Raw genomic sequence first — 72089 nt, forward strand, 5'->3', positions numbered from 1 at the left:
TATTTGGTGAAGAGGAAGGGGAAGGCAGCAGGTGAGGATGTTTTTTTCTTGTTTGATTCTGGTGCCACACATTCATTTATTTTGTTGATTGTGTGGGGAGATTGGGTTGTCGGTATCTGCATTGCACGTTGATTTGTATGTATCTACTCCGGCTTCAATTTCTTTGGTCACATCGAAGATGTGTGTGAGATGCCCGATAGAGGTGTTTGGTAGGAGGTTCCGAGTGAATCTGATTGTGTTGCTCATGGTAAATATGGACATAATCTTAGGGATGGATTGGTTATCTACCCGTCACATCCTTATAGATTATGCTCGAAGAGAGTTGGTATTTCCTTAGTTGGAGGATGAGGTGTTATTGTCAGCGGGTCAGGCTGAGTAGTTGATGAGAGATGGAGTTGAGTGTTTCATGTTGTTTGCCGCCTTGAGTGTTGAGACGGAGAGGGTCATCATTGGGATTAAGATTGTCAATGAGTTTCCTGAGGTGTTCCTAGATGATGTGTCGGGATTGCCACTTATGCGTGATGTTGTGTTTAGCATTGATCTGGTACTGGGTGCAAGACCGGTATCAGTGGCTCCTTATAGGATGGCTCCAGCTGAGTTGGTAGAGCTGAAGAGACAGATTGAGGGTTTGTTGGAGAAACAGATGGTGAGGCCCAATGTTTCTATTTGGGGTGCCCTGGTACTGTTAGTAAAGAAGGATGGTGGGGCTCGTTTGTGTGTTGATTATCGACAACTAAATAAGTTGACGATAAGGAATAAGTATCCACTTTCGAGGATTGATGATTTGATGGATCAGCTGAGGGGAGCTTCGGTGTTTTTGATGATTGATTTGAGATCCAGATACCATCAAATAAGGGTAAAGGAGAGTGACATACCGAAGACTGCTTTCAGGACTAGGTATGGTCACTGTGAGTACGTAGTGATGCGTTTCGGTGTCACTAATGCTCCAACAGTGTTCATGGATTACATGAACAGGATTTTTAGGTCATTCTTGGACAGGTTTGTGGTGGTCTTCATTGATGATATATTGGTGTATTCTAGATCTTTGAAATATCACCGTGAGCATATGAGGTTGGTTTTAGAGGTGCTGAGGGAGAGGTAGTTGTATGCCAAGCTGTCCAAGTGTGAGTTTTGGTTGTTTGAGGTGAGGTTTTTAGGGCATGTGATATCGACAGAGGGGATTGCAGTGGATCTAGTCAAGGTGGAGGCTGTGATTTAGTGGGAGCGTCCAAGGACTGTTACGGAGATTAGGAGTTTTGTTGGCTTAACGGGTTACTATCAGAGATTCATAGAGGGTTTCTCTCGAATAGTAATGCCTTTGACTTAACTGACTTGGAAGGATCATCTTTTTGTTTGGATGGACGCATGTGAGCAGAGTTTCAGGAATTGAAGGGGTGATTGACTACTTCTCCGGTTTTGGTGTTACCTGACACTGGTGAGTATTTTGAAGTGTTCTGTGATGCTTCTCACCAGGGGTTGGGCGGTGTGTTGATGCAGGGAGGGAAAGTAGTGACATATGTTTCAAGGCAACTTAAGACTCATGAGAGGAATTATCCTACTCATGATTTGGAGCTTGCAGCTGTGGTGTTTGCCTTAAAGTCGTGGAGGCACTATCTGTATGGTGCGAGATTCAATGTATTCAGTGATCACAAGAGTTTAAAGTACCTGTTTGATCAGAAGGTGTTGTATATGAGGTAGAGGAGATGGATGGAATTCCTAAAAGACTTTGATTTCCAGTTGATGTATCATCCTAGGAAGGCGAGTGTGGTAGCAGATGTATTGATTAGGAAATCCATTCATATGTCGGTTATAATGATTAGGGAGTTGGAGCTGATTGAGCAGTTCAGAGATTTGAGACTAGAGGTGGAGGTTGTTCAAGATCACATTAGTTGTATGATCACCATAACTAATGAGTTCTTGAGACAGGTGGGAACTAAGCAATTACATGATCCAGAGTTGTTGAGGATTTTGGGATTGCTTGGTACCGAGAGGGCAGCTGGTTTTGAGCTTAGTGCTGATGGAGATTCCCGAGTGGAAGTGTGATAGTGTCACTAAGGACTTTGTGGTTGGGTTGCCTAGGACAGCTAGGAACAGTGACTCTATCTGGATGATTGTTGATAGGTTGATAAAGTGTGCGCACTTTCTTCCTGTCAAGAGGTGGTCCTTGGAGAGGCTTGCACAGTTGTATATTAGAGAGATAGTACGGTTGCATGGAGTGCCTTCCAGTATTATCTTTGACAGAGATCCAAGGTTTACTTCTAGGTTGGCAGACTCTGTATCAGGTTTTGGGGACGAGGTTGAGGTTGAGCTCCGCTTATCATCGACAGACAGATGGTCAGTCGGAGAGGACAATTCAGTCACTGGAGGCTCTCTTGAGAGCCTGTGTGTTGGATCATCTAGGTAGCTAGGAGGAGGTGTTACCATTGGTAGAGTTCACCTACAATAATAGTTATCACTAGAGAACTGGCATGGCGCCTTTTGAGGCTTTGTATGGCAGGAGGTGTAGGACTCCATTATGTTGGTATCAGGAGGGTGAGTTAGTAGTGGTTGGTCCAGAGTTAGTTCTTTAGACTATTGAGATGGTGAGATAGATTCAGGAAAGGTTGAGGGCTACCCAGAGTCGATAAAAGTCCTAGCTGATAGGCGGAGGAGACCTCTAGAGTTTGAAGAGGGAGAGCATGTGTTTCACGTTTCACAGTTGAGGAAGTACATCAGAGACCCGAGTCAAGTGGTAGAGATAGATGAGGTGCAAGTTAGAGAGAACTTGACCTATGAGAAGAGACCGGTAGCTGTGGTTGATCACAAGTTGAAGAAGCTTCGTGGCAAGTCCATCAGCTTGGTGAAGATTCTTTGGGATGCATCTACTGGTGAGGCTACCTGGGAGGTGGAGAGTAAGTTCAAGGAACAGTATCCATTCCTCTTTTCAGGTAAGCCTATTTTCGGGGATGAAAATTCCTGTTTGTTGGGGGGTACTGTAACGTAGCAAATTATTTTAAAAGGCCCAAAAGCCTAGTATGGGTGATTCTGTAGCCTGGAACGGGCCGTTCCAAGCTACTGAACTGACCTATAAAACGTAGTTGAGAACGGGCCGTTCCAAACCCCAAAACGGACCGTTTCCGAGGGAGTACAAGCCGTTCTAGATGGAGAACGGGCCGTTCTGATTTCAGAACGGGCCGTTCTGCATGTGATTTTTGTACGTGTTGAGGAAGTGCAGAACGGGCCGTTCCAGATTTGGAACAGGCCGTTCTGGCCACTCCTGAACTTCTATAAATAGGGGTTGGTGGTTGAGGAGAAAGTGAAGTTTTTAGAGAGAAATTTTAGAGAGAAGGACTTTGGGTCTGTGAGCTCCTTTCTCTCTCAAATTTATCTGTATGATTCCTTTTCTCCTCTAGATCACTAATGCCTTCTGTCTTTTCTTGAAATTCAGATTAGGAAGCTTGCTTTGGGAGGATTGAAGTTTCGGGTTGAGCTTTGGAAGGGAATTCTACTTATTCTCAGTTATTGGTTATTTTGAGTCAATCTTCAGGTGAGGGAAGCTAGAATGTTTGTTGTTAGGTTGCATGTGAGTTTAGAAACTCAATTGATGCATGAATGTTGAGAATCCATAGATGGATTGAAGAAAATCTCATTTTTTGGGGTTTTGAGAAAAAGGAATATTTTGATGATTTTGATGCATAGATTGGATGCATGTGAGATTTAAGTTTATTTTGAGTCGTATGGAGCCTATGCATTGTGTTTTGTGTTTGCATGTGGCTGAGTTTATTAGTTTGGATGAGAGTTTTGAACTCTCTAACTGGGATTTAGGCCGGGCGGAGGTTGAGCGCGCCGGGCGTGGAAGAGCTTAGAGCTCTCGGGTTGGTGTTAGGCTTGGCGCGAACTGACTGCGTCGAGTGTGAATATGTTTATAAATAATTGATTTAAATTGATGCTTATGCATGTTTAAAGTTGAAGTTTTAGATCATGTATGTATGATATATGATGTATGGTGTGGTGTGATTCATATGTATGCTTTGTGATGATACGTATGAATGTTTGAATATGATATGACATGTGTATATGTTCATATGAGTATGTTTATTGATCATAATGGTGGGTAGATCATGTATGATGCATTATTGCATGTGATGTCTTATGACATGTGTATGATTGTTGATTCATGATGGTGGGCAGACCATGTATGATGTGTGATGCATAATTGCATGTGATGCCTTATGGCATGAGTCTAGCCTAGAACTTGAGGAGAGGAAAAATATTTTCGAATTGGAAGAGCTGACATAGAGTCTCTTGAGAGTGGTGCTTGGATAGGCCATTGATATATGAGAGTGGTGCTTTGGTAGGCCACTGGATTTGGGAGTGGTGCTCAGATAGGCCACTAGGTTGGGTGAGTCTCCTCTAAGTCCTTAGCTAGTGTTGGAGCGGGGTATGAGGTCGAGGGTTATTCCCTTAACTAAGTACTCGGGAAGGTTGCGTGGATCCTTGCGGATAGTCGGTGGGCGAACTTCACAATTGACTTGGTTATGCATGCCAAGGTCATGGTAAGCTCGTACCCAACTGTGCTATATCTGACGGTGGATCTGGACTTCCAATTGTGTAAGTGACATCATCCGAGTAAACCCGAGTGAGGATTATATCCTGTTTAGCTATGACCGAGCGGGCGCATTGGACGTGAAAACGGTTGGGGTGGTTTCGGTAGGATGGAATGTCACTTATACAACTCTATTATTATGGAGATCTCCTAGGTGTATGCGTGACGACGCATTAGATGATTGATATGCATTGATATCTGTCATAAGATGCATTTATTGCATGATCATTAATATGATGAAGTGTGGTGTTTGACTTCATGATTGGTGGATTGTATTTGATGCATGAGTAGTATTGTATAGAGTGTATGGTGTGACTCTATGGATATGATTGATAGTTGGATGATGTGTAGTATAGATTTTATTCTGTACTTGTATGATTGGTTTTGAACTCTAGCTTACCCTTCTGTTTCCATGTGGTGGAACTACGATGATCATACTTGATATGGGAGCAGGTCAGGGCTAGCTTGGAGTTGAGGTGTTCGCTGAGAGACTGGGAGTTTTGATCCTCGTGTTAGAGTTATCATTTTGGGTAACGGTTTTGTCTGTGCTTGACCGGCACTAGGGAATATTATTTTTGGGATGATTGTACATATATGGAGTTCTATTTTATAACCAGAAACTTAGTTATTTCATTTTTATTTGTACATGTATGTATGAGTTATCCAGCTTAATATATCTCTTAGTTTCACTAGCAGTTGTGCGATTCCACTAAGTGTAGAGACCATGGCGGGTCGTTACACTGTCCTACATTTTTTGTTTTTTTCAGTTTTCCCTTTTTGTTGCCATTTTCATTTTGCATTATTCCATTCGTTTTGATGTTTAGCATTATGTCTCTGCTGCTGCATTTTGATTTTATGGAGGGCTAAAACCCCAGGGTTGGGCCCTTGGGCAGATTGCAACCCTTTGATGGAGGTTCTCTGTGCGTTGCATTTCTGCTCTGCTTGATTCTCCCTTGTGAGGTCTTTGTTCTGAGGAGTTCAACATCTGAGTCATGCTTAATGACTCTGGGTTTTTTGCATTCAGTATCTCAGGTTGCTTAATCCTGAGGAAGGAGGTCTGACTAGGTTCACGTTTGCTTAATTTGTGTAGCGAGGTCTCAGGTTAATCTTCGCTTAGTTGGTTAATCTGGACTGAACATGATTAAGTTCAGACAGATTATCTGTCGTGAACCGAGGATATCAGAGGTGCATTATGTTCAAGGGTCTGAACTATTTTAATTACTGTAATTAATTCATATCTCTGCTCTATTTTATTTAATTTCGATAATCTGCTAAAAAAAACCCCCCCAACTACGTGTTCGATCCTTTGACAGAAAGAGCTGGTCCTTGGGAGACGACCTAGGAGTCACTTCCTAGTACTGCACTTTAATTGCATTTATTTGACCGAGTACGACATCGATCAATATGCTTCTTTCCTACTTTATTTGATGAATTCTATTGGTGTAATATGAATCATGTGTTACTTCCCTCTTGTGATCTATGATATGCAATGATGTGAATCTATTGTGTTATTCAATGTTATCCTCTAATGAATATAATTGATGTGTATGTGATGTGAGAAAATTTGATACGACGGAATGACGTGATAATGTTATATTATAATGAGACATGATAATGTGATATGAGAATGCATAGAGTCTTGATTTACATGCATCATTTGCATAAATATTTTTAAGGGTACGATATGGAATACACCGCTAGGGAAGGCCCCCTTGTATAAAAGCTTGGGGATTAGTCCTTCGGGATAACTCGGTTTGTAAGTCCATGTCTCGCCCATTGTGTGCATGGGAGGTATCTTGCATGACTTAGCTATCCCGACTAGACCTTGGTAGTATGTCCTTCTAGTGAGAGTGCGTAAAGGATGTGACCCGACATGTACTCCTAGACTACTCTACGTGTGTTGCTAGCGGCAATGCACCATGTGATGTGTTACTAGCGCCACATGCATGATAATATGTAGTCCATGTCCATTACATGTGTATTTTAGTATTATATGTTTAAGTGATTTTTATGTCTAGGATGAGTGGGATGTGATATTGTCGTTATTCTATCTATGCTATATACATATACATGTCTTGTTTGTGTTTGGCTATCCGGTATGTATTCCTACATCGTGAGCCAGAGTGAGATGTTTCTCACTCCCTTTTCTTTTGTGTTGTTTTCCTTTGGTTGTTATACAGGTGATCATCAACATGAGGCTAAGCCTGTTGGTGATGAAGCTTAGGCTTCAGTGTTGGGCTTTGCTCTGATAGGACGTGACATTGGGATGTAGATAGGATTAGATTAGGATGTTATTTCTATTAAATTATTTTGAAAACCTTAGCCTTATTTCTTTTGTAATTTCTGTTGATTATGTTATTTGTTTAAGTCATGGATGTGGTGCTCTCTATCTAAACACGTTTCGTATTTTAATAATGAAAGATTAAGTTACTCAGATTTCATTAATTATGTGTTTATTATGGTATGCGAGATAAAGGGTGTTACAAGGCTACTATAGTTAAGTAAAAAAAGTTGCACCCTAACTATTAGTTATAGCTTTTGGCCTAGTGATAGGTGCTCAATCCAACAATTAGTATCAGAGCCAAGGTCACGTGTTCGATTCTAGTGGGAGTAATTGCTAAGGGGGAGATTGTTTGCAGGGTTGCATCAATTGTCCCGTGGTGGAGGCTTGAGTAGGTCAAGTCACAGTCGAAACAAATGAGGCTTGGGTTGCTATAGTTAAGCCTTGACTATCAACTGTAGCTTTTGGCCTAGTGGTAAGCACTCGATCTAACATAGTCCCATGTTCATCATATGTTGATAAAAAATACTAATTAATTAAATGCAACCAAGTTTTTCTAAATTTAGGGAAAAGGGAAATATTTTAGGGATGATATACCCTACATTTTTTTCATAATGAATAACAAATTCATATCATAAAAAGTAACCACTTTTTTCAACATCAGGGTCAAGGACAACTTTCAAAGGTTTATTCCCCATTTTCATCACATGTCGATCAATATACTTATCAAATAAGGGTAATCAAGTTTTTTTTTTCAAATTTAGAGATAGGAATCAAGGTTACAATCAAAAATCACTCATTCATAATTAGCAATAATATTGATCTTTTTTATTATATATACCCATTTAGAATGTCACCAAAAAGATAAACATGTGTAAGTGTAAAAATAATGAAACTTAGCACAATTACACCCATGAATTCACACACTAATAAATGCATGCTAGATTTTTTTCATTGTTACTACTACGATAAGGTATGTTTGCCTTTAAGTGTATTTTATATGTAATAGTGGTTGAACTCTAATACTTCACATGATGACACTTCTTCATGCAACTCCTCATTGGTTAGAACCACTCACTTAACAAAAAATTTTGTGGGTAGCCCTTTTTGAGATATTTGACTGCCTTTAAGATCAACAACTATCCTTGTAAATTAACACAAATTTTCAGTGTACTTTGTCTTCATTCACATACTTTTTAGGAAATTTCTCATATATAATGTCACCCATTAACTATGGAGTTTTTTAAGTGATAAGCTACCAAAATGTAGATGCATCTTAATGGTATAGGTAGTATAAATTAATTCCTTTTAAGTCATCCTCAATTGTCTAGTCTCGAACATGTACATCTTCTTGATCCCTTTCATTTTGGTGTCCTTTGGGTGTTATAAGCCCCTAGTTTCCACTAGGTTTCTCCTCAAACTACACTACACAGGAAGAGAAAACCTAGCTTTGATACCATTTGTAATAATCAGCTTTGACGTCTTAGTGGTTGCAAAACTTCATACAGTTACACTTCACACAAATCTTCGTTAGTCAAAATCCTTCACTGTTAGAACCCTTTATGGTTTGCCCTTTCTAATACACTTGACCACCTTTAGGATCAACGATTGTCTCCATAAATCAACACAAAAGATTTTAGCATTCTTTGTCCTTGCACACTTTCTATGAAACTTCTTAGAAGGTCACTAGTCTTTAAATTAAGTCAAAGATGCTTAATTATGAGTTATTAAAGTAGATTCATCTTAATGGTATATGTAATATTAATTATTTTTTTTAAAGTCATCCTTAACTCTTCTATCTCACACATGTACATTCTTTAAATTCCTCTTATTATGGTCTCTTTTTAAGTTCAATATTGTCAACTACAACACATACTGAACATCCCAAGTTTTCATTACAACTAAGTCTTTTCAAGCTTACCAACATACAAGGTTGAGAGGTTTTACAAGTCACTAGTACAAAAAAGGTAATTTACGTCAGTTTTTTTAAGCTTTTTACGTCAGAAAAAAGTCTAACGTTAATGCGGGAGACGTAAATTTACGTCAATTTTCAAAACTGACGTAAATTTACATCGAACATTACCAAGGTCCGACGTAAAAAGTAGTAAATAAATAATAAATAAAAAAACATAACGAGTGCAAGCAGAACGACCCGTTCTGTTTGGAGAACGGGCCGTTTTGCATGGAGAACGGCCCATTCTGCATGGAGAACGGGTCGTTCTTCTTGGAGAACGAGCCGTTTTGCTTGATAGAACAACCCAGAAGAAAGGGCCAACAACCCAAACAAATAGAACAACCAAAAAATCGAATAGAACAGATAGCCACAATAGCAATGCGAAGCAAAAATGTGTTAGTGAAACCCTGATTCATACCTGATAAGCTGCAACAGTGTGCGAATGAGTAACGAAGAGTTCACCCCACTTTGTAGAAGATAAAAAAAATGATTCAACAACAAAGGAGAGGGAGAGGGTTTATAGAGGAAAATCTAGAAAAGTGATGATGAGATCCGAGTGAGTGAATGCGTGCGGGTGTACCTCCCACTCTCTTATTCGCTTTCGCATCTTTTTTTTACATCAGACTTGGTAGGGGCCGACGTAAAATGTAAAATCTATGTCAGACACAACGTACATTCGACGTAGATTTTACATTTTACGTCGGTCCCTACCAGGTCCGACGTAAAAGAGTTCACAAAAATGTCACCGCGTCTTTTTTACGTCAGATTTTAGTGTGTTCGACGTTAAAGAGGTGACGTAATATAATAATTTTCCACTAGTGAGTGTTGAACTCACTAGGTGAAGATGTGAAAGTTATAAACACTTCGAGATCATTCAACACTCATTAACACTAAGGTTGCAAAGAGTATTAGGATCATTTACTAAAAATGTCTACTCAAGGTGAATTGAGTTGGGTATGTATGATAGTTTGGACTATATATTGTTAGCACTTTTCTTCTCGTGGTCCCTATGCTTGTCTCATTTTCAATCACTTTGCACAATTTATTTTTTCTTCAAGAAAAGGTCTCCTTATAAAGGCACCAAAAAGAGAGATTGAGGGAGAAAGCTTTAGGGAAGAGAAACCATAAGAAATGCATTTTCTTGGGGTTTTGACCGTGGGTAATGCCAAAAATAACTCCTACTAACTCCATATTTTCTTGTAGTGGCAAAACAACTTGTTCAGATTGCTTTATGCATCCTTTTAAAAGGTACAACATGTGCAATATATCCTATAGTACCATGTAGGAGAGAGGGCTTTGCAACAATTGCATTGTGCAGATTGGTTATATGTTGAATAACATAAGTGGATAAACACATACAATATACCCCTTTTGATTTTACCAAAAAAAGGTAAAGTCAAGCATTGCATAAGACAAAATAACTATCACTATTCTTTCCTTTAATAATGTGAATTTGTTATTGGCATAAAACATCATATAAATATATTCATATATATAATTAAGAGATGAACATATAAGGCATATTAGCTAGAAGCAATACTTGGTAACAAAAATACATAGGTATAATATACTCTTTTGTTTTTACTTAAAAGAAGTAAAGTCAAGGCATGTCTTGCATAAGACAAAATAACTGGCGCTGTTCTTTTTCTTAAATAATATGTATTTGTTATTGGCACAAAACACCACATAAATATTTTCATGTATAATTAATAGATCAACATATAAGGCATGTCAACTAGAAGCAATACTTAGTACCAAAACAACATTGGTACACTAGACGGTTGGCTGCATGACAACTTTTTATAAAAACGTTGACTTGACACTTGTTTTTCTTTTGAGTTAAACCATCTAAAATTTTATGTATTGAGACTCTTAGTAGAAATTTTTAATGCCTATTGTTATCATCGAAGTTGTGGAAGAACATATGCACAAAGTTTTGATGATGCTAAAGCATTGTAGAAAATAAAAGGTCAAGTTAAAGCAAGTTGATCAAGAAACAAGATCTCAAGAATTAACTAGATAAGTCTTGTCAACTTAGCTAAATATATAAAAGGAACTTTTAGAAATTGCAAAGTTTACTTGGCCATTAAAACTAGGATTCCAAGAAAACCTCAATTTAATCTTTTTGAATATAAGAGTAAGTTTTTATATGTTTTTTTGAAAAGAAAGTAAAAAGAGTGTTCAAAAAGATTTTACAAAAATATTTTTGACTGAAAATTAGAAGTATTGTAAGAATTACAAGAATAGTGAAAATCTCAAGTTGGAGATTTGAGGACTGGACATAGGCAGGATTGGCTGAACCAGTATAAAATGAGTTTGCAATTCCTTTTTCCCTACACTTTTAATTACTTGTTATTAATTGTGTTTGAGTAGTTTGCATCATCAATCTTTACATACAAATTTGTCTAAGGAATTGAATTTATAAGAAAGTATTTCTAAAAACTCATAAATGAAGAAAAATTGGTAAACTTAATTCACCCCCCTCTTATGTTATATGAGACTACTTGTCTAACAGAAGTCTTTAGGAGATATAAGATTTCCATGTCTTTAGTTTGAACATGAACGAGTTTTAATTTGAGTCCCTTTAAAGTTTCTTCTTTGTTTTTCATCTTTTTAAATTTGTAAACAATATTTTTTATTTTTAAAATGAACAAATTTTGGTTTTGGTTTTTGTAAAATATTTTTCCTTGATTTCCACGCCTCTAAAATCTAAAGTTACTATTTTTGGTCTTCAATAATTATTTTAGGGTAGTTAAATAACATTTATTTTGAGGATTAACAAAAAAAAAAAAAAAGCAAATTGTTCACATATTGGTAAAGACTAAACACAATGGTTCTAAATTTTAGAGAAATAAAAAATAAATATTTTTTAAGAATAAAATAAAAATTGTTTATTTTATAGAAATTAAAAAAATATTTGAGCTTTTTTTTATTAATTATAATGTTATAAATACATATTATTTATTATATGATACATATATTCAATAATAAATATATTAATATTATATTGTTTATTTAGCTGAAAAACACGTAATGAATAAAAAAATTTATATTTATTTGATAAAAAATAGAGAATATTTTTTTTTTGTGTGGAAACACGTGTATAGGAGTGGGAATTCAAGAAAAATCACTATCATTTTTTTTTATAGAAATCCATGTATTTTTCATGAGAGATAATATTCAAGTAAAATCACTGTGATATGTAAAATACATAATGCAATATTAATTTACCTATTATTTAATATATATAATAAATAACATAAATGTATAATATTAAAACAAATAATATAACTTTAGTGATGTATTAAAAATTTGAAAAAAAATGAAGTTAAAAAGATAAAAAAAGATTACATGTCTATATTTATTGTTTAAAAATGTATCAAATATTAATTTACTAATTTTATTTCATTTTATTGAAAAATTAATTAATTATTAATTTAAAATAAATTTTAATATTAAATAAATTTTAGAAAAATAAACTCACTAAATGATATTATAATTATTATAGTGTTTATTTTATAATTCGAAAAGACAGAGAATCTATTAATTTATAAAATAAAACTTATAGTAAGAATTTCTACATCAGTAATTTATTAATATTAAAGTGTCATCCCATCGATTCATGTTAAAATGTAAAAATCAACCATCAGGTATCTTTGAGAGACAGAAAAAGTAAGAAAAAGGAATATGATGAAAATAATAAATTACTGAGTAAAAATAATTAGGAAATGTTTAAAAAAAATGATGGGGGTGAAGAGTAAAACGGGGTTACAGATAGCAAACCCGGGCCCAAATGTTGTTGTCCTCCAACTTCAAGGTGGCTTAGGCCCAAAAGGAGATCAGAACTGGCGAACGATTTCTGAAACGAGGAAGGGGCGCACTGCGCACACACACACGCACACTGGAAGTGCGTTTCCAATTTCCATGGCGGAATCTCTGTAGCAACAAGCAGGCACATACACATACACATACAGTGTCTCAGTGCGCATTTCCAAAGGTAGCAACGCCACCGAATCAATGGCTCTTCCTCTGAAAGCGACTTTCGCTCTCTCTCTTCTCTTCCTCTTCTCTCTGATGTTGGCCGCATCAGCAGAAGAAGAGTTCTCGGAGGAGTTGCTGCTGAAGCCCTTGCCCGATCGCAAGATTCTCGCGCACTTTCACTTCCGAAACGAAGCTCCTCTCGCCGCCGATTCGTTCGCTCGTCACCACCACCTCTTCCCCAAATCTATTTCTCAGCTGGTCTGTACTTTTTTTAGGGTTTTGTTTTGTGAATGGAACAGTATGAGACGGGTTTAATAGTTTAAATGCGTGGAGTTTGGTGCTTTTCATTTCTAATTTTTCAGTAGATTTGGATGAGTTCTGCCGTTGTTAAAATTTTCTTTATAATGTGGATGAAACTTTTTATGTGTTTTATTTTATATTCGGGGATGGATATGAGGATCGGTAAGTGATATCTGTGGATATTTTTGTGTGAGCTAAGGGTCTTTTTGAATAAATTTCTCAGTAAGCACTTCCAGGAGAGAAAAATAGGAAGGACAAATGAAACAAACTTCTTCATATGCTAAAATTAGTTTATGCAGAAGTTAATTTGTAGAAGCTTTCTTCGGTTAGCTTCTTCAAAATTTTATTTTTAAAGTATGCATGAGTAAATTTTAGTTTATATTGAAGTTTATTTCATTTTTCTTTATTATTTTTCTCTCCAATAAGGGCTCTTGGAGAAATATACCTTGGCAGGCCATAAATTTGGAGAAATAATAACTTTTTTTTGTGAACAGCCTTTTTAAAAATAAAAATGCTTGTTTTGACTTCTAAGAAATTTTGCTATTTTAAGTAAAAAGGATGTTTGACAGAATGTAGCAAGTGGGTGCAGAGTTTGGCAGAATGCATTTGGCTATTTTTGTTGCTATATTCGTATCAGGCAATAACATGTGGGTTGCATGGGTACTGAATTGATTTGTTATTATGCAAATGAGTGATCTCTTGGGAAAGAGAGTTAAATGTTGTGTACATGACCTCATTTTCCATGTTTAGTTGTGACCCGCAATGTGCTATATGAGCTTTTCTATGAGCATTAGTCTGCTTGTAAGATCATTTCATCTTCAACTCATTTTTAATATTTGATTAAAGATATAAGATAGAGTTGGGCAAACATAGGGTGATTGCTCTAAACTGAACTGCCAATCTAAGTGCCGTATTATCAGTAAAGGGATGAATAGTGACTATTTCTACAATAATTGGTGTGGCTTTTGTGGCCTTGCTCACACACATTATGCACGGCAATATTCATCGTGACTTTGAGTAGATCTGAAACATTTACAGAATGTTATGATAATGCAAAAATTGTTGAATTTTGATTTATAAAGTTTTCCAGATATAAGAGAAGTTGACTAATTAAAGGTACAAGATGTTTGGCATTGTTATCTTGCATGTGCAACAACTCATTGGTTCACATGTAATTTATCCTAAGATTTGTGTTTAGAAGTGTATATGGCTGCTGCAAGTTTCTATAGTTATAGTTGTTTTATTTTATTTTAAATAAATACTTATTAGAAATTAATTAAACAAGGGAGAGAGAAAATGAGAGACTTATTACATGCTGATGCGGTATCTGTAGCTCTCTCTGTTTTGCTGCAACATGATATTTGTTGATATAAAACACTTTACAAAACAAACTGTGATTCAATAATTAGTTTCAGCATGCTTTTCTGGTATAAAACAGAAGTTTCAGTATTTGGCTTTTTTGCTTTCATTGCACTGTATTGCTTGCTATCATGAATTGATCAAATCAGGAAAAAAAATTGTAGATTTGAATTTAGTCATTATTTTCTACATGTTTGAATGGTTCATAGTTCCATGGGTGTTAAATGAAACATTGATGTTTTAGTGCCCCAAAAATATAATGTCAAGCACTGCTACCTACTATAATGGTGCATCTTTTTTAACTAATTAAGATGATAATTCCCTGTCATCCATCCACTTGTGATTCATTTACGCAAAAGTATCACTAATCAGACCTTTTGGAGTAGCAGTGGTACAATGAGGACAAATGCAGGATGCTATTATATGCTAGAGTCTGAAATGTTCTCATTTAAATGTGTCATTTCATAGAAGAACAAAGACTAGTGCAGTTTTCTTAGAGCAAACCAATATACATAAGTTCAGGGCCAAATGTCTGTTCTTTTCAATTTTTATCTTCACCATTCCGGTGTTTTAGGAATATTATCTTCTGTTGCATTTTATCCCACTTAAAAAGATGTGTTGAGGAAGGCAAATATTTGTTTTTCTAACATATTATATATTCACAATAAGAACAAAAGCTTTTTCCTGCTATAAGTTTTTAAGGAAGTCCTCTATATGCCATCAAATACAAATGGACCTTATGGATTCCACTATTTCTATAGTTTTTAAGGAAGTCCTCTATATGCCATCAAATACTAATGGACCTTATGGATTCCACTATTTCTATAGTTTTAGTCAGATTTTCTTTGCTTACACTTTAGTTTTTTCCTCTTTTACTGAGGTTGTAGCAGCAAGATTGTATAATTTTGTTACATTCTGGTAGCTTGTAATGTGTTTTCCTGAATATACTAGTAACATACAGATTAGTGTTGAATGGACAGGTTCAGAAGTTTCATATTAAAGCAATGGAGTTATCTTTTACACAAGGTCGATGGAACTACGAAAGATGGGGTGGATTTGATCCAATATCAAGCCACAATGCAAAGCCTCCAGGAGTTGAATTGTGGGCAGTTTTTGATGTCCCTCAACATCAGGTTGATGCTTCTTGGAAAAATTTAACCCATTCACTATCAGGTCTGTTTTGTGCTTCAATCAACTTCCTGGAGTCTTCTACCTCTTATTCTGCTCCTGAATGGGCATTTCAATCAGCTTTGGGCAGTTTAAGATATGGTACACTGCCACGGGAAGCTGTCTGCACTGAGAATCTTACTCCCTGGTTGAAACTCCTTCCTTGTCGAGATAAAGCTGGACTCTCTTCCTTAATGGATAGACCATCTATTTACAGAAGCTTTTACCACTCTCAGCGGTTGCACTTGATCATGCCCACAGCTGTTTCAGATGGGTCAAAATCAGGAATTATTCTAGAACAAACACTTACAGTTGTACTTCAGCCTAATAATCAGAAAGCTAGTATGAACCATGTCGGCGAAACAAAGATACAACCAAGCTGGTCCCTGAGTTCAATATTTGGAAGAAAAATCAGTGGAAGATGCGTACTTGCTAAGTTGAGTAATATTTACCTTCATTTTGAGAGAGGTCTAGTCACTCAACTTGATAATCTCCAGAAGAAAAGTTCTAAATTTGCTGCTAATGACACAGGTCCTGAAGCTTTTAGAGGGAATGCTGGCTTTGAATTATCTGTTACTCCTGAAAGGGTGCATACAGAACTGGAAAAGAGCTCCTCAGTTCTGTATGAGTATCCAATCAAAGAATACAAGGAAATTGAACAATTTGACTTAGGCCTAACGTGGAAACATCCGGTTGTTTGGTCCAGCTCACATGCACCTTTATATGCCAGTAGATTTTTGATGGGAAGTGGAAATGAAAGGGGTGCTATTGCAATATCCTTGAAATCGACAGAAATGACCAAGGGCCTTGTTTCAGCCAATAATGTTGAAGAGAGGTGTAAATTGCAAGTTAATGTTCTCCAAATTGTGCCTTGGTATGTTAAGGTATATTATCATACTTTGCAATTATTAGTTGATGAAAGGCCTCAAGTACTCGCAGATTTTGTTGAGAGAATGCGAGTTTCACCTTCTGAAGACAAAGTATCACCAGGGGTAATGGAGCTGGTCCTCCAATTTCCTTGTGAAATGAAGTCAGCTGTATTAAGTATAGAGTTTGATAAGGTTTGCTCCAATTCTTATTTCCATTCATAGTTCTTTTTCCTCTCAAATATTTGCTTCACTTTTTTTTTTTTTTTTTGATATTGTTAATGTTAGTGAACTACCTCAAAAATCATAATAAGGAACACATTATCTTATATGAAAGTAAGACTGCCGTTGATATTATATGAAGTAGGATGAATCATATGAAATATCAATTTGGTTTATGTTTATAACATTTTAAAAGTAGCTATGGAAGTCAACTGAGCCAGGTCTAACACTGGTTCTGCTTGAGTAAAGGTGATCTACCTATTTAGCTCACAGGTCTACCCTAAAATGACCAGTACAGTAAAACACCAGCCCACTTAACCCTTTCTCTTTCTGGCAGCTATGCTCAAATTGCCCTGGCTGATCTGTTTAATTATATAGCGTGCAAATATGTCACCGCAGCATAAAAATTGACAGTTGTTTGTGGTTTTATAAATGTGGCACTGGAAGCTACCTTATGCAATTTGTTTACTGTAGATTGTTTTATGATGGATGAATGGGAAATTGGTTTCTACTTCATATCAAATTGGATTTTGACATGCTTTTGTTGGTCTGCATAGGGCTTCTTGCACATTGATGAATACCCCCCAGATGCTAATCAAGGATTTGACATTCCATCGGCCATAATAAGCTTTCCTGACTTCCATGCTGGTTTGCAATTTTGTGAAAAATCTCAAAGCAAGTCACCACTGTTGTCTAAATTACAGGTTATTTGGATCCGCACTCTCTGCTCATAACTCTTAAACGTATAATATTCCTTGTTCATGCTTTTAACTGCCTGGATCTATAATGTAGGAAAGGAGTCCTGTTCTCTCGTACACAGAAGTTTTACTTGTACCCTTGACAACTCCTGATTTCAGTATGCCATACAATGTCATCACAATTACATGCACAGTTTTTGCGTTGTATTTTGGATCTTTGCTAAATGTTCTCCGAAGACGTGTTGGGGAGGAGGAAAGACTTTTGAAAAACAAAGGTAAAGCTAAGCTTTTGTAGCATCAGCATCCTGGGACGCAAGTAATTGAGTAATTCAATTCTGTACAATGAGTAAATCCCCAAGCATGGTGCTTTCGTAATTAATAAAACATTCTTACCTTAATATTCATAAAAAAGAAAGCATCCTCATCTCACCTTTTAAGATTCACTTTGTTCTCTCTTTGCGTTAGTTTTCCAGATTATTGCCTAATTTCTTCACTGGTATTTATGATTGCATGCAGTTATGACAAACTAGACATGAATATTCGATATCAAACTAAAAAAATGGAAAATAACTCATTTAAAGTTTCTCTTGAAGTAACTTGATAGAGGGAATCAAGTTATTCTCTATCCTTATCTTTTATTTTCTTTTAATCTAATAGTCAAAGATGTGTTATTTGTTAGATTGAGAAAATAAAAAGTGAAGATGGAGAGTAAGTCTTTTAATGTTCCTCTAGAAATAACTTCATCCATCCTCTCTTTCTCTCTCTCTCTCTCTCTCTCTCTCTGTATATATATATATATATATACACACACACACACAGAGAACTTTGGTGTAGTAGATTTAATCTAAATTTGATCTTTAAGAGTAACATGTACTTTATATCATTCACTATTGTTTAAAGGCCTAGTTTTATGCATTATTGCTCCCGGCTTTCCCTTTCATTTATTTGGTTTAAGTATTCTTATTTAGTTTCTAACGTCTTGTACTTTTCTACCTGTAGATGCAAAAAAAGCTGTGTTCCTCCGTCGGATGCTAAATAAATTATCTGCCAAACTTAGAGGTAGACCTTCGGAATCGACTCCATCCCCTCCATCATCGTCATCATCACCCTTTGTTAGTCCAAAATTGATTCTTAGAGTACTAATGGTAGCAGGAATTGCCGTTGCATGGCAATACTACTCTCAATGATATCTTCCAATCAGGTAGTTTTACATGTACTATATTGTAATGTAATTGCACATATTTTATGTACGATACAAATTACAAACCTTCCACTGTTAGATGTGCTTGCTTTCATGTTCTTTTTCTAATTCATCAAAACAGTACATGTACACGAGCAAATTGATTGAAAAAAAAACAATTTTGTCCATCTGATTTTACATTTTAACTAATATAAATTGCAATACCATCTGCCTTAATTCCTCCTATAAACAACCTAGAAACGAGGCACTGCTGTCCTTTACCGTACATTTAATATCCGTTTTATAACAACTATCTTACATTCATTGTTCTTTGCACTGGTAAACCGAGCAAGCCAATTAAAAAAATGTAGTTTTAGTTTTACTGTGAAATGAAGTTCAAAATGACCAAGACCTCAGTCATAGGCGACTTACTTTTGCTTTTTTGTACTTTTTTTTTTCTCGAGTGAACAAACATGAGAGATATGCTCTCCCTTGATCACCCATCTCATTAACATGGCACGAAAACCCTTTTTTCTTTTTAACTCTTCAAAATAAGGCAGCCAGAATTCCAAGTGAATTCACATCGCTAGGCTCAAGATTTGGCTATAGCTGTCTGACTTAAAAAAATTGTGGCCACTTGCTTACTCACTAGATTTTAAGACTTTTGTTTCTCCATGTTGCGGATATTAAATTGTTTCATGAGCACATGAGACTTGAAGAAATTAGGCTGTCAATCATTTATTCCCAATCCAATTCTTCAACAAGAAATTTGATTTTAGGAGCACATGAAAGTGCCAATGGTTTAATCCTTAATATTTACATCTTCTGAAGCACTGGCTCATTAATATTTATCACCTCTTTAATATTTTCACAGCATATCAAACAACGAATTTACAGCTTTTAACTAGATCAAAAATGAAAAGGGGAAAGGCAACGAAAACAAAATGCCAAATAGTGCACTATACTTCCTCCTTTTTTCTTTTTTTCGCTCGAGAGAATTTATCTAATCCTTTTGTAATTAGCTGCCACAATGGCCTCGTCTTCCCTTATCCGCTTCAGATTCTTACTTGCGTAGCTGCATGTAAACTGGTTGGGTGCAATGCTGCCAGAGATGTTATCAACTTGATCTCGAATGTCTGTTAAAACAGATAACGAGTTCTTTCTTAGGATTGGGAGGGGCATGGCTTGAGTTGATGTAAAGTGAGCAACTCACTTTTAAAAGGCAAAACAAGTAATTTCTGTCGTTCATGAGAAAATCAACTATAGATATTTTGAATGTGTTGAAATATCAACCATTGATTTTCTCATCAATGACTAAAATTAAATTACTACTTTAATTTCACTAAATTTAGAAGAGTCAAATCCTGAGTTGACAAAATTCTCCATTACCATGAGTAAGTTTAGAGATGAGGAATGCAGAACTTGCCTGACATGTCGTCATTTATTTTTAGCTTCTTGAATTGGTTGACATCTTCCAATAGTTGCTTCCTCTTGCAAGTTTGGCCAATCAGAATCTCACCTTTTGAAAAGAGCATAAGAAAATAAACTATTTAAAAAAAAAATACAAATATTGCTTCTCACGAAAATGCACCAAAATGACTTCTGCAAAATTGCAACAAGTTTCCTGAGCTTTTCATCTAACAACTTTAAATGTTTACAAACTTGTTGGGTAAGGTAACTCCCGAATACCACAAGCTTGGAGATACATAGCATGATGACACAATCTTATATAATGTTATTTATAATCGTCAAACTGAATTATGCCTGCTTTATATCTTGTCCATGGTTCTACAAGGAAACATTTGATTCAAATACCAGTTATATGTTCATCACAATTAACTAAAATTCTTTACCTGAATTGCTCTCTTTTAACTTTTTATTCTTGTGCATGTTGTCAGCTTCTAGTTGAATTCCTTTCCTGTTACCAGCATTCTCGCTTTCAATCACCTTGCCAATCCCATTTTGAAAATCTTGCGAGTCATGTCCTCCTGCATGATCAAACAAAGTCCACTATGTAAGAAACTCCAATTTAATACCTTAAGTGACCACACTGTTTATCTTCCTAATTCTACATATCCAACATACTCTTTGGAAAGAAGTAATTAAAACACAAGAAAATAGAGACTCAAAAAATAGGAGCGGATGTTATGTAAGAGTGGAATGATTGTGAAGAACTAAACAGTCCAAAATTTTTGGGTATTATGTGACATTTCTGAGAAATTAGGCATGGTTCCACAAAAAATTATTTTAGGAAGTACAATTCTGTTAATACTTCTTCAGTGTGCACTCTCCCCTTTTTCTTTCCCATTTCCACTTGAGGATTTATATATCCCAGAGACAGTTATGTCATTGCAATTGCTCTAAGAGATATCTTACCCAACAAAAAGAAAAAGTGGAATATCTCAAGATTACATTGGAAAACAAAGCAAGAAGAGCTGCTGATAAATTCTCTTGTCCTCCCACTTAAATTTTCTCAGCAGCCATGCAGAGCAACATTATTTAAAGAACCGAACATATAAAATGGACTTCAATTTTAGCCAAAACAACGCAGCAACGAAAATAACCTCAAAACATTGAGCAGATAATATGGTACTATATTACTGTCATATTTGAAGGATTAAAATTATTAAATTAAAATTTAGAAGATCAAAATTACATATACTTGTTTGACTAAAAATATATTTAAATATTTTTTTAATCACTGACAAATAGGCAAATAGCATCCCGGATAATTAAATGACCAGCATTCAATCAGCATAGATTATAAAAATTAAATTTAAATAAAATCATCTTGATCATCAATTTAATGCAAATGTAAGTAAGAATAACCAATTTTGACCATATATTTAATTACCCGTCTAATAGAGGAAAAGTGAGAGGGAAAGAAATTTTTTTAAATTTGAATAGAAAGAAATAAAAATAAATAAATTTATCTCTTAAAAGTGAGCTCTCTCTTTATTTGAACCATGTGGACATGTTTGGTTCAAAGGAAAATAGGGAAAGGGAGGAATTTTAATGGAGGAGAGGGTAAGGGAAGGGAGGAAAAGGGAGTGAAGGAGTTAAAATTTTCATTTAGTTGAGAGGAGAGGGGACACCTTTTTTTCTTGTTTGGTTCATAAGATGAGAGATTTTAAAAATTAGTTTATCGTTATACCCTTGTAACTTTAAATTTAAAAAGACTTAAATATAATTTTCGTCCATGTAATTTATAGATTTTTCACTTTTAGTATTTGTAAATATTTTTGTTGTTTCATCTTTAACTTTTTATAACATTTCAAAAATAGTTCCTACCATCAACTTTCATTAAAAATCCTATGTGACAAATGGAATGCATATTATATTCGTTATATTTTACCTCACCATTGTCACATATGTAAATTAATTTCAATATTTTTAGACAAAATTTCAAAATGCACTTCATTATTACCAATCCATCGTATTATTCACGCATACCCTCTTTAGACTATGGAAGTGGAAAACTACATCCTGATTGTCGAGGATTGTGGAGCTAGACCACCGATCACCCTTCTCTGATGAGGTGTCTCGCTCTTTGCTATTGCAATAGTCGTAGTAGGTAATGATGATCTTAATGATCTTGAGCCAATCAACACTATTCCTCTTGAGCTTGGAGGATGAGGCATTGGTGGTAGTACCATCAAAGTAGTAGACGCTCTTACAACACATGAGCTACTACACGATGGGAGAATAGTTGAATGTGAGGTCAAACTCTTGCATAGTGAGGTGACAATCTCGCAAAGACAGTGATTGTTGAGAATGAACCCGACATTGTTGTTATGATCGTGAATTGTCAGAAGTTGCTCCTCATTAGGGGGATTGAAGTTATTGAGAGGTTTATGTTAAGTCAGATGAAGCAATTTCCAGCAAGGTTTTGAATGAGACAAATATAATACATGTTGTTATTTTTAACAAGTGTGTTAGTGTTTCAGAAAAACATAAGTACAGGAAAGCTAAAGAATAGAGCATGTACATGTGCCACTTCCTATTCCAAAATCAAGATAAAGAGGAAAACCTCAAGAATTAGATGAAGATGAGTCAAGACAAATCTTAGCATAAGGATCACATGAAGAGTAAATAAAGTTGAATGATAGAAGGTATATGAAATATGCACTACACGATAATGAATCAAACATCAGACGATAGATGTGTCAAGGACAACCTAGAGAGCAAATCAAACGAAGGTTGGTCAAAGATTAGAAGAAAGTCAATGGCACATCAAACAGAGGACAGCACAAATCGAAAAGTATCTCAGACAGAAACAATGTCTGCCCATCTATCATGCTGATCAGACCAAAAGAAAGTCAAAACATCAACGTCAAATACTCATGAAAATCACGACTTGAGACGTACATGGACCAACAGATGAAGACGAAGAATGCCATGAAAGAAAACAAGGAATCATGTCTCAAAGGGCAACTCAGGCATCGTCTACGATCAAATGAAAGCTCTCAACGTAAACGCGTGATCAAAGGAAAAGAAGAAGAAGAAGAAAAACACGCAAAAGTAAAAACATGCATGTGTTAGAAAAAGTACATTACATTTTCAGATAAGGATAACGCTCTACAGCTACGTGACCAGAAGAGGACAAAAAGGTTCCTAGGTCTTAGTTAAAGTCAAACACAACAACTAACAATTGAAAAAAACTTCACGCAATGTCTATAAACAGGAAGCAACATTTAATGCAAGATCTTGAGCATTAAATGAAAGAGCAAACTAGTCATGAACGCTTATATCTTCTTCAACGGACACTTGCAACGAGCAAATTCTACAAGACTATATATATCACAACTTCAAACCTGGAAAGGTTGGCTTTTCGGCATAAAAAGAGAAGTGATATCAAGCCCATGAAGTAACTAGAGATAGAGTGTATAGAGTCAAATATACCATAATATAATTATCTCTGTAGACTAAGGAGTTCCAAGCGTGTGCATCTTAGGAACATGAACCTTAGTGAGTGTACCAACTTATGTATCCTCTTTGTGAGAGTAAACCAACACTCAATCGTTGTAAAAACTAAGGTTGCATACCTTAGTGAGTGTACCAACTTATGTATCCTTTCTATGAGAGTAACTCAAACACTTAAACCAAACCAGTTTAGTTATTATATGTAAAGCCTGAAGAGGCTAGGGAAAGAATACTTGTAGTTGTAAAGCTTGGAGAGGCTTGTCAAAGAATATTCACTGCGAGCCAGAAGTGGCTGATTAAAGAATACTAGCACTAATGGTGAAGTTAGCGAGCCAAGAGTTGGTCGACAATACTCACTAAGAGCTAGAAGTGGCTGATTAAAGAATACAAGCGCTAATAGTGAAGTTAGCGGGCCAGGAGATGGTCGAGAATACTCATTGAGAGTCAGAAGTGGCTGATCAAAGAATATTAGCGTCGACGAGTGAAGTTGACGAGCCAAGAGTGGTTGATAATACTTTGGGATCAGGAGTGGTCGTGACCTGGGTGGTCTATAATATTCACTGCGAGCCTGAAGAGACTGAACAAACAATACTTATACTTCATTGAACATTTATTGGAACCCTTCATTTAAAGGAGACTGGACGTAACTCAGTTTGAGTGAACCAGTATAAAAATACTTGCACTATGCTTTAATGTTTCAAATGCACTTTAATTGGTTGATCTAATATACAAAAAACTTCGTCCAATACTTATCGTCTATTAAAACTATCTTCAGAAAAAAAAATCATACCTGTTCAATTTGTTATCTTAAAGAACGATTTTTATTTAAGAAATATTTTCTCTAAAAACAGACGATGAAACTCCCAGACGGAAAATGATTTTGTTAAACCAATCTTAAGCAATTTCTGTTTAGCATTCACTTATACTATTTTACTGAATGAAAAAGAGTCTTCTTGCAAAAACGTTTTTAAAATTCCTTTAGTCACACGCACATATTCAACTCCCCTTTTATGTGTTTTTCATCTAACTTCAGTTTAGGATTTGCATTGTTGAAGAAGGAAAATGCAACCACGAGAGTGAGAATGACTGGATGAGGATGTAGTGAAATACATTTAGAAATTTTTGTCCTAAAAAAATTTAAAACTAATTTATCTACATGGCAATAATGAATTGAAATATATGAAATATAATATGTATCTTGTTTTTTAAGTAAGATTTTTACTAATGGTAGTTGATGATAAAGACTATTTTTTAAATATTATAAAATGTTAGAAATGAAATAACAACAAAAAATTTACATGAACCAAAAATAAAAAAAAAACAATAAATTATATGAATGAAATTTATATTTAAACATTTAAAAATATAAATAAGGATATTTTAAAAATATTATACTAAACATGTTTTAAAATCTCTTTTCTCTAAATTCCATAATATAGAGGGAAGTTAAAATTAGAGAGAAAAGTTTTCCTTCCTTTATTTCCCTCACCTCCTAAAATTCAACCAAACAACAAGAAAAGCTTATAAAAACTTGTCTTTTTTCATCCCTTTCCAACTAATTAAGCACCGTGTTAAAGTTGGCCCTAATCAAACACTGACACAAAGCTTTCTAAGTCCAAATGTGGTATAGGAATTGTAATTCCAACGTTTTAAAATCCTCTCACTTCATTCAGCAATTAAATGAAAGAAAAACATCCTAATCTATATTTTCTTTCCACTCATCCAAACATAGGTAAATAGCTGACATTCACGTGACCTATTCGTATATACCACAGACAAGAGTTCCCTCGCAAGAAACTCCTTCAATTGCTCTAAAACAACCCACGATGAATTGCAAAATTTTCAAATTAAAAAAAAAAAAGAAGAGGAAAGCAGAGAGACATACGCTTGTGTCCAACTTTGCAGAGCTTGCCGGTGACGATAAGAGCGTGACGGTGGTCATAGCAAGTGGACAACCCCTTAGAAGAGAAGAAAGAGAGGAGAGAGTTCCAAGTGACGGAAGAGGCGACGAGGTCCAGGCCTCTGCTGATGAAGTGACCGTTGAGCCTGAGCGTTGATGGGTCGAGCCCAAAGGCCCGGGAGATGGAGCCCAGGTCGATTTTCTGGTGGGCCCAGGCCACCACCTGAGTGGCCTTTGAGAGGGAGGGGCATAGCAGCTTTATGTTAATCTCTCTGCCCATGTCCCCTGACATCATCATGGCTTGTGATACCGCACCAGTTGTTGTGAATAAGCACGAGTTTCAGAGCTGCGATACTAAGGTCAGTGATGATGATTGTGTCTTCGCGCTTTCCGTTTGTTGCCGTTTCGAGTATTTACGATTGCGATGTCATGTGTATCCTGCGTTTTCTCGAAGTGTCTATAAGAGAAAGGGTGGGTGTGCTGTGTGCATGGATGAATGGGTCGGGTCACATGGATCGCCCACGGCCACACTCCACTTTTATTTATTTATTTTTAAATAAACAATCACTTTCTTTGTTGGTTCTTATATATTAAATACCATAGTTTTAAAAATCGGACCGGTCATCGAACCGGTTAAGGTACTGGGTCAGTGGGTCAAAGGTTGAACCGGTAGGTCACTAGTTGAACCGCATGACTCAATTTTTATTAAAAAATATTTATATTAAATATATTTTATACTTATAAATTTTAATAAATTCATATCTTATTTTAAATTTCAATTTTTCTATTTTATTTAAAATTATTTTTATTTTTATTTTATAAAAAAATATATAAAAAAATTACATGTTAAACGGTATATTAATACAAATTAAAAATATAAATAATATGTACATATATAATATGCTTGCAATTAATATCATAAAATAATATATGTAATATTTACATAGATATTGCATTATTAAATATATAATTTAAAATTAATAATATACTATAAAAGTTATTTAAGTTGTATATATTGCAAACAAATATATTAGAACAAGTAGTCATTGTTATATTTAATAAGACTCCTTGCTTTTTCATTAAGAGATTCAATTTTCATTATTATTTTTGTGATTTATGGTTCCTTAAAAAAATTTAAAAAAAATAAGAAAAAAAAGTGGTTGAACCGGTTTGACCCACCGGTTCACCGGTTGAACCGGAAAATTGACTGGTTCAATCCGGTTTGAAACGGGTCGATTACATAACCGATCCAACTTCAGATTCGAACCGGCTGGACCACCGGTTCCCGGTCCAACCGGTCCGACCAGCCGGGTCGGTCCGGGTTTTAAAACACTGTTAAATACGTTAAATTATATTTTTAATCATTATATTATTTTAAAAGATATATTGAATTAGAATTTCAATGAAATTTTTTAAAATTTTTTATAAAAAAGTCTTTTAGTATTTAATTTAGATTTTTTTAATATAAAAGTTATAATATTTAATCGAGACAATTATAATTTTTTAAGAATTCGTGAATATATATGAAGGTATTTAGTAAATATATTTTTAAAAATTTATCAAAATTTGGTGATATTTAATTAATATTTTTTTAGGGGTGTAAGTTGATATGGGTAATTTGTGAAATCAAACTGACTCAAACAAACTCAATAAGTTCAGATTGGATTTATTCAGTGTTCGGGTTAGATTCAATCCAACTCAAGTTAATCAAAATCTGGTACTGAACGGGCCGGGTAACAAATTTTGTATTTTCAACCCGTTACTAACCCGACCCAACCCAATCATATATAATAATAATAATAATAATAATAATAATAATAATAATAATAATAATAATAATAATAATAATGTTTGAATGATCATTTGCTCAGGACAATATTCACTGTGACTCTTACTTAATAACAAGTTCTGTGTTTTAATACAATATATTTATTTTAAAATTTATTTTATATTAATTAATGTTGATTTTTTGAGTTGATAATAATGTAATAAATTAATAAACTTATTTTAAAATTTAATTTGTATCATTGTTTGCGTTATAGGTTGATAACATTAAATTTACAACAATGTAACAAATAATTTATATTTATTTTGAAATATTTAAATTTTTATAAAAATTAAATAAATATAATTATGTTGATAAGATTAACCCAATCCAACTCAACTTGTTCGTGATTGGATTGAGTTGAATTGAATTTTAAAAAAAAGTTACACAAATCCGACCCAACCCAACCCGTTAAATTTTGATTGGGTTAGGTAATGGGTTTATCCCAACCCAGCCCAACATAACCCACTTACACCCCCAATTTTTTTTACTTAAAAAATATGTTGAAAAAAAATATAAAAATTTATATTAATTGTTTTAAATAATAGATTTTGTGAGACTTTTTAGTATAATTTACAAATAATCTTACAAAACTCTTGAAATTTCATATAATTTTTTTTCTACTCTTTTTTTTTCTTTTTTCTTTTTTCTTTTTCTTGAATCTTTTTTCTCATTCTCTTCAATCATTCTTGATTTTCTCTCTTCTTTTATTCTCTATCTCATTTTCTCTTTTTTCTTTTATTTATCTTTCATTAATTTCTTCTTCTTCTTCTTTGTCTCATTTTTTTTCTCTCTCCTTCTCTCTTGCCTTTCTTGTTTTGCTTATTTCTCTTTCTCTTTCTTTCTCTTTTTCTTCTCTATCTTTTTCTCTTTCTCTTTTTATTGATCTCTCTCATTTATCTCTTCTTCTTTTTCTTTTATTTTTTTTTATCTATCAATTGATGTATAACTTATCAATATTTTTTTTAATTATTAAATATTTAAAATAAGTTTTGTATTATTAAATATTATCTATTATTAAAAATTTTAAATTATTAAATTTTATTTTAATAAAATTTAATATTAAAATATAAAAATTTGAAACATATATTAAGAAGTCTTTGCAAGTCATTGTAATGATTCTCAAAAGAAAATGAAAATTTCAATTAATGTCATGCTTCCTTAAGAAATGTAATTGAGATGATATTTAGTATTTTTAAATTACGTTTAAAATTTTTTAAGTAAGGACTTCTATTTCTATTTAAGACACAAGTTGAACTTATATAATCATATAACATTACATAACTTTTTTTCCCAAAGAATGTCATTTTAATTAATTTTCAATTAAATTAGTAGATAATCTTCATTTTTAATACTACCAATTAATGAAGACCATAATTTTGAACATATTGTTCAGACTTAAGTGCATGAAAGAGAATATGACAATATATAGAGGGTTAGTTTAACTTTAGATATGTGAATAAATGTTAGTTAAGAGGACATTTTGAAGTCAATTATTTGCCAAAAGATATAAAAATTGTGTTGGTATTATTATTTTTATATTATTTATGTTATGGTTTTTTTTATTAAACCTTGTAATATTAAAAATTCACGTTTTTTTTTGTGAAATTTATAAAAATCCTTTATAATCTTATAATAGAAATTCATTAAAATATTCAAGTTTTTAAAAGTATTTTAAAAAAATTTCTAAAAGTCATGACATTTTTATAAAGTCTTTTAAAATCCATTAAAATTCACAAGACTTTTTTATGTTAAAATTGTCTTTTGAAATCTCAATCCAACACATTCCGTAGTTTTTTTTTTAAATTTATTTTTTATTTTTTAAAATATTTGTTTTGATATTTTATCTCCTAAATTTGAATTTATTTGATCTTTTTGAAATAGTGATTATTTTTAATTTTGAGCGACAATTTTTGAATCTTTTATTAACTTATTCAAAACTTAAAACTTGTATTATTATATTCACCTACATTAAAACTATAAAATTCAATTAACGTTCAAATCCAAAAAAGTAATAAACATAATGAAAATCATGTAAAAAATATATCTTATAAGCAATTAAAAAATAAGAAATTAAATTTTTAGAATTATTTTATTATTTTTTCGACTTTTTTGTATGCAATTTTCATCATGTTTATAATACTTTTTGATTTTAATTTCATTAAATAGTTTTTATATAGGTGAATCTAATTAGATATATTTTAAGTCTTGAATTAGTGAACAAAAGATTCAAAATCTTCTCTCAAAATTAAAAATAATCATCATTTTAAAAGAACTAAACATATCCAAATTTAGGAGATAAAGGAATAAAATGAACATTTTAAAAGATAATAGACTAAAATAAATCTAAAAAATAAAATAAAGGACTATAAGTATAATTTGACCTATTAAATATGAATAGAGCATTTTTTAGATTTTTCTTTCATGAGAGTTTCTATGGATTCTTTTAACTTCATAATTTATCTGGGATTTTATTTATCATAATAATTACTAGTATTTTAGTTTGTGTTATGCACAAACAAAATATTTATTATATATGATTAAAATTTATAATAAATTATACATAAATAAATATTATTTTTGAATATATAAATCATATTTAAAATTTGTATAAAAAGATATTTAAAATATATAAAATATATTTTAGATTTATGATAAGTAATTTATATTATAACATAGTGATATTTTTATTTATTTGATAATTTTTTTTAAAAGTATCAAAATTTAATTTATAAATAATTATAATAAATAAAAATGATAAGAAGTTAAAAAAACTTCTAAACACCCTTCTTCGAAGAAAAATTCCTAGGAATTACATGTGCTGTCATAAGTCACGTTTAGTAGTACATGTGACTCACATTTGTTATTGTTATAACATTGTAAGATTTATTTCAGTTTATAAATATATGAATGTATTGTAGAGAATAATAGAAAAAAAATTAATAAAATAAAGAGCAATTCAACCCTGAAATTATCTTTCTCTTATTCTAAATTTTATGCATAATTGTACAAAGTCTTTGAGTGTTAAATACCAATATCACCTATAGAGTATCATCAACAATATATCTTCTAATGAATTTAGGTAGTTATCAAGTATATTTTATGTTTTTAGTCTATTCTTGTCAAAAATAAATATTAAAAATTAATTTTAATTATCTTAATAGATTTCTTTTAAATTTTAAGTATTTTGATATATATCAGACTAAACTAAATAATATTTTACACTTTTATGAATTATTTTTGAATTTTTATATTTTCAAAGACTAAAGTGTTACTTTGAAGTTTTACCCTTCTAAAAAAAAAAAACACTCGATCAATAAAATTATACTAATTTATTGGAGGGATATAATTAAAACAATTATAAAAGTAATAGTTACAATTCTAAAAAAAAGTATTAATTTTTCAAATAAATATGAAGTTAAAGGAAATAACAAGAACAGTTAATGTAAAACCCAGTTTGAAATGTCCCAAAAATAATTCTGTATAGTATTTTTTTTATTTTTATAAATATTTATGCTGTGTTTTATAAAATTAAAAAAATAAGTAAATTCAACCAACTTATTATTTGAAACTTTAGACAAAAGGGTTCATGACAAATAATTGTTAACCAAACGGAATAAAATTCATTATAACCAAATAAATTAACCTAACTCCAGCTGAATTTATTAATTTGCTTCGATCGGAGTTTTCGTTTTTTTTTTTTTTTTAAGAAAAAATTTAATTGATTTAAGTCCCATGCAGGTTCAGGACAGGTGCCAAGGCTCTTTGATCGGAGCTTCTAGCAAGTACTGTTCTGCTTCAAGAACATGAAAACTTTATTCTAGTTACCTTCAGAAAGGGTTGCTTCAATAGAATGCATGGAACAAAGTTCCTTTCATAGTAAACAAGCAAACCAAAAGGAAAAGAATGAGAATGTTGATGGCAAAAGAAACAAATAAAAAGAAAGTTCAGAAAATCCCAGAATTTGGTCGCAGCAGTGAAAGAATCTTCTTCCATAGTATTTCAAGTTGTAGTTGCTTGCATGGTGGGTTTTAGCTTGAAATCACTGGAAGAATTTTGAACAGATTTATACCATTTCAGAGCTTCCTTAATTGTCTTCTACATCACCACCAAACACCCTACCACTTGAAAACGGTATTTCAAGTCTTCAACTTCTATGCCACATTTTATTTTCATTTAAATGCTTAATGTCCCAAATCATTGTTCATCAGTTGCTGGATTTCCCCCCATGCTTTTGAATCTTTCTTTCATCTATGATTTTTCTTTCATACACTATAGCTCACTGAAAATGACATTACATTTAAAATTTGGTTTTTGATAATTTGGATGGCCTGGTTTGATCCATATAGCCAACCTCCCTTAAGCACTATATATGAGGATTTGTTGGCACTTTATTGTGGTTCCATAAAATTGCTAATGTCCATCGAGGCATTGTTTTAAATCATGGTCTACAGCCATAGTTGGGGTTTGCAATCCTATAGCAACTATAATTGCAGTTTCAAATTTTTCTATAATTTCAATATACACAAAGAAGTTACACAATAACCACAAATTAAAACCATTTATCCAGGAATTGTAATGTGGGTTGAGAGGGTGGTTTTCAACTTCTTTATCTAGAATAAATTTATTCTGAGAAGGGATTATGTTATCTTATTCATTCAACAAACTTGAACAACTCATAATCTTGGAGTCTTAATGAGTATGAGAGGCAACCTGTATGAACTATTAGATTTTACAAGAATAAATGATTTTTTTTTTCTTTCTTTTTTTTGCAGTTTATCATTTTATTTTATAAAAATGGCTGTTCCAAAAGTGAACGAAAAATTGCTTGAAGACCTTGAAGTAATGGGATTTCCAAAGGCACGAGCAACCAGAGCACTTCATTATTCTGGTCTGTTAATTTATTATATGAATAAATTAAGATATTTAGGCATGGAAGTTATGTGCACTGTGCAAGGTGGTTTGGTTTGTTTACCTTGCTTTTAAATGTGACTTGTTTAATCAACTAGAAGTTACTTAATATTCTACTGGTTATTTTATTCCTTACTGTTAGTTAAATATTCTACTTGTTTAATCAACTAGAAGTTATTTAATGTTACTTAAGATTGAGTTTCACCAATCTTAAAGTTTATTTTAACTCATTAGGTCACTCTATCATCAATTCATCACCGTAAGTATCACAGCTCATATATAGATTGAGACAGGCTTCAGGGAATTTAAGAGTTACTGAGGCAAAGAGGTGTTATTTTCCTTATAGGTTGATAGAAATTAAGAAGGGGTGTATTTAGCAAGTGTTATGCACAATGCTATACTTTGTAACTTCACTTTAGCCTTTCCTTCTAAGGAAAACACTAATGCTTTGACTGAAGATGACGTAATTTTCAGTTCTCTATTGACAAGTTGGTTTCCTCATTAGGTACCTTAGTATTGCATCTGCATTAGGCCATACATGCCTGTCTTGGTCCAAATAAATATATATAGAGAAGAAGCAAACTTTGTTACACAAAATAAGTCTTATACTTTTCCATACAGCTGTATAATTTAAATGGTATTATTGTAGAAGAATCCAGCCACCAAAACAAGACAAAAGATCTTTCGGTGGAGAAGAAAAAAATCAAAAGGGAAAATTACGATTTTGCCCCTAAGCTTTAGGATATTTACGAGATTGTCCTTGGAGCTTCAACTATAAATAGGCCTCCCCATTTCACTTGTAAATCAACTCAGAAATTACTCAAAAACACAAGTTTCCTCTTGTAGAGTGAGTGTTTGTTGAGTGAAGAGTTCTGTATTCCCACAATTTGTGGAAGGTGGTAATAAAATATTTTCGGAGTTGGTCCCGTGGATGTAGCCCTAGTGTAAGGGTGAACCACGTAAAATTCTTGTGTTGTCTACTTTCTTTTCTTTCTTTGTCTATCATCATCTAGCTAGTTTTATTTATTTGTTGCCGCCTATATGGCTGGATCCGCCTAAATGGCTGGTTTTATTAACATGTTTCTGCTTTCTTTCCCAACAACTGGTATCAGAGCCGGTTGTTTCTGCTAAACAGCTGGCGAGAGTACTGTTCATGTAAATAGTATTTTGTGTAAAAAAAAAATAATACTATTTACGTGAATAGTGAATAGTACAAATTGGTCTGCGTCACCAATTTGGCGGAAGTGTGCAGAAGCGATCCGAGAAGGCAGAACAAGAAGCAGATAAGTCATGGAGAGCAATATAGGCACCATGGTGAAATTGACGGCAACAAATTATTCATTGTGGAAGTCAATGATGGAGGATCGTCTTAATTTATTGGATCTTTACGATCCAATTGAAGGCGATGGATCGAAACCCGAAAAGATGTCTGATGGTGATTGGAAGAAATTAAAGAAGAAGACTTTAAGTACCATTCGTCAATGGGTAGATATTACTCTCTATAATCAAGTGTCCAAAGAAACAGATCCCCAAGTTCTTTGGAGGAAGCTAGAGAGTATGTACGAGACAAAGAATGCTCAATCAAAAATATTCATGATGCGAAAGCTCATGAATTTGAAACTACAAGAAGGACGAGCCGTAGCGGAGCACCTGAATGACTTCGAAGGCCTAGTCATGCAACTAATTTCAGCAGGCTTAACGCTTGAAGATGAGATGCAAGCATTGCTACTCTTGGGGTCATTACCAGACAGTTGGGATACTTTAGTGGTATCCTTAAGTAATTCTGCACCAGAAGGCAAAGTATCATTGAATATGGTAAGAAATAGCATACTCAATGAGGAGATCCGAAGAAGAGATGTTGCCAAAAATGAGACTCATGCTCTTGTCACAGAACGCAGGAGTCGAAGTAAAAGCAGAACACCAAGAGGCCATAGAGATCATTCCAAGTCCAGGGAAAGACGCAGTTGCTACAACTGTGGCAAGCCAGGCCATCTCAAGAAAAATTGTAGATTCTTGAAGAAGGAGATCCAGGACAAGAATCAGGCAAATGACAGAAATACTGCAGCAACAACATCAGCCAGTGATGATGAAATAACACTCTTATGTAATCAAGGAGAGTGTTGTCATATTGCAGAACCAGATGAGGAATGGATTATCGACTCGGCTGCCTCATACCATTGTGTTCCCAAGAGGGAATACTTTACCACCTACAGAAAAGGAGATTTTGGCCACGTGAACATGGGGAACAAAAGTACTTCACAAATAGTGGGAATTGGTGACATCCACTTACAAACTGGTGTTGGGTGCACATTAATACTAAAAGATGTGCGGCATATTCCAGATATACGTTTGAACCTGATTTCTGTGAATGTGCTGGACAAGGAAGGATATGAACATTCCATGAAAGGTGGCAGATGGAAACTCACCAAGGGAAGCTTGGTGGTAGCAAAAGGGAAGTTATGTTGCACGCTTTACAAGACATATGTAAAGGTGTGTAAAGGACAACTAAATGCAGTGGAAAATGATGCTTCACCTAATTTATGGCACAGACGACTGGCGCACATAAGTGAGAAAGGATTACAACTTTTGGCCAAGCAGTCCCTTATTCCTCAAGCCAAAGGAGATTTTTTGAACCCTTGTGATTATTGCGTATTCGGTAAGCATCATAGAGTATCATTCAAAAAGAGCTCCAATCGGAAAAAGAATAAGTTGGAGCTAGTACATTCTGATGTATGTGGTCCCATGGAGGTAGAATCACTTGGTGGCAATAAATACTTTGTCACATTTATTGATGATGCTTCACGAAAGACATGGGTATACCTGCTACAAGCAAAAAGTCAGGTATTCCAATGTTTTCAGCAGTTTCATGCCATGGTAGAAAGGGAAACAAGAAAACAGTTGAAGTGTATCCGAACAGATAATGGTGGAGAATACATCTCAAAGGAGTTTAAAGATTATTGCTCCAAGTATGGTATTCGTCACGAGAAAACTGTTCCTGGCACACCTCAACACAATGGCATTGCAGAACGGATGAATCGTACAATTGTGGAGAAGGTACGATGTATGCTCAGAATGGCTAAACTACCAAAGCCATTTTGGGGAGAAGCTGTACAGACTGCTGTCTATCTCATCAACAGATTACCATCAGTACCATTGGGTTTTGATATTCCAGAGAGAGTTTGGGCAGGAAAAGAAGTAAGTTACTCTCATCTGAAAGTCTTTGGCTGCAAAGCATTTATGCACGTGCCAAAGGAACAAAGATCAAAGCTGGATGATAAAGCCATTCCTTGTGTTTTTGTTGGATACGGAAATGAGGAATTTGGTTACAAGCTATGGGATCCAGAAAGGAAGAGAATTGTCAGAAGCAGAGACGTAATATTCCATGAGCACGAGACGATAGAAGATCTAAAAGGTGGGGAAGCTGCAAAACCTATGAAAGATGGTGTTAATCCAACATCTCATGTTCCATCAGAATATGCCACTGATGGAAGACAAACCCAAGAACCAGAACATGAGACAGAAGAGCCAGTTTTTGGGGATGAAGAAAGCGTAGATGAAGAAGTTGTTGTACCTGATACAGAGGCTAATGAGCAGGGGGAGCCATCCTATACCTCTGGGCAAGTAGAACCACAAATAAGAAGATCTACCAGAGAACGCCAACCATCTACAAAGTACCCCAGTTCTGAATACATCCTCATTGCTGATGAGGGAGAGCCTGAAAGCTTCCAAGAAGTGCAGTCTCATAAAGACAAAGGCTGCTGGGTGAAGGCAATGCAAGAGGAGATGGATTCTTTAAAAAGGAACAATACATATGAATTAGTACAGCTGCCAAAAGGAAGAAGAGTACTCAAAAATAAATGGGTATTCAAACTAAAGAAAGATGGTGATAAGCTAGTCAGACATAAAGCGAGACTCGTGGTAAAGGGTTTCAGCCAAAAGCAAGGTATTGACTTTGAAGAAATTTTTTCTCCAGTTGTTAAAATGTGTTCTATCAGAGTCATACTAGGACTAGTAGCAAGCATGGATCTGGAGTTGGAGCAGCTTGATGTAAAGACAGCATTTTTGCATGGTGATTTAGATGAAGAGATCTATATGGAGCAACCTGAAGGCTTTGAGGTCAAAGGAAAAGAGGATATGGTTTGCAAGTTGAAAAAGAGCTTGTATGGATTAAAACAAGCTCCACGACAATGGTATAAGAAGTTTGACTCATTCATAAAGAGTCAAGGTTTCAAAAGAACAGATGCAGATCCTTGTGTGTATATCAACAGATATCCAAATGGTAAATTCCTTATCCTTCTCCTATATGTGGATGATATGCTAATTGTAGGCCAAGATGTTCAAATGATCAAAAATCTGAAAGTAGAATTGTCAAAGGCATTTGACATGAAGGACATGGGCGCAGCAAAGCATATCTTAGGAATGGACATCATCAGAGATAGGAAAGCAGGAAAATTGTGGTTATCACAAGAAAGATATATTGAACGGGTTCTAGAGAGGTTCAATATGAAAAATGCTAAGCCTGTTATTACACCACTTGCTGGGCATTTCAAACTCAGCAAGGGATCATGTCCAATAATAAGGGAGAAAATGTCAACAATTCCATACTCTTCAGCAGTCGGAAGCTTAATGTATGCTATGGTGTGTACAAGACCAGATATCGCTCATGCTGTTGGCGTCGTGAGTAGGTATTTATCAAATCCCGGGAAGACACATTGGGAAGCAGTAAAATGGATCTTGAGATACTTGAGAGGAACATCCAAACTGTGTTTAAGATTTGGAGGAGCCAAACCAATTCTTGAAGGCTATACAGATGCAGATATGGCTGGAGACCTTGATGATAGAAAATCCACTTCAGGATATATATTTACTTTTTCAGGGGGAGCTATATCATGGCAATCTAAGTTGCAAAAATGCATTTCCTTATCCACAACTGAAGCAGAATATGTTGCGGCTACTGAAGCTGGAAAGGAGATGTTGTGGATGAAGAAATTTCTTCAAGAATTAGGGTTGAAGCAAGAGGAATACATAGTTTATTGCGATAGTCAAAGTGCTTTAGACTTGAGCAAGAACACTATGTATCATTCTCGGACCAAACATATTGATGTAAGATATCACTGGATTAGATTGGCCATTGAAAAACAGTTATTCCAGTTAAAGAAGATTCATACAGATAGAAATGCTGCTGATATGCTAACAAAGAATGTGACCAGAGAAAAGCTCAGACAATGTATCGAGCTTGTCGGAATGACTGTTTAGAATGTTTGGAAAATATGGCTGGAGGGGGAGATTTGTAGAAGAATCCAGCCACCAAAACAAGACAAAAGATCTTTCGGTGGAGAAGAAAAAAATCAAAAGGGAAAATTACGATTTTGCCCCTAAGCTTTAGGATATTTACGAGATTGTCCTTGGAGCTTCAACTATAAATAGGCCTCCCCATTTCACTTGTAAATCAACTCAGAAATTACTCAAAAACACAAGTTTCCTCTTGTAGAGTGAGTGTTTGTTGAGTGAAGAGTTCTGTATTCCCACAATTTGTGGAAGGTGGTAATAAAATATTTTCGGAGTTGGTCCCGTGGATGTAGCCCTAGTGTAAGGGTGAACCACGTAAAATTCTTGTGTTGTCTACTTTCTTTTCTTTCTTTGTCTATCATCATCTAGCTAGTTTTATTTATTTGTTGCCGCCTATATGGCTGGATCCGCCTAAATGGCTGGTTTTATTAACATGTTTCTGCTTTCTTTCCCAACAATTATGTGATCCGAAAGATCATTCCTTAATTAGGACTTCATCAGCTAGTTTTATAGGCCTCTTCAATGTGAGTTACAATAGTCAATAGAGAAATAGGTTGGCAAAAAAAATGTTTCTTTTTAATAGAAAATCATTAAATTTTCTTTAATCTGAATTGGATCTTATAGTGCTTATAAACCCTTACCTTGACATGTCTAAAACAGTTGCAATAAGGGAAACTGATAACATGAACCCCAAGTCACATATGTACACTATACACACATTTCTGTTCAATGCATTTGTTTGTATGAATGTGTGCATATATGGAGAATAAGAATAACTAATTCAGCAGATTCAAGAAGCTTTTGTAGTTTAAAGGCTCCATATACCTTCTAGCTGGAGTTAGTTTTAGTCTTAAATTTAAAGGTCAAATCTTCACGTGTAACACTAAATATTTCTATCATGTAACATTACTTCATTTTAATGCAACACGATTTGGTTTATAGTTTTCACAGTTTTGTAATTTTATTTCTATCACAGAAAAATTGTGTATTATAGTTCTCTCAAGTTCTTTAAGGTATGTTTTTTTGCCATTCATGTATATTTCCTCAAATACAGATGTTTTGCTTTACTAGGAAATACGAGCTTAGAGGATGCCATAAATTGGATAATTGATCATGAGAATGACATTGATATTGATGAGATGCCATTGGTATAATATCATACCCCATTTTAGTTTTCTTATATTTTCTTTTGTTGTATGTATTTCCTATTTAATTTTTAATCAGGTGCATACTGGTCTCCTCCTCTTAAGCATTCTTAAATAATTAGGGTGTGGCATCATGCCTGGCTATGCAATAAAATTTACATTTGGAAAGGAATATGCTTATTATGTTCTAATTAACTACATTATTGGTCTAAATTAAAGTTACATTTATGTTGATGAGCTGGGATGAACTGAAAATTCTTATTGAATTTAAACCTAGTTTCTATCATCTAAATTAGCTTTCCCAGTCAGGGAGTGATAATTAAACTCAACAATTAACAACCACAATAGTGACTGCAATAGTGTGGTTTGAAAGGTATCTGAAACTGTGTTGGCACCACAATATTGTGAAAGTATTGCAATATTGTGGTTTGGTAGATATTCACACACAACCATAAGCATCATTGCAACTGCATTTTAAAACCATTCTGAACATTATATCTGAACTATTTTACATTTCAACAGGTAGATGTAGACATTGATATAGATTCTTCCGAATCATTCCCTATCACAGAAGAAATGAGAATCAAAGCTCAGAATTTAAGGTTTTGTGACATTGCCCACTATTTTTGTAGAAGTTAGATTTTGTTTGCATTATGTGAGAAGTTGTTTCTTTTTGGCATGTTGAAAATGTCTATCAAATGTTGAAACTAAAGGTAATAAATATTTCATATGATGCTATAATTTGAAGACAACTTCCAACAAAGATTTCTGTTTCTTCTGGCTGCTTCCTTTTTTCACTGATCTTTCACTGTTGTAGGGTACAAGAGGGTAACAGGAAACAGGAGGAAGAAAAAAGATTGGAGAGAGAAAGGGAGAAGGTAGATTAATTCAATATTTTTTCAAGCAAAATAACTACTATCTCTAGATTTTGCTGTCTACCTAAGTATATATTGTCCTGGTTTATGCAACATAAGTATATGTTAAGAACTGATTTTTACTGATATAAACAATGAAGACTAGCTCTTTACAAGAGCAGAAAATTGCAGAAATTAAAAGATAAATATAAATTTCTATAGAATGCAATGAACCTTTGGTCCAAACTTTTCCCTTTTCCTCCCAATTTATGCCAACTTACACTCCTTATTCTTCCCTCTTTTATTCAACTATTTTTTTTTTCTGTTCCGAATAGAATCTCCATCTCCTACTTTTCCTTGCTAGCTTAGCATTTGGTTATGCTCCAACTCCAAACTTAACGGTGGGTTTGTTTAGGTAAATTTCTCCAAAAACACTTTTAAGAAAGAAAATTAAGAAGAAAAAATGAAATGAGTTTCTCCATGAGCTAAAATTAGCTTATGCATATGCTAGTTTATTGAAGCTCTCTCCTATTAACTTTTGCAAAGTCTTTTTTTTAACTCATACATGAACTACTTTTAACTAATGGAGAAACTCATTTTCATTTTGCTTTTTAATTTTTCTCTCCTAGAAGTGTTTTTGGAGAAGTTTATTCTAACAAGCTCCATATGTGCTATTCCTTTTACTTCCCTTCCTCACTACATTTTAGCCAAACATGAAACCATTTTCTTTTCAAAATAATATACTATTTTATAGCTCTTGCAATTTTTCTCATAGAAAACCATGAAGCATTTAAGAGTCCCTTTCTTAAGAATTAAGTGCTTAATTTATCATAAAACAACACGAAAATTTGTTGGAATTACAACATTTATTTAACTAGAAACTTATCATTGGTTTGAAAAGCCTGGGGTGATGTCCATATACCATCAAATTATGTATTTATTGAGAAAAAACTCAAATCTCACATTGACTAAAGATAAGACAATTAAAGAGTACATAGCGAAGAACAATCCTTACATTACAAGTCGGTTTTGCAGAGTTAGACTCCAATCTATTATTTTAAATTGGTATCAGAGCTATCGTAAATCATTAGAAAGGGTCACCTACCATTTATCCATGTACCAAGCCCAATAGTGTTAAACGTGAGGGGGTGTATTGGAAAAAAACTCAAGTCCCACATCGACTAGAGATAAGACAATTAAAGAGCATATAAGTGGAGAACAATTCTCACCTTTCAAGTCGGTTTTGTAGGGTTGAGTTAGACTCAAATTCACTATTCTAAGGGTATTGACCCTTTTGTTTCATAAAGTTTCCTTGGATGATTGAAATGAAACTAGTTTTTTAGCACCATATTCAATTGGTATATGTTATAAAAATTATAAATAATGAGTAGCAATATAAGATGTAATAAGAAATAAAATAGGCTTGTATTGCTTAAAGCATTGAGTTTAAGAATATGTCACCACCACCAAAGCATGAAATAGCCTAAGAGTATTTTGAGCTTGCATCATTACCTGGGCTTTATATGAGTGCTTTAGAAAGTTTTCTTAGGCTCTCATAGAGGCATCCCGCATCAGCATCAACACACTGTAGTCAAGCACATAACAAATGAGCTATAAATTCATTAAGAGATTTGTATATAAGTTCTATGATTTTCTAATACATCAATTATAGAAAATTAAAAGGATCTTTAAAATTCATGATACTTACATAACAATAAGAAATAGTATGTACCTTTCTCCATAATATAAATTTCTTTTGATCCTTAGAGTACTTTGATCTTCTTGAGAAGAGAACTAAGATTTCACTCCCTTTGACTCTTTTTTCTACTTTCTCTATCTTCCGTGATGGTTGGGGTTTGAGAGAATACTTTCTGTCAAGGATGTGGACCTTGTTTCATATTAGTGGATATTTAAAATCTCTAAAGATCGTTATTCCCATCAAATAACAATTATTATAAAAATTGCTCCATTAAGCCCATTTATGATTTAGTCCCTAATTATTTAATTATTTAATTATTTATTTATTAATCCCTTTATACATCACATGTTTCTCATATGAAACATAATTATCTTACATTCTCCCATTTGGCTCATGTGGCATTTCTCATAATGGACAAATAAATAAATAAATTAAATTAACATAATGTGCATTAAAATGACTAAATCATTTTATACATTGGGTTCATCATAATTTCATAATTAAAAATATGAAATAATTTGAATCATGGCGGTTGTACATCATTTAATTGACATAGTCCCTTCCATGTACTACAAACAAGTCTTTTTCTTAATATGATCATTAATAAGGATCACATAATTGGTCCAACATAATATCTTTATTCAAGATAACACTTGTTTACATTATTTTAATACAAATATGCATAAAACCATAGAGAACATGTACTAAAAAATATATCATTAATGAGCTCAAAATGTCAAACACTTAATATAAATAAACATGATACTCATCAATCATTAGTAACAATAATGCCCATATTTTTAACATGCTCAATAAATGTTTTGGGCGATAATCCCTTTTTTAAAGGGTTAGCTATCATAAGGTTTGTGCTAATATATTCTATTGACACTCTTTTTTTCTGAATTTCTTCCTTCACGGCAAAGTACTTTAACTCCATATGCTTAGTACCCTTAGAGTACTTGTCGTTCTTAGAAAAAAATACTGCTACAAAATTGTCATAATACATTTTTAGCGGCTTAACAATACTGTTGACAATTTCAAGTTCTGAAATAAAGTTCCACAATCAATTAGCCTAAATTGCAGCCTCAAAACATGCTACAAATTCAGCTTTCATAGTCGATGAAACAATGACTGTTTGTTTTGCACTTTTCCACGATATTGCTCCTCCAGCTAAAAGAAATACATAGCCAAGGGTGGATTTTATTGAATCCACACATCCAGCAAAATCAGAGTCTGAATATCCAATCACCTTAAGGTGATTAGACCTCTTATATGTAAGCATGTGACACTTTGTTCCCTGTCAGAATTTTCTTTGTAGCTTTCCAATGTTCTATTCTCGGATTACTTTGGTATCTGCAAAACATTGCATTTGCAAAGCCTATATCTGGTTGAGTACAGATCTGAGCATAAATGATACTCCCAACAACTGATGCATACGTAATTGCTTCCATTTATTTTCGTTCCAAGTCATTTTTAGGACATTGAGTGAAACTAAACTTATCTCTTTTCTGAATTGGAATGGGCGATGCTAAGCACTTTTCCATCCTGAATCTCTTTAGTACTTTATTGATATATGCTTTCTAAGACAAGCCTAATAGTTGTTGTGATCTCAGAATATTTCTATTCCTATCACATAACTTGCCTCGCCTATACCTTTCATTTCAAAGTTATTAGAGAGAAACTTCTTTATCTCATGAAGAAGACCAAGATCATTAGTTGCAAGCAAGATATCATCAACATACAGAATTAAAAATATAATTTTACTCCCTTTGACTTCCATTTTTGTGGACTTGTACTCCCATTGACTTCACCATTTTCAATAAACCTTGCATTTCTAGTTTCAACAATTCTCATATTATGATTAGGACAATAAAACATATACCCCTTTGATTTTTCTAGATAACCAATCGAAATATCCACTGATTGTTCTTGCATCTCATTTCTTTTCTTGTGGATTATAAATCCTTATTTCTGCCTGGCAACCCCAAACATGCAGGTGCCTTAAACTAGGTGTCCTACCGGTCCACAATTCAAAAAGTGTCTTTGAAATTGCCTTATTAGGAATCCTATTTAATAAATAGATGACAGTTTTCAAAGCATACATCCACAAATATATGGGTAAATTTAAAAATTTGTATATAAGTTCTATGATTTTCTAATACATCAATTATAGAAAATTAAAAGGATCTTTGAAATTTATGATACTCACATAATAATAAGAAATAGTATGTACTTTTCTCCATAATAGAAATCTCTTTTGATTCTTAGAGTACTTTGATCTTCTTGAGAAGAGAATCAAAATTTCACTCCCTTTGACTCTTTTTTCTACTTTCTCTATCTTTCGTGATGACTAGGGTTTGAGAGAATACTTTCTGTCAGGGATGTCAATCTTGTTTCATATTAGTGGATATTTATAATCCCTAAAGATCGTTATTCCCATCAAATAACAATTATTATCAAAACTGTTCCATTAAACCCATTTATGATTTAGTCCCTAATTATTTAATTATTTATTTATTAGTCCCTTTATACATCACATATTTCTCACATGAGAGATAATTATCTTACATTGTAATCATCCATTATCACTAACTTTCTTTTAGTTTCTAAAACATTCAACAAAAAGTAACTGCTATTATGATACCCTTCATCCACTAATGCACATTTAGAGAATACAAATTTATCATATTAAAATCTTTAACACCTGCTTTGCTAAGATACTGACACCAAATTGTAACAAATATTAAACACACAGAAAACATAATTAAAAAAGAAGATTTTCCCATAGAGTTTTTGTTAGGAAACTAGAAACAATAAAAATTGATGAATGTAAAAGTATTAGAAGAGAGGAGTGAAAATGGTAAAGAGAGGGATGATGAGGTATGTATTAATTATTGAATTGAAAATCGTTACTCAGAGAATTGAATAAATCTCTGCCTAGAGTAGTGCTCCTCTTAGAGTGCACAAATGCCTCTGTTACAAAACCACCAAAAGATTCCCCCCTCCCTCTCTCCTCAACAATTCCTATATAACAGGATTATGCTCACACACCAAACCTTCTATGCCAGCTGGCTACTACTTATTGCTCCCCTCTTTTTCTTTCTCGTGTATACTCTCCAAATTAGAGGCTTAGGATGATTATTGGACAAAAATACATTTGGGCCTTCTCCCTGAATTAAGGGCCTATCAATTTTAAATTAACCTTTCCTTTATCAAGAACACTAGCAATTCTAGAGTTTCCTTAGAACTCACATTCGTCTCCTTTTTCCACAACACTATGGGAAGCAATGGCATTTCTGTTGGACAGATATACTTGGTAGTCTGGACTCTGGAGTGCAACCTAGATTTCTACTCAACCACAAGATTGATCTTGGAAACAATTGCCACAATTACATCATGTCTTGACCAGGTTGTCTTTGGCAGAAACAGGTTGTTTCTTTTCCCATCTGAATTGTGCAGCATAGTGTGCTGGTTTTCCACCAACATAACAGTTAATAGTCCTTTTGCTGGTATTGGAGGATGCAGCAGTTTATAGTGATGTTTATGCCTTGGACCATTTTGGAATTTCTTGTTTCCATGGCTGCACAATAAATTTAGTTCCAAATCTCCACAAGATATGCTTTAGTGGCAATTCCTTTGCCTTCAATTGGAAGTTAAGATTTTTCCAACAATCATGGAAATATTTTAAAGGCTCTACAATTTTCAGTTTTACTAGTAAGTTTGGTTAAATGTTGCTTATCTAAAAAAAAATTGTTTCTACTGCCAAATTATTTTTACTTATTAACTTAGCCATTATTTGCTTTTGAATTACCCAACCAGGGGTTAGTTAGCTTCAGTATTTAAAAACTTGCCTTAACATTTTCAAGGTGTGAAAAATTGAGTTCATAACTCAAATATGTTATAGAAGTTTTTGCTCCTCTTTATATCTTTGAGATTGTTAGTTTCTATAACGTATCTTTGGTTTACAAATAATTGATATTTTATGCATCTGTTATAATTGTATCTTAAAGAGTTTCTAGCAACTGAACTGGTTGGATTTCTGTAATCATAAACATAGTTACTATTTATCGGTTTCTGATTTAAGTCCAGAAGCTAGACATTCAACCTGCCAGCAGTGATTTTATATCCTTTTTAATGCTCGAATTGTAGGAGAGGATTCAAGCTGGTAAGAGACTCCTTGAGGCAAAGCGAATTGCTGATGAAAATGAAAGAAAACGGTATCTTAATGTTCGGTAGTTGCTTCATTTCTTTTTCTATAATGAGATTAGATAATAAAACTTGTATATGTCCTATTCTGTAATCAGGACTTTGTCCTTGAGAAAAGCAGAAAAAGAAGAAGAGAAAAGAGCCAGAGAAAAAGTTCTCCAGAAACTGGAGCAGGATAAGGTATAGAACTAGTTTTTTAATAATATATATATATATATATATATATATATATTTATATTTATACATGTATGTATGTATGTATATATGGAATTGTTGGATTAATACTTTTGACATACTGCGTTGGGTTTGACAAATTTCATTTTCACAATGATCTATAGTCTCTGATGCTGTCCCTAAATGGTACTGTATCAATAAGTATGTTTTCATTGTGTTAATATTAGATACTAATGCAGAATACTAGTTCAGAGACACATGATGAAGAACAGTACCTTAATATTTGCTTTGATTTCATGAAGATTGTATAATATAAAATCTAACAGACTATAAAATTAATAACAGATGGACACACAGGTGAATCTTTTTTGTTTATCAATGTTATTTTCTAATAATACATTCAAATGAAAATAAGATGTCTTTTTTGTAAGAAAAATGTTGTCTTTAGTACAAACAAAAAAAGAACAAGGGTTCATCCAGTTTAAAAACTGGTGTGTGATACTTTTGGGGAGGGAATCAGTTTTCAGAAATAGATTTTCTTTCATTAAAAGAAATATAGCAGTTTGGTGGTTGGTTGGTAATGAACATAACAGGAAGATATGTGAGACAAGCTGGCAAAAAAGTTTATCATTTTGGTTTATTGTTTTACTAAACATCACTTAGTCGGGTAAGACTTTTGTTGTTGTATGAAACAACTTAAAAAACTATATTTCTGCAAAGAATTTGGTTCTGTTAGTGCCAGATTTCTATTTAGGCAATAATTTCCTATTATAAATTGAAATTAATGTAAAAAAAATGTGTGATATTTGTTTTTTAATAGGAAACTAACAATAGGGATCTTTCCTGTTGATCAAAAAAGAAAAAAAGAAAAAAAACTAACAATAGGGTAGGGAAGTCCTTATAGTGAGAAAGTTTTTCATGCTGAGGAATTGCTTGTAATTATGACTCGAGAAATGGGGGAGAAGAAACAGAATATATTTATGAGAAAACGAGAGGGTTTACAACTTTACCTGTTCCTTATTGTTCATGTGAGAGAAAATGTCCATCTTTTCTGTTCTGTTTTTGAAAATTATGATGTTGATTTTAGTGGATTCAATCACATTTTCATCCATAGATGTAACCATTTTGCGTAGAAATGCTTTCAATTTTGTGTGGGGGATTTTTAAGTTACAAGTATTTATCAAAGCATACGAAGATGAGGAGGTAGTATTTCCAATACATTTTACATGAAACAGAGAATAAAATGATAAACACCCTTTATTGTTGGACATTTTCTCAAAAAGGAACTTCAAATAAAAGAAAAGGGTGGCTCATCAACCAGTAGAAAGTAGCATGTTCAATATAAAAGAAAGACTTAAATATGTTCAAACTATCTCTAATTAGATTGGTTTTCAGATTATTACTTATTAATTTTTTTTTGTTTTAAATATCTGAATTTTTTTTTCTTTTCAATTTAGTACTTGGAATTAGTTTTCCTCTATTAAGTGATAACGTGGTTGATGCACTGCCACTTAATCTCCGCCATAGAACTATGCAAGCTCATCCTCACTCACCAACCATCCTTCTCCCTTCACATCCTCATCACCACACCACCCTACGACACATCCTCCACTTCTAACTACATATCCACCATCTCCACCATGCTCCCTTCCATCACCTTCCACAACCTCCCCACCTTCACACCCCTTCACACCCTTCTCTATTGCACTTTCAACATAGCATTCAGACTCATATGCCTTCCAGAACAAGGGGTATTCGAGCCAACTACGTACGATTAGTCAGCCTTGCGGTTGCAAAAGAATTAGACATCCTCCCATGCTATGGTTCCCTATGGTTCGAACCTGTGCTACATTAGGTAAGCCCTTCTATAAAAGGAAGGCCCGCGGGTGGTGGGAAGGTAAGAGCACTCACCCTTCCTTTATTACCGATGATAAGAAGTTCACAGCTCAACCAAGGAAAGCTTCCACCATGATCCGGCAAGACCCTCTCCTCACTTATCCATTTTTGAGGTAGACGTGTTGGGTTAGCCAAAGTCCCTCTCCAAGCCCTCTTCAAGCAACCTTCTATAGGAGAGCCTATATGAAACAAGAAATCCAGCCTAGTAGAGTCAGCATTCCATCTATCAATCTCAACCATGAAACCCTCTTGTTCCCCCTCCTCCACCACAACCACCCACACATCCACCAAATCCTAAATCCAAAATCGCGAAACGAATTTTTTTTTAAAAAATTAAAATCTAACGTGGCCAATGACGTGGAGAGTGAGGTGGACATTTAGATTGACAGGTACTAAATTGAAAAAACAAAAATATTAGTCAGGTATTTAAATATAAAAAAAATTTACTAGGTAGTAGTCTGAAAATCGGCCTAATTAAAGGTAGTTTGAACATATTTAAGCCTAAAAGAAAAAGGTTACAATTGGTGGTGGATTCACACTATGTTGAGGGTGGACAAATGCATTCCCTCACTTTAATTAAATTATTAGGATATGGGTAAAGATTCTGTATTTTGCACCCTCAATTTTACATGTTGAACCTATTGGTGACTGTTTTCAACATTTATGTTTTTCTTTTCGTATGTATGATAATTATTGTTATTAATTTTTATTTTTTTAGAAAGAAATTACTCCTACTGACTTAGGGTCTTGGATCTACCATGGGTTACAATTAATGTTGTTCTAAGGGTCTGTATGGATAAACTTCTAGATTAGTACTTCTAAAATGAAAAAATATGAACGAAAATTGAAATAAGTTTCGTCATAAGCTAAAACTAATTAATGCATAAGCTTCTTTCTAATTTTTGGAGAAGCTATATAAGAAAATTTTTACAAATTAGCTTATGCATATTTCATTTTTTCTTCATATTTTTTTCCTCCTATAAGTACTTTTGAAGAAGTTTCTCCAAACAAACCCTAAACATATCTCTCTTGGCACTCTTTATTGCTAAAATGGCTCCATGTTTTTATATTTTTACAGTTAAATAGAAGGTCTAAACATGGATTACATTTAGAGGGCCAAGCAACTGTGAGATCATCAGCTATTGAAATACAACAAGAAAAGGTATGATTAAGATGTATTTTATTATACACTAAATTGATAGTTCCTTGCTTTAATTTCCCATTAACCCTTTTTACCCTGTTGTTATAAGTTGTCTAATATTTAGATCATTTTTTCTTCTATTCAAATTGCAGAAGCCAGAGCCTGTTTATACAACTGCAAAAGTTGAGCAGCTGAGAGAATGTCTGAGGAATCTTAAGCGTAACCATCAGGTGAAAAACTTATTTCTTCTTTCCCATAACTCATTACTGATCTTTGATCTAAAAGAGGAATTAGGGTCTCATTCTATCAGATGGATCTAGGGGTTGTGTGCATGATTACACACTCAAAACTAACTCTTGGCTTGATGCATAGTCTTCGAGTAAGTTTTATAAATCTGTACATTTGATCATAACACATAAGAACATCATTTAAAATAATGACAGGAGTCAAAATGAATGTATATTATTTTCCTTCCCAACTTAATACAATTAATATCCTAATTTTCTGATAGATGTTGATATCAAAGGCTTTACTTTTTCCTTAAGATATTTATTGTATCAATTCTGTATAGGGTGAGGATGCAAGAGTCAGAAGGGCCTTTCAAACACTTATAGTCTATGTTGGAAATGTTGCCAAGAATCCCAAGGAGGAAAAGTACAGGAAAATTCGATTGAGTAATCCACTATTCAAGGTAAGGCATAATTTTCTAAACAGAACACTTTTGTTGGGAAGTGGTAGGTTAAGAAACAATTTTAGTTGGAAAGGTTTAAGCATTAGGGTAGACTAGATACATTCTTGAAGATTCATTCAGAACTTATCTGATACAGCCAAGTCCTTCACTCAATGAACATAAATTTTTTAGGATTCAATCTCTTGCATTGGACTCTTCTTGAATTGGTGCTTTGAAATTTTACTTCCAACATTATTGAATGTGCATTTTTATATCCAAAAAGGAAATATGTTTTGAAAGTTTACCAAAATTGAGAGCTATTGAAACTTATGAGTCTTTGCTATACTTTTTCTATTCTATTCAGTCTTTGTACGTGCTGGAATTATTTTACATCCAATATACATCTTTATCTACAGAACAAAATTTGCTTAAAGAAGAATTTAATAAGTATTAAGTGATTGTTTGGATAAGTTTTTCTAAAAGTACTTCTAGGAGAGAAAAATAGGAAAAAATCAAATTAATTTTTTTCATAAACTAAAATTAACTTATGCATGAGTTAAAATTAAAGACATTTGCGAAGGTAATAGAAGAAAACTTCTACAAATTAATTAGCGTATGGATTAACTTATTTTAATTTTCTCTTCTATTTTTCTCTCCTAGAGGTGCTTTTAGAAATGTTTACCCAAACACAAGGATTCATCAATGTTACATGACCAGTATATTTATAGAATTTAATTAAAATGTTCTAACAATGTTAAAGTTTTTAATACTATCAACCAATGATAAATTGTCATATATTGCAATTTTTTTTTGTAATAATTACTTCAAAAATGTTAAAAGTGATAATTCTGCATATTTCAAAGAAGGATAATTATGCAAAATAGGAAGAATATATAACTGTATAGAGTCGGTAATATTCAACTCATTGGCTACATTATGTACATGTGTACCAGTATATATATACGTAAAGAATGTTGTCTAAGGATAAAATTATTCTAAAAGATAAACTAATTTTTATCTTTTAGAATAATTTATCTTTTAGTATTTTTAGATAAAATTAATTTATCATTAACAATAAATATATTTTGAAGTTTGAACTTTATTGCTATTATTGTAGTTTGGATACATAAAAAAAAATACATTTTTAAGTTTATCTTTTAAAATATTTTTATTCCTTAGACGACATTCTATTTATATATTCCTTCTGGGGCACTATATAAGTAAACTAACTAATGTGTACACTACCAATAAATTGTTAGTGTGACTGATACTAGACTCAATTTCCTTAAGTAAGATTTCAGGTTTGTATCTTGTGTATGAAAAAAAGAATGATTTAAAGGAGAGACCAAATAAAAGTTGGTCAGTCGCCTTCCAAGTTTTTTTTGATAGAAATTAGCTATCAGCAAATTCGGGGGATACATTGTATCAATAATGTGATTAAAAAATAAAACTAATGTGCACACTGTTAAAAAAATTAGTTAATTCTATTAATCTCAATTAAAAATAATTATTTTTTTCTCATACTATCCTTTATTGGAAGTTGATATTAAGAATAAAGAATCATTAGAAATATGATGTCATTTAAGTGGAGGGAATTTCATAGATGAAAACATTAAATTAGATAAAATTAATTAAGATTTTCTTATATTTAAATCTATCATTCATGAGATTTTTTTAAGAAGTAAATATATGGGTATCGAAGTGTATATATGATGGGGAATTGGCTCCTCGAAAGTTAGAATAAAGTTCAATAAAATTATAGATTAAAAAATCACTTGTTGATATTATAATTATTTTTAGGTATAAATTTGATTTTTTCACAATTCTTAATTGATTTTTCTTCATGTTTTTAACAGGATAGAATTGGAAGTTTAAATGGAGGTGTAGAGTTTCTTGAACTATGTGGTTTTGAGAGAACGGGCGACTTCTTGTATCTTTCTCATGAGAAGGTTGACATGAGGCTGCTAAATTCAGCTGGTTTTGCCTTGAATTCTGCAATCACAAATCCTTTCTTTGGTGTTTTAAGTACTCCTTCCAATTAAGTTTCAGTAAACATTTAGTCTACAATTTAATTAGTTCGGAAAGTGGATATATAGCCAAAGGCAGAAACATATCCTTCGTGTTAAAAGTTAAGCATGGGAATGAATGCAACTTATTTTATAGATATAACATCACAATGGTAATTATCATCATTGTTGTTGTTGCATGTCTTGAATTGAATAATATAGGATTTGTAAAATTGAAAGTTACCATTACATGTTTCAACTATGTGGGTCCATGAATCTTTAACATATTGAGAAGGTAATAAGTTGAGTAATTACAAGGTCATATGTGTCAACTCAAATAGTTTGATAATTGTTCTTTTTAACTAAGAAATGGAGTTTGATTATCATGAGCATGAAATGGTGATCGATCGAAAGAATCATTTTATTCTTATAGAGACCGATTCAATGATAGGTGAATGTTTAGAAAGGATTTCCACCACTGGCATCTAAAATACTCACAACCTACACTACAAGTAGCTTCTTAAAGATGTGAATCCGTTTAAGTTGAATGCAGAGGCATGATTGCCGTAACATTAACGAAAAATACACGAGTTTCAAATGGATTTTAACAAAAAATTTAATTAATCCTTTGGTCAAACCAAATTGAATGTTTTAAAATAATAAAATAAAATTAAATATTTTAAAAAACAATCGAATCAAATTGAATAAAAAATTATCTAAAACTTTTTTGTCTAGGTAAATTTATTTATTTTTAAATAATGGTCCAATTCGGTCTCACTATTTTTAAATAATTTAATTTAGTTATCTAATTTTTAAAAGATATTCTTTCGTTTGATTTCATTAATGCATTTAATGTTAATTTAAATAGGAGGATAATATTGAGTATTTTTTAAAAATTAGAGGATTAAATTGAATCATTTAAAATTAGTGGAGGCAAATTGAATCTTAAAAATAAATAGATGGATCAAAAGTATATTTTTTTTTTGCTAAATTATACTTTTGCTCCCTCTATTTTTATTAATTTGCAATTTTAGTCTATTTATTTTAAAATAAAGATATTTAGCTTCTCTAATTTTAAAACTACAGAATTTTGGTCCTCCCATCAAATTGAGATTTGATGATCATTTTTAACATTTATTCATATACTTTTGAAATTTAGAAATAAAAAAAAAACTAAAAAATGGAAATAAAATCTTTATTAATAAAATAAATACAAATCACTTGTAAATAGATACAAAAGAAAATACTTTGTATGTTATTTTTTTTTTAATTTTTATCTTTATATGTAACATCACTAAATATCATGTTATTAAAGTGATGATAGATTATCAAACAACGTCAAAATTTAACGATTAATGAACATCAAATTGATAGTAAGACCAAAATTTTATATTTTTGAAAGTAGGGGGACTAAATGTCTCTATTTTAAAACAAAAAGACTAAAATACAGATGGACAAAAATAGAGAGACCAAAAGTACAATTTAGTAAAAAATATAATAAAATATCAACTCTTATATATTAAACATAAATCACTATCTTGTGTAAGATTATTTTTAGGTATTTTTTTCAATGAGAGAGTTTATAAGAATTCTTTAAACTTCTTCTCTAATTTAGTTTTTATTTATGATAATTATTTATGAATTAAAAGTATTTTAAAATAAATTATCAATAAATAAAAATAATTTTTTATTATAATATAAATTATTTATTATAAATTTAAAATATAATTTATATATTTAATATTTATTTATTTCTAAATTTTTTAAATATAATTTATATATTTAAACAATAAATATATATATATATATATCTAATTTATTATAAATTTTAATTATATATAATAAACATGTTGCATGCTAAAATAATATTGTAATGCATGCATTGTGTGGGACACCACTTTTTAAAAGTTGTATTGTTATCCAAATTAAAGTTAAGAAATTTTGAATAATACCTAAAATAATAAAAATTATGCTTGAGATATAAGTTGACCCCAAATGCAATCCGACTAATATAATTTTAAATAAAAAATTATTTATATTAAATAATATATTTAATTATGTAGTTCAAATATTGACAGTTTTTTTTATTATTTATTAACCTTTTATCGTTTTCATGAATTTCTTCATATAATAAAAAATAAAGGTAATTTTGAACAAGATGAAACTTGAATACAAGTAAATGAAATTATTTAACATTTTAGTGACCACTAAACCAACATGATTTATTGTATTATAGTTGACTTAGTATAAAATTATGGTGTTCTTAGTATAAAATTATATATTTAATTATATTAATTATGATGTTCAACAATCTATAATTTGATTGTTCTATCAATATTATATTAATTACAATTTTGTTTTGTGACTACTTCAAGACAAGGTATGAATTCCATTGGAATTTATAGGTATGAAACATGTGACACCATTTTACCCCAAAAAATTGAATAAAAAATTCTAAAAAATAAAAATAACTTATAATAACCCTCCTCATGGAATCTTGTAAAAGGGTTTACATCTTTATTCACCATTTAAAATAAAACATATAAAACATTGTTTCAAAAGAAATAAGAGCAACCTCTTAAATCATTAAAGTTCTGATAATAAAACACATGTAAATAGAATTTCAACTACTAAACCACTATTAATCCTAAAACTTAGTCCCAATGCCACACTATCAGAGCAAGACCTCTCTTTATAATTCAACTTCCTTAAACCTATCATTTTGTACTTGCTTTATTCTTACAAATAGTGTTCAACCCAAACACAAGCATTACAAACACAGAGAGTGAAAATACATCTCATCCATAACAATATATACAAAGCATAAGATACACACACAAATCAAACAACAATTATGTTGTGTGTAAAATACACTTAAGGCAAGCGTACCTCATTGCGATAGTAACAATGAACAAAGTATAAATATCGAACCCAAAGGACTAGATTCAAGAAATTACCAACTTACTATTATTTTTTACTAGTTTGAACAAGCAAGATTGATTGATAAAATTTAGTGATTAAAGACAAAGTAGAAAGATTATTATTGAAAATTCAAAGGTAAAAAGTCCTAGGGTTGTGATTCATTATTCTTGATTCCCTCCCAAAGATAAAACTCACGAATTACAATTCATTGTTTCCAATTATACTTATGAAATTGTTAACAATCCTATGGTTCCAAGCAACCAACAATCTTTATTTTAAAAAAACTAAAATTGATTGTAAGTGATTCATTCTAAAACTAAAACATTTGCATGTAAAAGCGAATTAATAATTTAATTCAATTATGAAAATAGCTTAATCATGTTAATTTTACAATAATTCTATTACTTTAGGGTATTGTTAATCAAAAGAGTTTGATCATGCAACTTTTAATTAACTAAAATAAAAATTGGAAGGACTAAAGTAATATAACAATTTAAACAAGAACAAAATTTACGAATTCATCATTGGAGGTTCTCAAGGAATAATTACATCACAATCCTAAAATGAGATAACTAGCCACACATTGTACTAGAACCCATTAAATAGAGAGAAGAATTAACCATAATTGAAAGAATTCTTTATTGAGGGTTTGGCCTTTTACCTCTTAAAAAACCTCAATAACAAATACAAGAAAAACTAACTATGAAGAAAATTTGATAGAAAATTGGATGCCTAGAATGTTTCAGGACATTCCTATTTGTACACAACAAAATTTTGGACAGACACATAAGTACGATCGTGCATGTGAGTAAACACGATCGTGCATGTGAGTAAGCACGGTTGTGAAAATGATAAGCACAACCATGCAAAAGAGTAAGCACGGTCGTGCTTTAGTGTGGGAACTAAACACGTGTGTGCTTCATTTGAAGGAGGGCATGCTTGGGACATTCTAAAGGGAGCACGATCATGCATACTATTGAACACAACCTTGCTTACCATGGCATGCATGTGGGATGTGTTTCACTTGAAGCACTAATGGAGGACCATCCTTGGAGCTTCACGTGAGACCTATCACTAGGTCCATTGATAAGAGATTGGAAGAGGATAGGAGAGCTAACACCCCTAGAGACATACTTCTCGTGGCTAAAAAATATTAATCATTCTCCTAAACCTTGTTAGCATAGAATTTATTTTTATTCCAATTTTAACCTTGTCTTTAATTTTCTATTTTTACCCTTGTATTTTGGGTATCTTAGACATAGAATTTATTTTCCTTGTATTTCCCATTTTTCCCTTGTATTTTGGGATATCTTAGTCATAGGATTTATTTTTACTTATATTTCCCATTTTACCCTTGTATTATGGGGTGCCTTAGATTATAGGATTTTATTTTTTGGACTAGGGTATTTTATTAAGGTGAGAAAATAGGCCTAGACATTTTTTTTTGGTGGCATTGGATTTGTTTTTGGACTTGGCAAAGCTTAGGCCCAAATAGAGGGCACCTAGGTTGCATGGTCTTTTCATGCACCTAGATGTAGCTTAACCAAACCCAAAGATTCCATCCTTGGCCACTAAGTAACATAAAAGGTTAATTTAGGTTTCATTTGAAGTGCATTTGGCTTGCATTTTTTGGCCAAGCACTCTCAAATGCAACCCTAAATGCTTCCTCCCTTCTATAAATACCCTACGCTATGCAACTTGTAATCACTTTGGAATTTATGATATTGAGAGAGCCTTTGAGCCTTAATATCCTTCCTTAGTCACCTTGGTCAATTCGGCCACCTCTCTTCCTTATCTTCACCGTGAGTGTTCTCACCTTTAGGAGTGGCCTTCATCCATCAATGAAGTGAGCCAAAAGCCTTAGAGTACCATTCTATCATTTCATCAAACACCTAGCCTCCATATACACCATTCGGTCATTTCCATCACCAAGGCTAGAAACCTTGAGTTCCATGATCCAAGGAGTCCAGTCTTCCCGCTTTGATGCTCCTAACTTCATTCATGCAAAGAGGATTGCCATCAAGCACGACCGTACATTAGAGAAGCATAATCATGCATATCTTCAGACTTCAACTTTCTAGCACTTTCTCCTTTAAATGTGTAGATTTCATTCTCTTTATAATATTCCTATTTGTTGCACACTTTAATAAAATAAATGAACTATTACCAAAGTATTATAAATAAAATAAGGAAAAACATCAATGAATATTATCTTAAAAAGTAGCATTTTAATGGTTTAACACCTCCGCACACTTGAACTTTGCTTGATCTCAAGAAAAAAGAGAAATGACTTATCATTACTCACAGGTGAACAATTTATTTCTTAAAAATCAAGAAATTCTGTTATTTTTTTCAACCAAATTTATAGGTAAAAAGATTCATATTTGCTCATAGGCACTGATGAGTCATTATTTTCCCTTATTTTCTTACCTTTCTGTGCTTATCTTAATCTCTGATTTGTGCTTAATTGTTTATATTCTGCACTGTTTTCTATTTGGGCTTTAATTGGACCGGTAATTCATATTTTAACTAAATTGAATTTTCTGGATCTTATTATCCCAATTTTTATTTTCAGGGCAATTTAATAATTATTTGGGCTTGGAATAAATTTTTGGACTTCAAGAAGAGCTGCCATGTCATCTGCCACATCACATGCCATGTCACCATTGCACCACTTATGCCATATCAGCATTTTATTTTCTTTTTCGTTTATTTTTATTGTATTTTCGGGTCAGACCAGTGGGGGCCCATTTTTACACTCTATTAGGGTTTTTCTAGGGAAAGGAGCAGCTACCCACATGCAGACTTGATGTGACCACGTTGCTGTCTCTCTTCGAACTTTGTTTTTTTTCGTTTTCTGCTGGTGGCTCTTTGTTCTTCACGTTTTCTGGTTGATCTTCCTCTTGTATCTGAACATTCACGTTTTGCTATTGTTATTCACGTTTTGTATTCTGTTCCTGCTTCCATTTTCGTTTTCTTCTTCCTCTTCTCTGTTACGTTTTGCTTGCATTGCTGTTGCCACTTTCATGTTTTCTTCTATTTTCGTTTCTGTTGCTATTTTAATGGAGGGCTAAACCCCAAGGTTTGGGCCCTTGGACAGAATGCAATCCTCTGAAAGAGGTTCTCTGTGCGTTGCATTTCTGCTCCGCTTGATCCTCCCTTGTGGGATCTCTGTTCTGAGGCGTTCAACATCTGAGCCATGCTTAATGACGCTGGGTTGTTCACGTTCAGTATCTCAGGTTGCTTAATCCTGGGGAAGGAGGTCTTGCAAGGTTCACGTTTGCTTAATTCGTGTAGTGAGGTCTCATGTTAGTCTTCGCTTAGTTGATTAATCATGGACTGAACAGGATTATGTTTGGACAGATTATTTGTTGTGAACCAAGGAAATCAGAGGTGCATTATGTTCAGGGGTCTGACCTATTTTAATTACTGCAAGTAATCCATACTTCTGCTCGTTTTGTTTAACTCGATAATCTGAACCAACCCCCCCACTGTGTGTTTGAACCTTTGACTGAGACAATTGGTCCTTGGGAGACGACCTAGGAGTCACTTCCTAGTACTACATTAATTGTTTTTTATTTGACCGGGTACGGCCTCGATCAGGCACCCAAGTGATTCATTAAGTTAATTAGTTTTAAAATATTAGACCAAGAAAAGCAACTAAGGATTATTTTCATGTTTCTCATGTTTCTGCTTAAAAAGCACTTACCTGCCATCTAAGCGTGGGTCATCCACTCAAATGCTTTGCATTTGTCACATAGTCTCAAAGAGGTGTTATTTAGGAACTTTTCGTAACTAGACATCTCCCTAGTAGCCATATTTTTAAGGGTATTAAAATTTATTCTAATAACCTATGGCCTCAAAGGGGTGTTTAGCCAATTATATATATATATATATATATATATATATATATATATATATATATATATACTCCCTAAAAAAGAACAATCCCTAGTAATTCAATGAAGTAAATGTCACCAAAAACTAATTAAATCATGAATTTTCCTAAGTTGCAAAACTATTTTCAATGTTTTTATTTAAAGACTTAGTGTAGTATGAGATGAGTTCTTATGAGTTTAAAAATCTCTTGCCATTAGTATTTTTCCTTTTTTTTTTATAACAAATTCTTACAAATTTAAGAAAACAATAATCATGTTGTTGGTCCTCATTTACTAGAATCTAGAAGGGGGTTGAATAGATTCTTTCCTAAGATGACTCTATTTTCAAAATTTCTTGATTTTAACCTATAAAGATACTCAATACTCAATCGTTAAACAATTTGATTTAACAATTTATAGTAGATTACAAGGTACAATACCAATATATCATAATTTCAATGTCAACGCAATGAATGAGTCACTTGTAATCAAGGTTGATTTTATATTACCATCTTCTTAGTCAATTTCAATTACAAGAATAATATTCAAAGTATGCAAGTAATTGAAACAACATATCTCATAAATCTTTGAATCCTTTAATCAAATTTATAACAAGATTATTCAAGAGTTATAGGGTAAGAAGATAAAGAACACAAAAATGTATACTGGTTCAGCCATCCACTTGGCTTACATCCAGTTTCCTCTGATTTAGCACCCCACTAAATCAAAGATCATTCACTATAGTATTGTTCACAAACACTATGCACACACAATATTACAAGAATGCTAACAGTCATCAATCTTGACACTACAAGATTGAAAATCATACAAATTTCTACACCTCACAGAAATTAATTGAGAAATCCCACTCAAGATTTCAAGATCTCTTATTGAGACACCCTATCTCGAGAGATACACCATACAAAACAAAAATACAGAGTAAATGAAGTTAGATGAAAAACACATAGAAGAGGGGGGGGGGGGGGTTGAATATGTGTGTGTGTGAACAAGGAATTTAAAAAAAAAATTCACAAACAGACTCTCTTTCGTCCAGTAAAATAATATCAGTGAATGCTGAACAGAGACTACCCAGGATTGGTTTAACAAATCATTTTGTGTCTAGGAGTTTCATCGTCTGCTTAAGAGAAAATACTTCTTAAACGAAAATCGTTCTTTTAGGATAATCAGTTGGGCAAATATAGTTTTCGTTTGAAGATAATTTTAATAGATGATAGGTGTTAGACGAAGTTTTCAGTGTCTTAAATCAATCAAGCAAAAAGTGGATCTGAAACATAAAAATAGTGCAAGTATTTTTATACTGGTTCACTCAAACTGAGCTACATCCAGTCTCCTTCAAATGAAGGGTTCCACTAGATAATCAATAAAGTGCAAGTATTATTTGCTCAGCCTCTTCAGGCTTGCAGTGAGTATTATAGATCACCCAGGTCACGACCACTCCTGGTCCCAAGTATTCTCAACCACTCCTACCTCGTCAGCTTCACTCGCAAATGCTAGTATTCTTTACTCAGCCACTTATGGCTCCTAGTGAGTATTATCGACCAACTCCTGGCCCGCTAACTTCACCATTGGCGCTAATATTGTTTGATCAGCCACTTCTAGCTCCTAGTGGGTATTCTCGACCAACTCCTGGCTCGTTGACTTCACTCATCAACGCTAGTATTCTTTACTCAGCCACTTCTAGCTCGTAGTGAGTATTCTTTGACAAGCCTCTCCAGGCTTTATAAGTATTCTTTCCCTAGCCTCTTCAGGATTTACATATGATAGTTGAATTGGTTTGGCTTGAGTGTTTGGTCTACTCTCATAGAGAGGATACATAAGATTATACACTCACTAAGGTATGCAACCTTAGTCTTTACAATGATTGAGTGTTTGGTCTACTCTCACATAGAGAATACATAAGTTGGTACACTCACTAAGGTTTATGTTCCTAAGATGCATACTTGGAAACTCCTTAGTCTACAGAGATAATGATACATTTGACTCTATACGCTCTATCTTTGGTTTCGTTGCTTCATGGGCTTCGTATCACTCTTCGTCTATCTTCTCTAAAAGCCAGCCTTTTCAAGTTCAAAGTTGTGACATATATATAGTCTTATAAAATTTTCTCGTTGCAAGTGTCCGTTGAAGCAGATATAGTCGTTTATGACTAGTTTGATCTCTCATTTAATGCTCAAGATCTTTGCATTAAATGTTGCTTCCTTTTTATAGACCTTGCGTGAAGTCTTCTTTGCCTTGTTAACAGCTGTGTCTGAATTTAGCAGAGACCTATGAACCTTTTTGTCCCTTTCTGGTCACGTAGCTAAGGAGCGTTGTCCTTATCTAAAAAAGTGATGTACTTTTTCTGACACATGCATACTTTTGCTTTTGCGTACTTTTCTTCTTCTTCTTCTTCTCTTCCTTTGATCACACGTTTACATTGAGAGCTTTCATTTGATCGTTGACGATGCCTTAATTCGTCCTTTGAGACTTGATTCTTTAATTGCTTGCATGGTAGTTTTCATCTACGTTTGTTAGTTCTGTGCGTCTGAATCTTTGATTTTTGTTTGAGCATTTGAGGTTAATGCTTTGACTTTCTTTTAATCTGGTTGACGTTACAGATGGACGAACTTTGTTCTTTGTCTGACGTGTCTTTCAATTTGTGCTTCTTCTTATATGTTGTTTGATTTTCTTCTGTTCTTTGAGTCATGCTTTGTCTAATTCCTTATGTTGCACTGGAGGTTGTCCTTGACACGCCTTTGTTTGATATTGGACTCATAGTCATCAGGATAACATATTTTACTTTGTCTATTCAATTAGCTTGATTCGTCTGGTTCTCATGATGTGCCTTGCCTTGAATGTTCTTTTATCAGAGTTAACCATCTGGTTTCATTTGATGGTTAACACATCTTTGTCTTGTTCCAGGTTTAGCCCTGTTTTGGCCTTTCATTTGATACTTTAGGGTTTTGACTTGCAATAGACCTCGTCTAGTGTTTGTTGGATGTTCTTTTGTTTTTGATCTTGTTTAGTTTGTCTAGGCTTTATAGATCTTTTGTATTTAATGCATTTGATCTTGCATTAAATGTTTGCTCGCCGAATCTGCGTTACACGAAGTCTTTTGTACAATTTGTTTACTTCTATGTCTGGCTTCAATCATGACCTAGACATCTTTGTACTTTCTTGGCATTGTGGCTGCAAAGGCTTTGTCTTTTACTGAATGGTAGGTGTATTTGTTCTGACACATGCAACTTGATTTGTGGATAAGCGCTAGTCCATTTTTCTCTTCTCTCTTCTCCTATTTTTGATGACTTCATGTGTTCTTTTGAGAGTGTGGATGATAAGCAATGCTTCTCGTTATGATTTAGTAGACTTCAAGCGCAATTCAATATTCATCATTTTTGTCTGTATATTTGAGTCTCCGTCCAAAAGATAGATTTTGACTTTTTCTTTCGTATGGTCAGCTGTGCAGAATTTTAACTCCATCTAGGATGATTTAATTTAGACTATTCCATCGTCTGTGGTCTTATATTAGTTGAGGCTTCATTATTTCCTTTTTATGCTGGACCTGATTTTGTTTGGTGTTTGTCGTCTGGTACGCAAGTCATGATCCTTCTATCATTTGGCTTGATTTGTCTGATCTTTGTTTTGCTCGATCCTGCTTCATGTTCTAGTTTTGCTTGTTCTTATACATATCTGAAACACTACTACACATGTTAGAAATAATAATATGCATTATATTTGTCTCATTCAAAACCTTATTGGGAATTGCTTTGTCTGACTTAACAGTAAAAGGTTAGAAAGATATCACCTATTTTGTGTATACATTGATCTTTCACAATTGAATTCACTTCTTGAATTTCTTCTTTCAAGAACACATGTTTAATCTTTGCACTTATAGTATTTCAAAAAATATTTCTTTGATCAACCTTTGATTCTTGTTTCTAAAAGAATTATTTTTCTCTAATGTTATTTTTCAAACAAATATTCTTTTTAATTTCATAAAAGATATTTATAAAAGGCGTAAGACGTAATTCAGTTATAAAGAGTCATAACGAAATTAATATGTTACCTAATATGGAATTGATTACCACCTCCTCTAAAATCTAAATTTAGAACATAAACTATCAGGGTAATTGATTACAGGATATGGTAATCGATTATCCCAACCTTTTCAGAAGCCAGAAATGCATTTCATTCTGTGGTAATCGATTATTGATTGTGGTAATCGATTATCTCGATGAAATTTTTGATTCTTCAGCCTTTTCTCAAGCAAGAGGTTCTATTTTAGTCTATTACCAACTTTGGTAATCTATTAATATAGAGGATGTTTGAATATCCTTTTCAAGTAACAGACTTGGTAATCTATTACCTTGAATGGTAATTGATTAACAATATTACCTTGAAAACTCTTGTTTTCAAGACATATTTCTATGTTTAAAGACTTGGTAGTAAATTACCTTTTTCATGATAATCAATTACTTTATGTTTATACATGGAAATATTAAGTAATCAAATTTTTGGTTTCTTAAAAGCTTGATTAGTTCTTGAATTAAGCATTCATCATCATCATCATCAGTTATGAACAAACACACACATATGCCTATATCTATTACAATCAATACATTATCATTTTTCATAGGCTTAAACAATATCTATACAATATATCATCAAAACTAAAACAATCTTCAGGAGCTTTGAAGATGTCCCATCATCTCAACACATGCAAGTAGGGACAATCATCTCATAAACATATCAACGTGTTGTAGGAGTACAAAAACATGAAATGTGATCCCTCCCCACACTTAGCACCAACATCCAATGTTTTAAAAACCAAATCACTATAAGAAAAATGATGAATTGCGACGCACAAATTGCGATGGCTATTCTGAAACCGTCGTCGCTTTGATATTGCGACCCTTCATACGACGGTTTCTCCCAACCGTCGCAAAATTTTTCAACATTGTGATGGTTTCTCCCAAAACCGTCATAAAATTTTCCAACATTGCGATGGTTTCTCTTAACTGTCGCAAAATTTTTCAACATTGCGACAGTTTCTCTCAAAACTTTAGCAAAATTTTCAAACATCGCAATGGTTTCTCCCAACCATCGCAAAATTTTCCAACATTGCGACGGTTCCTCCCAACCGTCGCAATGTACAAGACAAAAATTGAAATAAAAATTCACACAAAGTCATGCACATGTGCACTCCAAAATTATATAATTTTAATTCCAATAAAAAATAGAAAAATAAAATCATAATGACATGTAATTACATTTAGAAATGTTGAAAAGGAAAAAATACTTTAATATACTATATTAATTTTATTTTTCTATCTTTTAAATTATTTTATAATAAAAGTTTTTTGTTAATCCTAGGAAGCTAAAAATTAAAAAAAAATGTTACATTTCTTTTATGTGTTAGTGAAATTAATAATACATCTTAATTGTGGATTAAATCCAGAATATTGAAAAACTAATAAATAATTTATGAAATTTATTATTTTAATAGTTAATTAAATATGAGATATTTGATAAATTAAATTATCTTTTCACAAATATTAACTTAAAAATTACTTCTAGGTTTGAATATAATACACACACACATATATAACCCCTATTTAATTAGAATTTAAAAGTTATTTTTAGAGCAAACTAAATATTATTTTGTTCAAAAATTACGATGAAATTTGATAAAGTTTAGGATTAAAAATACATTTAATAGTAGATTAGACCAAAAGTAATATTTTTCTTTTGGAAGTATTATATTATCTTAATAAACTTATATTTTATTAACAATTTTATATATATTTTGTTTAATATGAGATACACAATTATCAACAAAAAAATTATATATATATATATATATATATATATATATATATATATATATATAGAGAGAGAGAGAGAGAGAGAGAGAGAGAGAGAGAGAGAGAGAAGGAGGAATCAAATGACTCACAAAGTAACTCTTAATAAAGTTACTCCACTCAATAACAAATGGTGTAAGTTGAATTTTATCGATCCAATTATTAAATTAAAAGTTATTAAATTTACTAATAATGAATATAGAAAAAATTGATTAGAAAATAAAACAAGATTAATTTTTTGAATTTTATATCTTAGATTTAAGATGAATAAATAAATTAAGTTAATTAATAATTTATTTAAAATGTTAAAATTTAATTTATAAAAATAATATTTTAAAAGAGAAAGGTTATAATAACAATAGTGTAACTTTTATTAAGTATTACACCGCTCAATAACTTTATATTAAATGTGAATTTTATAAATTCAACCGTTAGATTGAAAGTTTTTTACTCTTAAATCATATATAAATTTTTTTATATTAATTCAAGATGATTTGATAGCTCATTCTTGTAAAAAAAAATTGGCGTAATATATACATTTCAAAATATACTAAAATATGAATACTTTGATTACCTTCAATTTGTTCAATTTTAACAAAATTTGATATAAACATATAAAGATATGAACTTTCAATCCAACGGTTGGATTTACAAAATTCACATTTAATATAAGATTATTAAGTGGTGTAATACTTAGTAAAAGTTACACCAGTGTTATTATAACCTTTCTCATTTTAAAGTATATAAATTATTATTTAAACTTTTAAATTTATAATAAATAATTTAAATTGTATCATAATATTAATTTTAAATAGAAATAAGTATATTGTTAATTATAAAGTAAGTATATATATAAATAAAGATTAATTAAATATAATATAATTATTATTAGTAATATAATTATTATATATTTATAACGGTTCGGATACATCAGAATGAGAGGGATCCAAAGATAGTATAAGTATGAGATTGTATAGTTAAGAATGACTTAAATGAATTAATTTGTACTACTTATACTGACAACATGTATCTGAAGTTAGCAGAAAAACACACAGAAGGGGGGGGGGGGGGTTGAATGTGTGTGTTCTGATTCAAAGGCAAATTTTAAAGTTATTTTCGCAAGCGTATTTTTGGTTAAAAGATTTAAGCAAAATTTTCGTCTAGTGATTTTTTGTTTTACCAAACCTAGTTTTCAATATAGACGATTAGATAAACAGGTTTTCAGTTTGGAAAACGTTATCGTCTAATCAAGTAGTTTTAATAGAATCAAATAGACTTTCGTCCAAAGCTTTGCTGAAAACCGGAGTAGATCAGGTGCAAAGTATGAAATGCTGAAAAGAAAAGAGAATGCACAGACAGTTATACTAGTTCACTCAATCTGAGCTACGTCCAGTTTCCTTCCGCAGAAGGGTTCCACTAATCACACAAGATTACAAGTATTCTCAGCCACTTTTGGCTCGTCAACTCGACGCTAGTATTCTTAACCACTTCTAGTTCTACAAGTACTCTCGACCACTTCTAGCTCGTTGGCTTCACTTACCAATGCTAGTATTCTCAACCACTTTTGGTTCACAAGTATTCTTTCTACTAGGCTCTTCAGGCTTTACAGTAGTTGCAAGTTTTGAGTGTGTGTATAACTCTCACAGAGAGGGTATGTTAATTTCTACACTCACTAAGGTGTGTAACCTTAGTTTTTCAGAGAACAGTGTCTAAGTGTTTGGTAACTCTCGTAGAGAGGATGAACTATTGGCAACACTCACTAAGATAAGCTATCTTAGTTTCTACACAGATATACAGGAAGTGCTTTTAGAAGGAGAATGGTTGAAGCTTTGAAACTTTTGTCTTTCACGATTTATTTCTTTTTCGTTCTCTATCTTCTTCTTCTTTGTCTTGATGTTTATATACATCTGATAAATCTGTCCGTTGTTTAAATTTGAATTTGGTCGTTGGAGCGTAATCTTTTTCTTGATGCAGATGAAGGCTTCATTCATGGTTATGCAAATCTTCTCATTTAATGCATTTGATCCTTGCATTAAATGTTTGCTTGTATTTGTGGAGCTTTTCTGTGTAGTTGATTTCTTCAATATCTGACTCCAATCATGGTCTAGGTATATTTGTACTTTTCTGTTAGTTTAGTTGCTGCGGTGCTGTCTTTTCCTAAAAAGTAGGTGTCTTTTCTCTTACACACTCAACTTTGACTTCTGAATCCATGCTTGCCCTAATTTTCATTTTCGATGATGTCCTTTTGTGCTTTTTATATAATTCCTTTCAATGTGATTAGTGGACTTCAAACATGCTTCAACATTCTTGACATCGTCTAGTAACAAGATACTACGCCTGATTTTGACTACCATTTTCGTCTGGGTGTCGAAGTAATAACTTCGTCGTTTATATTGGAATTTTCCAATGGTCACTTCATGTTGATGCCTTGGCCAATTTGCGTCTAATGCTCCAGGCTTCTTTTTGATAGACTTTGCATTTGATTTGAGTCTGAAACAGCCTTATTCCTTATGCCGGTCTTCCTATCGTTTGATGTTTTGTCTAGTCAGATTTTACTTGATCATATTCCAATATTTGAACTTTTCGTTATCCGACTGAAACACTAATGTACTTGTTATAAGTAACAATATGTATTATATTTTTCATTTTTAAAACCTCGGTGGGAATTGCGAAATGTACTTCGTCTGACTTAACAGTATCTGCTTTTCTATAGCTTATCTCATCAGAACTCCACAGTTAAGTGTGCTTGACTTGGAGTAATATAGGGATGAGTGACCTTCTGGGAAGTTTCCCAGAAACTGTGTAAGTAAGGACAAAACATGCTAAAAAGTGAAGTATTGTGAAATAGAATCCTTGAGAAGAATAGCAATCAAATTTGAGATGTCTAAAAATTTTAATAAAATAAAAATAAATATTTAGCGACTGATTTAGAGGCAGTTAGTGCGACGGGTGCTGTAAGGGTCGCAATTCCAATTTTGCGACGGTTTGTGCAACGGTTCCAGTAATCGTCACAAAATTCACTCGTGACGGACATTTCTGTGACAGTTGGTGAACCGGCGCAATGGTGTCTTTGCGACAGTTCTAACCATCGCAATGTAGGCCATATAACTGTCGCAAAATCGTCATTTTCTTGTAGTGAATGAATCTTTAAACTAGTGAGGGTCAAAGGTCGAACTGATGGGTCACTTATTAAATCATATGACCCGGTTTCTATTAATTTTTTTTTAAAAGTATTTATGTCGTACATATTTCATGCTTATAAATTTTAATAAAATTCACATCATACCTTAAAGAAATCCCAAAAAAATTATAAACGCATTTTAACATAATTTGATAATGTCATTCATGAGTTTTATGTTGATAAAATAAGTTCTAAATATAAGTTTTAAACAAATAAAAAAGTACACATAAGTTCCATTGTGACGTGAGTTCAAACATATAACAAGTCACATAATAAAGCTACAAATAACATTTAAACATAATTGAACTACAAGTTTTAAACAAATCTATATTAAATATTTATGTCCAAGGAGTCAAAGTTGTGGCAGCCACTCCTTCTTCATCAAGAACCTCAAAACCTTCGCCAATAACTTCCCTAACATTGCTTTCATTTAAATTCATGTTTTTCATAATATCCTTTTGTGCTTGTACATCATCATCATCATCCTCATCCAAATTTAATTGATCTAGGATAAAAATTTATATATTAGTAATTGCAAATTCAAGTTTAGGGATAACAAATATAAAACAATGAAATAACAATGTAAAGAAAATATAAATATCACTTGAAATTGGTTGGATGGTCATATTTGCAAGGTCATTACATAATACATCCATCTCTTCATTGGTTAAGAATGGTGGGGATTCCTCCATTACCCAATTAGAATGGTCATCAAGTGTTTCAAGATTGATAGGATCATAACTTTGATGTCTCTTTTTCCTAAGCACGTGTAAATATGTAATGCATTTAAATCAAAGCACGTGTAATGTATTTAATTAAATATAATAATTAATGTATTTAAATAAAAGGATGCATAATAAAAGAAGAAACTTAATAATATCTATGTTGTAACCTCAAGTTGTAATGGACAAAAACTAGATCATTAAGCTTTTGATGCTCTAATAACCTATTTCTTTTTTTTTTTTTAAATGAATATGTTCAAATACATTTCAATTATGTTCACAATCCGAAGCACTATAAGTCTGACATAAAGCACAGATTGCTAACTTTTGTAGATTTGGTGCACCACAACCATAAGATCCCTACCATTGATCTAGAATATTGCATAAAATAAATCAATGTATGTATTGAACTAAATTAAACATTAAGGATTACAAAGTCATAAACAACTCACAAGTTACAAGTTATGAAAGTTACCTGGCATAATTGCATTTCTTTCATGCAAAACAAATTGCCTCCCAAAATCCAACTCAATATCTATATATATTCTCATCTCAATAGTTAATTTGTTTCATATCTCAGGATCTTCATAACAATAATTTTCAATGACATCTAAAATGTCGGATGTCGTGGACAAATGTTCACATTCTTCATCATTAAATCTACAAGTTGGATTCAACCAATAATGAATAGCATGAAAATTTCTACAAAGTTGTGACCCCAATGGTTATCTATGATCTTTAAAGTAATATTCCACTTTCTTCTTATTTCTTATAAACCTTCTCATTATCTCTTCTCTAGCTTTATGTATAGCTTGGTAAAAAAAACCCATAGCGGATTTATTTTCACTATCAAAAATATGCAACACACGTACAAGTGGTTCCGTGAATTTAACTATATATCATCTCATCTAGTCCAAGACCTAGAGTTTAAGATTTGTTCCATAAATTTCTTCACTTTTGTTACTTTGCAAATAAATGAAATTAGTTACAAAATGAGTTGGAACAAGATGAAGTATTTCTCTTCCACTTGTGTGCTTTCTCATCAAATACAATGCATAACAATGATTATAAAAATATTTAGTAATCTTTGAGGCATGTGACACAACTTGACTTACTTTTCCCATGCCTTGCAACATTAAGTTAATACAATGTGCCACACAAGGAGACCAAAACAATTTAGGAAACTCTATTTCCAAAAACCTACTAGCAATAACATAATTGGCAACATTGCCCATCACCATATGAACAATATTTTCAAGACTAATATATAAATCTACCTTCTTGAAAAGCTCATACAACATATTAGCAATTTTAAAAGCATGAAAAGTGTCAACAAATTTAAGAAAAATAGTTCCATTGGGATAATAAACTAAAAAGTTGATCAAAGTTCATCTACATTGATCAGTCCGCCTATTCGCCATAAGAGTACAACCTATTTTCTTCCAAATAGAATGATAATTTTCTTCAAATTTCTTTACATCATCAACCCACCTATTTAACAAATGATCACGAATAGTGTGCATCTCCAAACCTTGTACCTTGGACTCATGTTACGCTAAGCATCAACCATAGCCTGAAAATATGCTGAATAAGTTGCATTGAATGTAACAAATGCATCAATGAACCATTTGGAAATAACAAGGTCGCATTTTTCTATCACTTCCATGCTTTACAACACACTTTTTAAGGTATGTTGAGCTCCAAGAGTTGTTCTAGGCATAAAAATATTGCCAATGCAATTCTTCCCTTTTAAAAATGTAGATCTTGCTGGTGTTGATTGTTCTACTTCTGGCACTTCAACCTCTTCAATAGGTGGGAAAAATTATCTATAATCATTTTCTTCTTGAAATTTTCTTTTCTTACTCTTGCATTCTTCAATGTTTTGTTTCATTTGAAAATGAATATTTGCACGAACCTTCTTGCATTGTTCAACTTGACCTTTCTCACTAGCCAAATGACTCTTAAACCTATTAATTCCACCTCTTCGAATAACTTTTTAACAATAAATGCATAACATAATAGATTTTTCATTCTCCTTAAGCAATTTACAATAGTTTTCCCTTTAAAATTCTTTTGGAAAGAGATTTGGGTAAAACCCTCTTGTGATGATGGCGTTTCACTAGTTGTCACACCTATAATATCATAATATCATGCAATAACAACCAACAAAAAAATTATTGTAAATTAAATAAACTAAAACCAATATAATAGTGAGCAATCAAAGAGTAGCTAATAATAACATAATGTTAAAACAACCAAATTATAGAATCAAAGAACAACGTAACAATAATATAATGCTAAAACAACCAAATTATAGAGTTAAAGAGCAACTAAATATCAAAGCAACTAGATTACATATCCAAAAAGAAGCTAACAACCAAATTACATAGCCAAAAAGAAGATACATTGAAGTACATCATAAAGCAAAATAATTTCAAAATAAAAATCCTAAAGCCCAGTCCATTGGGGGTGAAATAATCATGAGTTAAAATACCCAATGCAGTTATGTAATGGTGGCCGGAGGAGATAAGAAGTGTGCGTTGGGAAAACTCGGACTTTCCAGCTTCGTGAAGTTAAGATAGGCACTTAGAAATTAAAGGTGGTAATGGGAGCACACGAGTTAAATTCTCCAATATGGAGATTCTTCCACTATACAAAAGAATAGTAGGATTACAAGAATGTAATTACAAAATTGACTCACTCTATGGTGGCACACTCAAACTTGAGACTATCTCTCTTCTCTCACAAAGAGGCTTTCTCACTCTCTCACTCTAAGAAGTGGATTCACTCTTGGCTTGGATTGATAGGAATGAAGCCTCCTACCCCTATTTATACTACTCCACCTTCAAAATGAATGGTGGGGATCAAGGGTTGAGATTGGTTCTCTAGAATGCTCCACACATTCCAGGAATCTCTACTCCCTTCTATATCCTTCTATACTCTTCCATAAGGTTCCGGAAGGCTCCACACATCTCTAGAATGTTCCAGAGGGTTCCACACTATTCCACAAGCTTCTAGAGAATTCTACAATTCTCTAGGATTCTCTAGAATGTTCTAGAAAATTCTATACTTCTCTAGAAAGCTCTAGAATTTTCTAGAACCTTTCCAATTAAGGAGGGATCCTAACAAATCTCCCCCTCTCGACTTAATTGGGGGGCAGTAGTAGACCTGCACCTTGACAGCAATCTTCAAACTTCTTTGTCGGTATTACCTTGGTCATCATGTCTGACCAGTTCTCGTCTGTGTGAACCTTGTCAAGATACAATTTCTTTTCCTCGAGGACTTCTCGAATCCAATGATATCTTATGTCAATATGCTTCGTGCGGGAATGAAATGTTGAGTTCTTTGCTAAGTATATTGCGCTTTGATTATCACACTTTAACACATACCTTTCTTGATCTACTCCCAGCTCAAGAAGCATGTTCTTCATCCACAGCATCTCTTTGCAAGCTTCAGTAGCTGCAATGTGGTGGATAATGCGACACACTTTTGCAGTTTTGATTGCCAAGAAACGGCTCCCCCTACAAAAGTAGTTAGGTATCCAGATGTTGATTTCCTTGAATCAATATCACCAGCCAAGTCTGCATCTGTGTATCCCTCTAACACAGGTTTCCCTTTTCCAAAGCATAAGCATCTTTTGGAAGTTCCACGTAAGTATCGGAGGATCCATTTGACCGCTAGCCAATGTTCATTCCCGGGGTTGGCTAAGAAGCGGCTGACGACTCCAACTGCATAGGCGATATCTGGTCTTGTGCATATCATCGCATACATGAGACTTCCTACTACAGATGAATATGGAATCTTCTTCATCTCCTCCATTTCTCTCTCACTTGTGGGACTTTGCTTCGAACTCAACCTGAAGTGTCCAGTAAGTGGTGTGTTAACTGGCTTACATTTGTCCATGTTAAATTGTTCCAACACTTTCTCTATGTATCTCTCTTGGGATAGCCACAACAGTCTCTTTGATCTATCACGAGTTATTCTCATCCCAAGGATTTGTTTAGCCGGTCCCAAATCTTTCATGGCAAAACTCTTGCTTAGATCTTTCTTCAAAGCAGCTATCTTTATGCGATCTTGTCCAATAATCAACATATCATCAACATAGAGTAGAAGTATGAGGAAGTCTCCACTTGCATACCTCTTTAGGAAGACACAATGATCGCTTTCTGTCTTTTTGAATTCATGTTCTGCCATGAAGGATTCAAACTTCTTGTACCATTGCCTAGGTGCTTGCTTAAGGCCATATAAACTCTTTGTGAGGCAACACACCAAATTTTCTTTGCTCAGAACTTT

At 32.9% G+C, this 72089-nt stretch overlaps 3 protein-coding genes across 4 annotated transcripts; 2 read left to right on the plus strand and 1 right to left on the minus strand.

The window, feature by feature from the left end:
• Window positions 1-12655: 12655 nt before the first annotated feature.
• On the plus strand, window positions 12656-18786 carry LOC109797061 (GPI transamidase component Gpi16 subunit family protein). The gene is made up of 5 exons (XM_020356964.3): window positions 12656-13059; window positions 15441-16688; window positions 17273-17419; window positions 17508-17688; window positions 18413-18786. Exons 1-5 carry the CDS (start codon window positions 12838-12840, stop codon window positions 18598-18600), a joined length of 1986 nt encoding a protein of 661 aa, XP_020212553.1. The 5' UTR covers window positions 12656-12837; the 3' UTR covers window positions 18601-18786.
• Window positions 18787-19306: 520 nt separating this feature from the next.
• Window positions 19307-25928, minus strand: LOC109797705 (amino acid-ligase). Its single transcript, XM_020357825.3, has 4 exons — window positions 25402-25928; window positions 20447-20581; window positions 20020-20112; window positions 19307-19729 (listed from the first exon to the last, which is right to left on the minus strand). Exons 1-4 carry the CDS (start codon window positions 25712-25714, stop codon window positions 19593-19595), a joined length of 678 nt encoding a protein of 225 aa, XP_020213414.1. The 5' UTR covers window positions 25715-25928; the 3' UTR covers window positions 19307-19592.
• A 5064-nt stretch (window positions 25929-30992) lies between these two features.
• Window positions 30993-51494, plus strand: LOC109787719 (uncharacterized). 2 transcript variants are annotated; one of them, XM_083070991.1, is made up of 11 exons: window positions 30993-31375; window positions 32017-32132; window positions 38513-38589; window positions 39109-39188; window positions 39404-39464; window positions 45289-45356; window positions 45444-45525; window positions 48494-48577; window positions 48709-48786; window positions 49128-49247; window positions 51083-51494. In XM_083070991.1, exons 2-11 carry the CDS (start codon window positions 32039-32041, stop codon window positions 51266-51268), a joined length of 930 nt encoding a protein of 309 aa, XP_082927117.1. In that variant the 5' UTR covers window positions 30993-31375; window positions 32017-32038; the 3' UTR covers window positions 51269-51494. The 2 variants fall into 2 exon arrangements, with proteins under 2 accessions (XP_082927117.1, XP_082927118.1); XM_083070992.1 differs by lacking the exons at window positions 30993-31375; window positions 32017-32132; window positions 38513-38589; window positions 39109-39188; window positions 39404-39464 and adding an exon at window positions 44160-44548.
• Window positions 51495-72089: the final 20595 nt, after the last annotated feature.

This window comes from Cajanus cajan, chromosome 3, assembly GCF_000230855.2.
Source record: "Cajanus cajan strain Asha chromosome 3, NIPB_CcT2T_4, whole genome shotgun sequence".
Classification (NCBI taxonomy): domain Eukaryota; kingdom Viridiplantae; phylum Streptophyta; class Magnoliopsida; order Fabales; family Fabaceae; genus Cajanus; species Cajanus cajan.

Bases quoted from the DNA above. Each gene is read 5' to 3' on its own strand.
- LOC109797061 (XM_020356964.3), top strand. From the start codon at position 12,838: ATGGCTCTTCCTCTGAAAGCGACTTTCGCTCTCTCTCTTCTCTTCCTC. The intron at 13,060-15,440 runs GTCTGTACTTTT...TTGAATGGACAG, and splicing joins CCAAATCTATTTCTCAGCTG to GTTCAGAAGTTTCATATTAA. The intron at 17,420-17,507 runs GTTATTTGGATC...TCTATAATGTAG, and splicing joins CACTGTTGTCTAAATTACAG to GAAAGGAGTCCTGTTCTCTC.
- LOC109797705 (XM_020357825.3), bottom strand. From the start codon at position 25,714: ATGATGATGTCAGGGGACATGGGCAGAGAGATTAACATAAAGCTGCTA. The intron at 20,582-25,401 runs GTATGTCTCTCT...TTGATCATGCAG, and splicing joins CTGCAAAGTTGGACACAAGC to GAGGACATGACTCGCAAGAT. The intron at 19,730-20,019 runs GCAAGTTCTGCA...CTGTTTTAACAG, and splicing joins AATAAATGACGACATGTCAG to ACATTCGAGATCAAGTTGAT.
- LOC109787719 (XM_083070991.1), top strand. From the start codon at position 32,039: ATGGCTGTTCCAAAAGTGAACGAAAAATTGCTTGAAGACCTTGAAGTA. The intron at 39,189-39,403 runs GTTTTGTGACAT...TCACTGTTGTAG, and splicing joins ATCAAAGCTCAGAATTTAAG to GGTACAAGAGGGTAACAGGA. The intron at 48,787-49,127 runs GTGAAAAACTTA...AATTCTGTATAG, and splicing joins ATCTTAAGCGTAACCATCAG to GGTGAGGATGCAAGAGTCAG.